The 72,089-nt window shown below is 46.2% G+C and overlaps 1 protein-coding gene across 3 annotated transcripts; it reads right to left on the reverse strand.

Annotated features, from left to right (window-relative positions):
• Positions 1-3,960: 3,960 nt before the first annotated feature.
• On the reverse strand, positions 3,961-58,260 carry GALNT8 (polypeptide N-acetylgalactosaminyltransferase 8). Of its 3 annotated transcripts, none has more exons than XM_059726699.1 (11): positions 57,758-58,260; positions 34,624-34,897; positions 32,825-32,991; positions 30,550-30,733; positions 28,819-29,016; positions 24,489-24,603; positions 19,993-20,178; positions 16,441-16,578; positions 11,478-11,573; positions 9,729-9,896; positions 3,961-6,108 (listed from the first exon to the last, which is right to left on the reverse strand). In XM_059726699.1, exons 2-11 carry the CDS (start codon positions 34,887-34,889, stop codon positions 5,950-5,952), a joined length of 1,677 nt encoding a protein of 558 aa, XP_059582682.1. In that variant the 5' UTR covers positions 34,890-34,897; positions 57,758-58,260; the 3' UTR covers positions 3,961-5,949. The 3 variants fall into 3 exon arrangements, with proteins under 3 accessions (XP_059582682.1, XP_006273617.1, XP_019337740.1); XM_006273555.4 differs by lacking the exon at positions 57,758-58,260 and adding an exon at positions 48,819-49,251; XM_019482195.2 differs by lacking the exons at positions 30,550-30,733; positions 57,758-58,260 and adding an exon at positions 48,819-49,251 and having other exon boundaries at positions 28,819-28,903.
• Positions 58,261-72,089: the final 13,829 nt, after the last annotated feature.

Below are 72,089 nucleotides of genomic sequence, written 5' to 3' on the forward strand. Positions count from 1 at the left end.
TGTACAACAGAAGGTTGGCAGTAAAATTATATGCTCAGTCTTTACAGCAAGGATAAGGCCTCAAATTATTTAAAAAACAAAGTATATCTAATTGAGGCCCAGCTATGCCCCCTCCTCCTGCATGGCTAGATTGGGGCCAGGCCACAAGCCCTCCCTTCACAAGGCTGGATGTGGCAGGAATGCCCCCTTGCTCCCTTTCACATGGCAAATTTGGGCCCTGCCTCACCCACCCCTCATGCTGGATTGGGCACACCCATGGCATCTGGCTAGCAGATGAACTGGGCACTTCCTATCTAATCAATGGGACAATAAGGTAGAGTACCATGTCCTATGTGCTAAGCAAACATGAATCATGATACCACAATATTTTCAAACTGTAGAAGAGATTAGAAAAAATAACACGTGTAAAATTATATCCAATGCCATATGTAAATATACTTGGGTAAATACAGTGACACAAATGCACAAAGCTTTTATGGTTAAGAAGCTTAATCAGTATTGTATTACTTTCAGAGTTTGGCACTGGTTGAGAGGAGAGCAAAGGTTCCCTGCATATTTCTTCAACGTTTGATTTTACAAGCAACCGAACACATGAGCATATGAATAGCCATTTTCCAAGCATCATGTGTGTGAAATTAATTGCAAATATCTCTATTGAAATAAACCCATAAATAACTATTTTTGCATCAATATTGAGGTAGAACCATGAATCAGGTCATTCCTGCAGTACAGATATGCTGAAATCACATTTGCTCTAAAAATGTGTGATAAATTTTGAAGCATAGTTATCTACAAAATAGTAGCAAGCAGGTAAACCCATAAACAAGCTTTCTGTAGAGTCCTGGACCCATGTTTTCAAAAAGTGGACAAAGCTTTATTTACACAAAAGATTTCTGGAGGTCATCTGCTCCACCAAATCTGCAAAACATTGACCTACTCTGCCATTCACATGCGTGTGATTCTATCATTGAGCTTCTTCTAAAACAAATGCATCTGCCATTTTCTAACTGTAGTGTTCATGGAAAGGCATGCACGAGAGGATTCAGAAAACCTGTAGTTAATCAATAAGTATCATAGTATCATAGTACTTAGGGTCAGAGGGGACCTAAACAGTCATCACGTCCAACCCCTGAAGTGTATCTGAAAACGATAGCTAATTTTCTAACTCAAACTATATTGCATGCAACAAGAGCAGAGGCATAGCATGGAAAAAATGCATCCAAGCCAGCCATCTCTCCCCCTTCCCCTGTCCCTTCTCTCCCCCTTCTTGATTCCAGGTGCAGGAACAGCAGTAAGCAGAGAGCCAGGCAGTGGAGTGCAAGCATTCTGGGAACGATGGTTCTCTAGACTGGCAGTGGAGTTTGCTGCGGCCAGGGGAGAAACTTTCATCCTATTTTTTTGCCTCCAAAGCTTGTGTTCACAAGGCAAGAAAAAAAGTGCTGAATTTGGTGGCAAAAAATGAGGGTCAATTCTCCCCACAGCAGCAGCACCCTCCACTGCTACTCTACAAAACTGCAATTGCCAGAACACAATAAGCTCTGTGACACACACTCCCTGTGCCAGCAATGTGTGCCATAGGGCCCCTCTACATATGCATATAAGGGCACAATGGGATCTAATGCACAGTCCACACAATTGCACCTCTTGCCGTGCCACACACAGATGGTAAGAGGCATGATTGTGGGATTGTGCATTAGAGCCCATTGAGCGTTAATCGCCAGTGCAGGGGAGCCTGGGATCACAATCCCAGGCTGCAAACCCCCAGCTGATGGGGCTCACAGCAGGAACAGCATTCCCTGCACTGCCTCCACTGTGAGCCCCCAGCCAATGTATGCTGCAGCAGGGGCAGCACTGGGAATGCTGCCTCCACTGTGAGCATTTTCAGCTTTGGGGATCTCAGTGGGGCTCACAATGGGGAGAATGCTGCCCCCACTATGAGCCTCGGGAGGTGCTGGGCTTGCAGCAATGGCAGCATTCCCTGTGCTGTCCTTGCTGCGAGGCCCACAGCCCACATCACTGTGGGGCTCACAGCAGGGACAACAGGGAGAATGCTGCCCCTGTTATGAGTCCTGTGAGGTGTGGGGTTTCATAGTGGCAGTGGTGGGGAGAATGCTGCTGCCACTGGGAGCCCTGTACGCTCACAGTGGGGCAGCATCCTTCCCGCTGTACCCCACTGCAAGCCCCAAAGCTGAAGATGCTGTCCCTGCTGCAAGCCCCACAGCCAAGGAGGTTGGCAGGGGGCAGTGTTCTCCCTGATGCAAACCCTGCAGTTGACAATGCGGCTTCAGCGTGAACTAAGAGATTCGTGTTCACGGAGAGGGTGGTTCAGGTGATCAGTCTGGACCCGGGCTATACTTGCAATTTTTCCTTCGTTGTTCTACAAGTATAGTTACCTCCAAATTGGGACAGTAAGTTACAGTTTTTATTGAACGAGCTGCCGTCAGTGGGCGCCTCCTACTCAATATGTCACTGCTCCCAAATTTGGGCTCGGATCTTACTCAACAGATTCTTTTACCTTTGTTGAGCATTTTAAATTACCTTTGGGAAACTTCCATATCACTGCAAATGCCCTTTTCTTACCAACCTGGTTAAAAGGCCCCAGGGTTTGATCTCTTGGAATTCAGGATATTTGCTCTCTTTGTAAAAGATTTCTAAAAGATGAAATTTAAATTAAGACTTTAAGCAAAGTCAGGACCTTTTGCACGTAGTCCCCAAAATAATGAACTAGATAAGGAGATAAATCTTATATTCTTCCTGAAACTGGCTAATGGGCAACCTTTACAAACATTCAAACTATTTCATTCAATATAACAACATAGTAGCATGGAAGTTTCCCATTACAAAAATTATCAGGATACAAAAATCAATAAATCACATGAAATGTGGTGAGAATTAATGAACTGATAGGTACCAGAGTTGTTGACAATGGAGAATCAGCATCTGATAGATCATTATAACACATTCTGCAGTGATCAATCCCAGGTCTCACACTCTTCAACATTTTAGCAGTGTTCTGAAACTGCATGTGAAATCACCCCTCATATAATTTGCAAATCATATGAAGATTGGCAGACTGGTAAATAAAGGGAACATGATGGCAGAATGCCACCTTGTAAACCTCCACGAAATGCTTTGGGCACCCGAAGTATGTAAACACCTAAAGCTCCATTTCTACATATGCCACAAACTACCTCCATCTTGGCAGGTGTGGGCTCTAAGCCTCTCTCAGCTGGAGGGATTTTAAACCCATATCTCTTATTTCCTAGGAGAGTACATTGTCACCAGGCTACAAAATAACTGGGATAAATCATCCTCTCTCCCCTCCTTTGACACAGTGCCATTTTTGCATGAAATATAAGCTTCACTGAGTCAGAGAGTACAAGAAGTATGACTTCCTAGTCCAGTGATTCAGCACTTACCTGTGCAACTAATTCCTGAGGCAGAACACTTTGTGCCAGAAAGCTTGTCTAATCTCTTCTCAGCCATACAATTGGTCCAAGAAAAGATATCACCAAAAAAATGTTTGCTCCCGTCCCATGTCATGAGTCATGAGACCCGAGCAATATTATTAGCTCTGTCTGCTTTGAAAAGCACCCAGTGCCGTGATACATACAGCTGTAAAAGCAGCAAAATGAGCATCAGTGCTGACAAATTGATGGCAGCGTGCTTTTGAACTAAGACACATTGGAGGTGCTTTAGCTCAAAAGCATACCACCACCATTTTCTGTCGTGGGACAGAAAAGTACGTGTATAAATGCCCAAACTCTGCTGCTGGCCCCTCCTCTGGCAAAGATCCATTGATCTATGGGCACTAGGGACCTCATGTTTTAAGTGAAGCATTAGAAAAATGTTTGCCTTCTGAGTTCTACTGTTAATCTAGTCTTCCTGCCCATTATCACGAGACAGAAAACTAATTTTTCATCCCCTGAAAAAAATTGCATGCCAAAGTGGGCCCAAACCCAAAGTTTGCCATTTTTTTAATATAATTTTTTTAATTCATTTTAATACATTAGAAACATTTCATTTCAGTTTTTACCATTGGCACTTTTTATATTAAGTAAACTTTGAAACAAAGCTGTTTTAAAATGGAAAATTAAAACTTTAAAATCATTTTTTATCCTGTTAATACATCTTCCATTCTTCTTCCAAACCAAAATTGATACCATCTTATGAACCGTTTTGGTTCTGTCAAAAATGACAATTTATGATAGAAAGCTGCTTCAATGAAAATGTTCTTCTCAACTGAAGTCACCAGTAAAGAAGATTCTGCAGGCCAAATTAGGTTCCTTGTGATGCAATATCATAGTCCTCTACAGGTTGGCAGCAAAAAGTAAGTCTTTGGACTTCAGTAAACAATTATTTTGACAGAAAAGAATAATGAGAAAGCAGCTGCCCTTTTCTGTGCTGCCTTAGCTTCTGGCTGACCAAGAACAGTAAACATTTTTTGTCATTAAAATCAGTGGATTTGACCTTCTGTCTGCGTTCAAATGTACTATTTTAAAAACTTCTTTCCAGAGAAGAACACAGTGGGTCAGATCTTCCTGTGTTGAATCTGGTACCTGAAAAGTAGACTCTTCCATTTCTGCTCCTGAATATTCAGACAGAGCCAAATTGTTCACACAAAGTTTCCCTAAGATATTTGGAGGCACAAAGACACAACCCCACTTGTGCATAAATGTAGATTAGGTTCAAGTCAAAGCTGACTAAGAATGCATTTCATATTAAATAAAAAACAAGCATGTTACATTGTACTGACCATGGAACGACATCAAATTGACAGTCTCTACATTGTGATTCTATAGGTGTTTAGACTGACAAAAAAATTACAGGCAATAAAAGTGATTAGTGTAAGAGACAAGTGATTAAAGAGAATAAAAGTGATTAGTGTAAGAGCTCTAGTGTAAGAGCTAGAGTCAATCCACTTAACCCAAAGCTGAAAATGAAACCTTAGAAGCAGTGCACTCCCCAAAACTATCAATTTGTCTTGAGGCCACTCTACCTGACAAATTCACCTTGCCCAGCACCAGTATCCTCAGACATATCATGCTGCTCTGCGGAGGCTTCCTTCTAAACTGAAAGGAGTGCAGTTGCTTCCTGTGTGGTGTGGCAAGTGGACTAGTCAGCAGATCTGTGTGACAATGCCTGCCTGCTCCTATGCTAACTAACTTGCCTGCAGTGCTGCACAGACCCAGTTTTAGTTGTCCCCAGGTCAGAAGGCATCCCCTCATCTTAGACAATGGGGATAATAAAACTGTCAAGTAGATGGGGTCAGACGTAAGCCCTGTTGTACTAGAAGTGAAGGAGTGTGGATATTTTTTATTTGAACAAAACATTTTCTCATCACCATAACCAGGAGAGGTAGGAAACAACACACAGCAAATCGATCTCTGGAGTCAAGTGCCTCACATTAAGGCTATGTCTCTAGTAGTGTCTCTTTGCCAAGAATGGGACCACTGCTGAGAAACAAGTCCAACCCACTCTATCCTGCTCCACACCACCCCAAACTCAGAAGTAGGGCAGTACTGAAGGCTTAAAGCAGTCCGGAGCACATGTCCCTATATCTCAACTTCTCACCATCATGGGAGAGGGTATGTGCTCAGCCCTCCTCTAAGCTGCCTAAACTGGCTAACTGTTGGGTGAAGGCATTGTTAAAATTCTTCTGATATATTTACTGTATGCAGTGAGTGGTGGGTGGGACTAGTTTCTTGGTGGCAGCTCCAGGCTTCCAGAAAGGCACAAGAGAGGCATGGACAGAGGATAAGATAATACCTGACCTGTGGCTTTATGGTTAAAGTGTGATGGTCAGAGGATGCACTAAGAATGCCCACATGAGGACCTAGTGTGGCAATAGTGAGTGCACTATGACTCCACAGCCTACCTGCCTGCATGTTAGCTTCCTCCTGTAGACACACTGTCAAGTCCATACTTTGCATTCTGACTTTTTTGTGGCTATCTGAGAGCATCTTTCCTGCCCCAGTCCTTAACTGTGTGTTGAATGGTCCACTTTTGTCCAGTACAAGCCTTCATCACAAGTGTGTAATATGATGCTGTTTCATCCCTTAAAATTTCAAGGCATCTTTTAGTTTTCCTGTTGATGATGGATGATCCCTGCAAAAGTTAAGAAAATGTAAGGAAAGCTGAAGTCTGCATCTCAGATAGAAAACAATTGACTTGGTTTCTGAACAGTTCTCTTGGCACTGTAAACTCTCATGCACAGAGAACATAAGTAGGGTACATTTTGGTACTCTAGCCAGTCAGAGGTGTGAAAGAAAGCCACTTAGTGTGTCTACACAAGAGACTTTACTGAACAGTAGACTAATCTACTGTGCAGTAAAGCATCACCGTCTAAATGCATGCATATTTACTGCACAGTAAATTAGTCTACTGTGCAGTTAGTTACTACCTGTAAATGCAGGTAGTAAACTAACTGCACATTAAATACTGTGCAGTAGAGCATGTGCAGATGCTGACCAAGAGCAAATTCATTCCTGGTCAGCCCCAGCACTAGGGGGCAACAGGGGATGGGGAACTCCCCCAGTCCTGGTGCTACTCAGCTCCCAGCTCTCTTCAGGACCTGGGAGCTGAGCAGCGCCAGGATAGGGTAGCTCTCTACCCCCTCACTGTCCCAGCACTGTTCAGTTCCCAGTTCACCATATGAGTTGGGAGCCAAGCAGTATCAGGACTCGGGAGCTCCTTACTTCCCTGCACAACCCAGGGCTGACCAGGAATGGTCTCACTTCTGGGGTAGGTCCCAGCCAGCTCCTGCCTGTGCAAGGATTTCCCCAAGCAGCCCAAGGCTGTCCTGGAACTGTCCCTTCTAGGGCAGGTGCCAGCCAGCTCTGCGCTGTGAGAGGATTTCCCTAAGCAGCCTGAGACTGGCCGGGAACTGTCCCTTCTGGGGCAGGTCCCACCCAGCTCCAGGCTGTACAAGGATTTCCCTGCCCAGCCTGGAGGTGGTCAGGAACTGTCCTGTTTCTGGGGCAGCTCCCAGCCAGCCCAAGGCTGCTCAAGGAAATCCTCATGCAGCCTGGAGCTGGCTGGGAGCTGCCCGAGAAATGGGATAGCTCTGGGCCAGTCCCTGGTTGCATGGGGAAGCCCTGTTGGGGACAGGGCTTGTCCCAAGGCCATGGGCCAGGAAAGCTCTACAGCTTTCAGCTCTCTCCCAGCTCCCTGTACATGAGCAGCAGACAGAGATCTCCTGGCCCCAGGTGCATGGGGACCAGCCCTCTGGCTAGCACCCAGGGGTGCCTGGAGCTCCCCCTGGCTGCTTCAGAGGGCCAAAGCAGAGTTGGAGCACCCCTGTACCAAGCTGCTCCCATTGGGAGTAGATTTTCTCCCAACAGTGAGCCTATGTTTACGTGCTCCGAGAGAAGGCTTACTGCACAATATTTTGCTGCACAGTAAGCCTTTATAGCATTAATTGCACGTGTAGACACACCCAGTCTGACTAAACCAACATATCTGTGCAGCTCTATGAGATGAAAAGCTACTATTCTGAAGTAAAAATAGGCACTGGGTTAACTGTAGAAAGAAGTCAGCAAAAAGGAGCCCAGTGAGACACACTGTTCAGGTATGTACAGACTAGAATATATTTGCAGAAATGAGTGTGAAATCTGATTACCTGAGACAAAACAAGCCCTTTTCCATCTGAAAACAGAGTATCACTATAGCTCTATATGTTGCTCCCCAAAGGAATTCCTGTATAAGTACTACCCTAACAAAAGACTAGGAAGGGGACTTTCCCAACGTCACACACATAGTAACAAAGATACCTCTCTTTATATTTATCCCAAAAATTTCCAGCAATTTGGTTAAGGAAGGTTAACCTAAGCAAACAGCTGCAATACAGCAATATGTAAATGACATGAGGTTGCATGATTCACTAACTATCATCAATATAATTGAGGTTTCATCACACAGGCATAAGTACTATATGTTACTTGGGCTGTCTGCTCATAGTCTATTAATAATTAATCCTTAGGCTAAGGTCTTCTAGCAAGCTGGTTCTTATTATGATTGTCTTCCTTAATGTAAATGGCAGCATTTATTATTTGCTCACCCATCATATTATTTAGTTTAAACCTTCTGTTAAAATATTATCTGGGGTTTATAGGGGCCCCAGGGTGGTTTCAGTTCTATTGTTTGGCCACATTCCTGCAGGCTCACCTAGGCCATAAAAAATGCCAAGCTTGGCTATAGTTGCAATGGTCTAAAAACCCTCCTTGCCATTCAGGATGAACTACTTCAAGAGTCACCCAGTCCCTTTGTCTACTGCATTTCAGTTCTTACCTTGCTCCATCACAGTGGTAGCCAAGTGCCTCTGTACCAGGGAACCCTAACCCTGTCACCAGAAAGCAGGTCTGCCCCTTTAAGACCAGAACTTTCCTGGCATGGAGTGCTGGTAAGGAAAGGGTTAAATGCTGAACCTGGCCAGCTAGTCAGCTGACCAGAAGGGGCAGGACTATAAAAACCCTGGGCAGAGCAGCCCTAAGGGGGACAGCTGTCAAAGGGAAGGAGTGCTCCAAGAGCTCCACAGAGAAGCTGGGTGAGTGGTCCAAAGGCGGGAACTATGAAGCGGTGGAGAGATGGCAGCCGCACCACAGCAAGGAGTGTAGCCGACACTCGGGAGCTGAAGCATGAAGCCTGCGAATGTAAACTGACCTGCCGCTTTGCTTGATCATAGTGACAGTTATTATTTTTCCTTTTTGATTATTAACTAACACTGGTGGCTTGGGTGAGGCTATTAGGGGATGGAGGAGGCTCATAGGGGACCCCTGACAGCGTGGGGACTCCGGCGCCAGAGAGGGCGCAGTATTTTGGGGTGCACCGACCCCAGTGCCAGAGGGGGTGCAGCATTTTGGGGTGCACCGACCCTGGCGCCAGAGGAGGCGCAGAGTAAGACAGGACTGCGGAGAGCCCAAGCACCAGAAAGGGCACAGTGCAAGACGGCTGCGGAGAGCCTGAGGACCAGGGGGTCAAATTGTAACAAGGCCTGACACCAGAAAAGGCTAGAGCCTCGGAGTCAAACACTGCTTGGTAGGTTTTGGACGGGGAGGCCTAGCTAGAGAAATACAGGGGTCAGGCCCGTGTAGGCGAAAGACCCCAACATACAAAATACAATAGGCAGTCTCCCGCTCGCAAGAACATCAACAATAATTTCCATCAAGACATGGCAGACGAGTAGAGGGTGGGACATAAGAGCTCCAAAGCAGACTCCAAGGGCGCCCCACATAAGGCGCAGATTAACAGGGAAGATGGTGCTGGGGAGGGCGACCTGTTATAGCCTCTGACCATATGACAAAGAAACAGGAGAAGGCTCTGAATCCAGAGTGGGCATATTACTGTGGTAAATACTATCACTGTGGTCTATAAGCATTGCTACTGTGGATGTCCTCTGGATGTCCTGTTCCCATTGAATTATAATCAGAGCTTAGGTTATAGGCTCTGTCAGGGTTTATCCTGCGGCATTTGCCCTGAGGAGCATAAGTACCTCATGGGGATAATAGCAAAGAAAGCAGAGTCTGAGGTAGCCTGGTTCTGACCCATGAAAGGCCTGATTTTCTTTGAGATTCTGAGCACTGGAAGATCCCACTAACTTCACCATGGCTCCCTGGACTACATGTATAAATCCTGTACCTGAGGTTCCCACATATGCAAATTTGCCCTCATGTACAAAATATTTTAGGATCTTTTAGGATGAATTTGAAGGGACATGACAATGTACTTACCTGCTCAAAATCCCAGTACATATTCAATCCTTTATTAATCGCTTCGTCACATTGATCTAAAAATGGCAAGTCGCCTGTGCCAGGGTCAGATAGGCATCGATCAACTGCATTGCGTCGTGCTTTTAAGCCCCCTACATATATTTCTCCTGTGCTGTGATAAAACACATGCTGAAAGGGAATATTAGATTGCATTAGGTGAATTTAGACAAATATGAAGCCTCATCAAAGGAGGATGGGTAGATATTTGTAAAACCAACTTGGGTTTGATACATGAAGCCAAACTCAGTGGTATTGCTGAAGTTAAATCAGGATGAATTTGATCCAGAGGGTGTATTAACATGGCAGCAGTAGGATGCCCACAACCAGGACATTCCCAAGCAAGGGAACACCTGCTCTTCCAGGCATGCCTCAAATCGAGAAACACATGCTCAAGGTGCTATGGGTCATCTCTCTTTCATCACTCTCAAGACCTTGGTCTTCAACATGCCTGAGGGAATAATTTAGGATGATCCTGGAACAGTTCCACTGTTACGTTTCTAGGTATAGTTTGTTTAAGTGGGAGCGGGTAGAAGAAGCATGCTCTGTGGGAGCCTTGGATGGGATACGCTGCTGCCACAGTATAAACATACCAAGTCCCTGAAATATTGTTCTTCTCCTCTGTCCATGAGAAACTGGTAAATACTAACAACTGAACTGTAATAATCTATTTCAGACCTACAGGGAGGAAAGGAAAAGGAGCAAAAGGGTGTTCTGTTTGCAGCCCATCCAGCCCCTGGCCTCTCTTCCAAGATTGCCAACAAAACCAAGCATTCTCAACCTGACATTCATTTTTGGGAAGCAGGTTCACTTCCTCATCCCTTGGTCTGAACCAAGAACCCAGACTTAATGTACTTAGACCTCTTGGAACCCATCAGTTCTGAGGCAGGAATTTTAGTATTTTATTAAGCCATGTGTAGATGAAACAAGAGGCGTGTGTACATGACACCTTAAAGCGGGCTAAATGCTTTTGCACCACTTTAATGATGTCAGTGTTTGACCAGCTCAGCAGCTTATTGTGCATTAATTCCAGCAGCTTGAGGAAATTCAGCAGTGTAATGTGACTTAAATGACTTGGGGCGCAGCAAACTAAAACTCCTTTGAGGAATTTTATCTTGCTGCCCCTACAGCTACAGAGCGAAGCACTGGGCTCCATGCAGCTCCAAGGCTCTGCAGGAAGCCCTACAGGCAGTCTGACACCAGCCCAGGAAAGCTGCTCTGTCCAGGAAAAGTGGCAAGCCTGATATTCCCCCCCCCCCCCCCCAATCCCCCGGGGCCTCCCTGAGCTGTGTGGGGGCCCGGTGCTTCCCTCTGCAGCTGCAGAGCCCCCAGGACCCGCTTGACCTGGGTGCCTGTGGGCAGGTGCTGCCGGGGTGGGGGAAGGGGGGAGGCCACCACTGCCATGGAGGGAAGCACCAGCTCCCCCCCACAGCCCAGGGACCACTCTGCCGGCCAGCAGCAAACCTTCCCTCCCCACTGGAGAGGCAGTTAAGTCAGCAGGGTGTGTGCATGACATGGGAGTTTTTTAAAACCCACCGCTTCAATTTAGGGCTCCCGTTTTGTCTACACACGCCCCTACTTGATTCCCTCATGAAAAAATGTTTTAACTTCCCTGTTTGACAGCATGAAGAGAACAATTTTCAGGAGTCTATTTCACTGCCTAAGGAAAGGGTGGATGTTTCATCTAGACATTCAGTAGGTTATTTCCAGTACCTGTGGTGAGTATCCATGGCATCCATACATTATTGGAGTATTTCCAGGGACAGGGCCTTGATCTATACAAATGTCCTCCTTCAGAGTATTTTTGATCTACAGGGATACAATGAAAATGTTCATGAGAGGAATAATGACTGTATTTCCATCTACCCACCACTAGATTTGTAAACTCTATTGAGAGCTAAGCTACATCAAGGTTGATGAGGGAAGGTTAGCCCACTGGCTAGGGCCATGGGGCCTGGTTGGTTGCTGGGATGCCAGGTTGCAGTTCAGGAACAGGAAACAGGATACCTGGCACTTATCAGGATTTAGGAAGTCAACAACTAGGGACATTAATTTGAATGCCAGAAGCAAAAAGAAGACCCAAGATACCAGGATGAAGTTAGGTGTCAGAAGTCAATAATTGAGATGTCAAACAAGGGTTAAGGCCCAGAGATGGAAGCCCAGGGTTGAGAGTCAGAGCAGGGCAGGGAGTAGGACCCAAGATGAGGAAATACAAAGAAGCCAGGAGCTGCCTATAGACAGGAAGCGCCCAGTGCAGTCCCTTAAGAGCCAGAACCAATCAGGGAGAGTGACTGAATTAGCAGGGGCCGTCTCAAATGCAGCTAGACCAACTGGCTCATCAAGATGTGATGCAAGGATTTAATCACTAATGGGATGGTTTACAGGTTGCTTTAGAGCTCTTTAATTAAAGTGGGGAATGATGGTGAATTTAGAAAAAGAAACCTCAAGATATTTTTTCAGCGCTCACTCCATCCCATAAAATATAAAAAGTAAATCTAAGAGTTTTTCTAGTGTCTACACTTCAAGAAAGCAACCAAATGTTATAACTTAGTTGCTCACTGCCACATATTAAATATAGTGCTATTGCATTTAGAACTATGAGGCTGAACCAAGTGTCAGTCAATGAATAGAAGCGACTACAATTTTTCTAGTGAAACACTGTTTTTCAAGTTACAGTCAGAAACCTATTTCTTTTTCAGGCCCAGGGTAATATTTTAGCAACATAACTACCACTTCTGTCACTTAGACACAGGTTGTGATCCTGCTCCCTGTAGAAGTACCATGGAGGCAGATAAATCTACCCAGCTGCAGAGCATGCACAGTCCTCTGTGCTCTGGCTGAGCAGATAAGCAGCTCTCTGCACATGCATGTCAGGACAAGCTCTGATATTCTGGTAGGGGAGGAGGGCCTTCCCAATTGTTACCCCAAGTAGCTGAGAAATTAGGGCACTTTCCCAGTAAACAGGAGACCCTGGATCTAGGCCCCCTTCATCCAAAGTGGGCCAGAACCTGTACCTCATGTTTCCCTAAACAACACTGTAACCATAGCTGAAAAGCTGCCACGTGGTTGTATAAAGTAAAATAGCATTCTGTATGTGTTCAGTTTGTGATGGGGGTTGGGGGCAGGGTATGCACATTCATTTTCCTTCTTCCACAGGATAAAGGTAAAAAAACACAGTACTTCTATGTGCATCTGCATAACTCCTAGTTTGCACTCATGTATTCACCTTTGCACTGGCTCAGTTTGGCTCTGCCCAATTCAGCAGGTAGTCCTTTGAAAATATAGCCCACTATTAGGCCTGTGCAAAGCTTTGGGAGCTGATTCGCTTCAGAAGAGATTTGGCCCAATTCAGTGGCTTAATCTCCAAATCTGAATCAAATAAGGGGACCAAAAGGTCCAAATCGATTTGAAGCTCTCTGAATCAATTTTAGGAAGGCTTTCGACACTGTCTCTCACCCCATTCTCATTAAAAAACTAGGGGACTGTGGCGTCGACACCTACACAGTCAAATGGGTCACTAGTTGGCTGGCGGGCCGCACCCAGAGAGTGGTGGTAGATGGGTCATTTTTGACCTGGAGGGATGTGGGTCCCCCAGGGCTTGGTCCTTGGGCCTGCGCTGTTCAACATCTTCATCAGCGACTTGGATGAAGGTGTAAAAAGTACCCTGTTCAAATTCGCAGATGACACTAAGATGCGGGGAGAAGTGGGCACGCCACAAGGGAGGAATAGGCTGCAATCAGACCTATACAGGTTACAGGGGTGGGTGGATGAGAACAGGATGGGTTTCAACACTGACAAGCGCAAGGTACTGCACCTAGGGAGGAAGAACCAGCAGCATACCTACAGGCTGGGGAACTCCCTTCTTGTCAGTGCAGAGGCAGAGAAGGATCTTGGAGTCATTATTGATGCCAAAATGAACATGGGCCGACAGTGTGGGGACGTGGTCAGGAAGGCCAACTGCATCTTGTCATGCATCCACAGATGCATCTCAAACAGATCCAAGGAGGTGATTCTCCCCCTCTGCGGCACTGGTCAGGCCGCAGTTGGAGTACTGTGTCCAATTCTGGGCGCTGCACTTCAGGAGGGATGTGGACAACATGGAGAGGGTCCAAAGGAGAGCCACCCGCATGATCCGGGGGCAGCAGGGCAGGCCGTACGAGGAGAGGTTAAGGGACCTGAACCTGTTCAGCCTCTACAAGAGAAGGCTGAAGGGGGATCTAGTGGCCTGTTACAAACTAGTCAGAGGAGACCAGAAGGCATTGGGGGAGTGCCTGTTCCCCCCAGCATTACCAGGAGTGACTAGAAATAACAGTCACAAGCTGGCAGAGGGTAGATTTAGGCTAGATATCAGGAGGCGCTACTTCACTGTCAGGGTGGCTAAGATCTGGAGCCAACTTCCAAGAGAAGTGGTGCTGGCTCCTACCCTGGGGGTCTTTAAGAGGAGGCTGGATGAACACCTTGCCAGGGTCGTTTGGCCCCAGTACTGTTTCCTGCCATGGCAGTGGGTCAGACTTGATGATCTGCTCAGGTCCCTTCCGACCCTACCAACTATGAAACTATGAAACTATGATTTGGAAAACATCCAGAGAGCTTAGGCGATTTGGGCAGTCCCCACCTGCTGCAGCAGGGAGCTGGACCTGGACTATGAGGTGATAAGTAGGGGGCGGGGGAAGGGGGGCTGGGGGAGGGGCAAGGGACCGTGGGGGGACCCCTGCCAGGCCCCATTCCCTGCCTGCTCCCCCAGTCCTCCTGACCACCACCTTCTCCCCAAGGCTCCCCCTGCCACAGCTGCCCCACCCGCCACAGCTCCCGGTGCTTAAAAAAAAAGCCCCTACTCATTGGGTGCTGCCCAGCAGGGGGGGCAATCCCTGCTGCCCCCCATCGCCCCATGCTGTGTGGGGGGCTCTACCATGAGCCCCCCAATCCCTGCCCACTTTCCCAGCCCTCCCATAGATGCCCCACCTACTCCAGTTCTAGCCCTTTAAGAAAAAAAATGAACCCCCCCAACTCACCAGGTCCTGCAGTGGCCTCAGGGCTTCAGGGGGCTCATGGAGCCCTGCATTGGGCATGGGGTAGTAAGGGGCAGCAGGAATCACCCCCTGCTGGGCAGAAACTGGAGAGTCTGGGGTTTGGGGGGGTTCTTAAAGGGCCAGAGCTGGGGTGGGCAGGGCAGCCATGGGGACGGCTGGGGGGTCAGGGGGCTCATGCAGAGCCCCCCGTGCAGCATGGGGCAGTGGGGGGTAGTGGGGACTGCTCCCCCCCCCCCCCCAGCTGGCAGCACCAAGTGAGTTGGGGCTTCTTTTTTTTTCAAAGCGCCAGGAGCTGGGGCGGGCAGGGCAGCCATTGCCGGGGCCGGGAGAGCGGGCATGGGATGAGCCTGTGTGATTCGGAGATACAGTTGAATAGGCAGCAGCCAAATAACCGAATCAGATTCAGCAGAATTGATTCGGGACAGTGATTAGAATCATCTAATCGAATCACTGTTCCCCAAATCAGCCGAATTCAAATCCAAAGTGAATACTAGCTGCTTTGCACAGGCCTACCCACTATTTATAAGTTGACCAGTATCCGTATAGCATATTGTCTAGTTTACTCTTTCTGCAATATATTTCCCTACTAGCATGATGCTCCTTATTACTGTTTCAGTTCAAATTCAGCAAACCTGCTTAATGACTTTGAGATGAGTGACTAGACACAGTCCTATCTTAATTTATACTCGTTCAACTTGAATGATTTGGCTGACCTTTTAATTTTTGCCAAGTATCATGTACTCCATTGAAAACTGCAGAAAAGATATAAGGATTCATCTGACTCTTTTTGGGGGGGCAGGGGAGGGGGTCTGAATACTCTTATACTGTACACCCTTTTAAATACTTTCTCTTGCTATGCTGAAACATATATGTGGTACATACAAAATGGGCAGTGTTTGGGAATTTTACACATGTAACAGACAAAGAAAAGCAGCTATTCTTAAGCACAACAAAGTCTTTACATCTGTCTCTCAGTTGTAGTAAAACAAACCTGACTGTGACAGATTTAAAAAAGCAACTTGTACTAGATGGATCAAGAACATATGGAAAGTAGGACTGTGTGAAACTTCGGTCCCTGATTCGATTTGGCAGAGACTCAGCCCGATTCGGTGGCCAAATCTTCAAATCTGAATCAAATCAGAGGACCCTTTAATCTCTCCAAATCAAATCGGAACCCTCCAAATCGATTTGGACAGATTTGGAAAGATTTGGCAATTCAGGCACATACACAACTTTAAATGTTTTTTCTACGTAGTACGTCCGGTACTTCCGGTCCACTTCCAGGTTTGCCACTAAGCACATGGAGGGCCCCCATGCACTCCTGTGGGACGCTCTATCCACCCCACCATTGCAGTGTTCACAAGCCACTCTCGTACCTCAAGGTATGTAGAAAAAACTTTCAAAGCTCTGCCTGTGTCCAAATCACTGATTCTTCAAATCAGCATCGCATCTTCAGATCCGGATTCAGCTGAATCGAATCAGGGACAGTGAATTGAATCACTGCCCCCGATTCAGGACAAATCTGAATCTGAATCAAATAGGGCTCACTTTGCATACCCCTGTAATGGGAAGATGCCTTCAGTAAACTTCATTGTATCCAAGATAGGTTATTGTTGCATAGATTAAGTAGACATGCTTAGACTTACTGTTCCGTAGCCAACAATGGTGTTCATAGGTACTAAATTGGGATAAACATTTTTTATGTACCAATCAAAGCTTTTACAGTTCAGCTTTTTTCTTAGCTCCTTTCTGGAAGTAACATCTCCATAGTCTATTCCATGATTCTGAAAGAATACCACATTGAATGTTAGGCATTTTCTTTAAAAAGCCTGTAAAAAAGGAAAAGAAAACAGACCTATGCTTTTTCTTTATATTTCATTACATATAAACAACACCTAAAAATTACTTTAAAAATCCCTTCTTTTCCTTTAAAAATCTAGATCATATCTTGTCTGGAAAGCCCTGCGGATGACTGGAGGAAGCATGTTTTATGACATTCCAAAAATGCAGCTCAGTGGGAACAAGTTTTTCCTGGACACATTACAATGAAATCTAGACCTTTTGGAGTAAAAAAAGAGTCTCTTACAAACTTTGGTATATTTAAAGGGATCACTGATTATGGCACTCAGGATATGAGATGCCAGGATTCCAATCCATGATGAAAAGAATTACTTTTTTTTAACAAACAAGTCCAACAGAACTGACTGAACAAAGCCATGACAGAATAACCAATAGCTATTGGCCAGACAAGGTCCTGGCCTGAAACAGTGAGAAAGTGCATCCCAGGTGAATTCTAGGTCTGTGCAAAGCTTCGGATCACAATTCAGATTTGGAGATGATTTGGAGGCTGAATCTATGAATCCAAATTGAATCTCTAGAAGTTTTAGGCTTTCCGAATCGATTCAGAGCTTCTGAATCGATTTGGAAAAGATTCAGCAATTCGGAGATTCAACCATAGGGTATAATGGGGAATCAAAGAAATATCTATAACTTTGTTGTTTTTCAGATGATTTGGATGAAACTTGCAAGGGTGGTAGCCTCTGCTGAGGGTATGAAGCCTGCCAAGTGTCAAGGTGGTAGATGCACAGGTTTCTGGGAAACTGCACCTCAAAGGCCTGATGGCAAAACTGGCCTTTGAGAGTGAAAACTGCAGGCCTGCTAGGCCCTGCTGTGGCCACGAAGCCTGCCAGCTGTCAAGGAGAGAGGTGCAGGGGGAGTCTGGCTTCTGGGGCCCTGCATCTCTGGCTGCAGGCAGGCAAAACTCGTGACATGGGTGCTTGTGGGACTGTGTGTGTGTTCAGGTGCACCCTTCCTGGTGCTGTGGCCTCTGCACAACATGGCAGTGCACCCCTGTGAGGGGGTGAGGGACAGGCTGGGGTGGGGTGAGGGGGATGTAGCAGCACAGATAAAAGTGCAGAGGTACCTGGGGAGTCAGAGGTCCAGCAGGTCTCAGTGTGTCAGAACTCCACTGTCTATATTGAGTCCATGAGTTTCTGTACCTATTACATAGGAGGCTGATGAAGTGCAGTTCATAGACCCATCTCTGAAAAGTGGTTTGTACATTCAAACAAACACCTAACCTCATCTCCAGAACTGAAGCCATCTTCCTACAGCTCAAAACACAAAACCTGCCAACTACCTTCAGTACCCCCACAAACTGCACACCAGAATCTATCAAAGACAACAGTACCCAACTACCTGTGGGGGTACATTCCTCCCCCAAAAAACCCACGCTGCCTCCAGTCTCTCAGACCTGATCCTGAGAGGGAACAAATTACAAACCACTTTTCACAGCTGGGCCTATGAACTTCTCTTCACCCTTGTAGGGTCTGGAAGGTGGACCCCAAAGACAGCATGATGTCATAGGCTCAAGAACCTGTCTGAACATCCCCTGACTGGTCAATGCTGGGGCCAGGACTGGAGGGGTCGAAGGGCCAGGGGCCCACCGCAAGGAACGCCCAAGAGCTGAGGGCCTGGGGTTCCGACTGGCCTGGAGGTAGGCTAGGGCTAGTAGCCAAAGATCCCAGGGGGACCACACCCGTAAGGGGGAGCAGCTCAGGGAGCTATGCAGCTGCAAATGAAGGCAGAATAGGCTGCCTGAATGGAGGGATCTAAGTGGCATTCATCTAGTAGGATTCTGGGGCCCAGTGCAGGGCCGGTGATATGGATAACATCTGGATGCCATCTATGAGGCTTGGGCTGTGGTGTAGGGGAGGAACGGAGTCACAGATAGTGCCCCCTGGCATCGGGGCAAGAAATGGGCAGCCTCCCACTTTATTAACATCAATTAAATAATTAACAACAAGGCGTGGCGGGTGAGAAGGCAGGCAGTTAGCCCAGAAACCGGTGGGCGGGCCACTGGGAAATCAGCCCAGAGAAGGCCCCCCTGTTACAGTGTTGTTGTTTTTTACAACTATATTTATTTAATTAAACTACCGAGGGGAGAAAATAAAACTTCCTCTCTTGAAGATTCAAAATCTCACTTAAATGAAAGGCTGAGAAAATTCCCAATGCACTGTTGATCAATGAAGTCTTCCACCAAAGAAAGCTGGGGGTGAAGGTAGGAAAGAGAAATTTGACACCTCTGAAATTATTTAAAGAGAGAAAAAAAAATGCAACAAACTAGGTTCCTTGCATAAAAAGGAGAAAAGTATAAGTGCATAAATCCATTCTCCTCTCTTTAAAGTAGACCTAATTGGAAAGAGCAGTATTTCCTTAAATGTTTGAAGAGAACTAAGGATTTCTAATGAAGAATGGCATTTAACAGCATCTGGAATGGCATTTAATGTAAGCAAAATGTATTTTTTAAAAATCCATTCACATTAGTCGTAGCATTAATTGATATAAGGAACAATATGTAAAGAGACTTTGGGCATTTATACACATGCTCTGAGAGTTGGGGGTGGAGAGGGTGCTTTAATTAAGTGGCTCCAAGAGCTGCTCTAATTAAAGCACCCAAAGTGTCTCATGTATCAGCACCCCACACTTTAAAATGGCAGCAGGGTCACTTTAGTCAAAATTTGTTCAAGGACCTTTAGTTAAAGCACCCTGCTGCAATTTTTAAACATGGGGACACAAAACACTGGAATCTGCTGAAGTGCAGTAATTACCATGCTCCAGCAGACTCAATTAATTAATTAATTGAGTGTGCTCCAACACACTGCAAATACAGCATGTTGAAGCATCCTCTTTGCTCACGTATAGGTGGCCTTTATTTCTGGGCATGAAAACAATATGAAAAAGCTGCAGTTGAGGCAGCTTTTCTCTGAGCTTCTTGAATGCTGAGTTCCTGATTTCCCATTAATCCATTTCTCAAGTGTTAGAGCATGGTGTAAAACTCTACTTTTCTCTCTGGGCCTGGTGAAAATAGGGATTGGATAACAAGGCTGCAAAATGCTGCAAAATAGTGTGTAGAGGTCAATGACTTGCCAATTTGTACATTTATTTCTTAGTACATATTTAAAAAGCATTCCAGGATGTTCAGATCATAGGAGAGGTGCTCTGTTGTCACAGCTTGTAAGAAAATCCAACTGATCAAATATTTCCCAGTACAGAAATAATAAATCGCTAGGTTGTAAACTCTTTGGGGTAGTGACAAGATTTTTGTGTTTATTCTGCATCTGATATAAGAGGTTTCTGGTCTAGGGCTGGGGCTCCTAGTCAGTATACATTATGCAAACCTAAAGAAGTGTAAGAACCTCGATAGGAAGGTTCCATGCAAAGTAGACCATGTTCTTATAGTCGTCCATCCAGACTTCTGCCACTCTCAGTGCATTACGTCTCATGGCAATACTCAGGTCCAGCAAGTAGGGTTTGTGAGCCCTTTCCAAGTGAGCAATTCTTGAACAGGGCAAGACTTCAACCTTCCCCCCACACTGCCAAGCCTGCATGGATGAAAGAAGTTCACAACAGTTGGTAATGGGGTTAAGTTTTTTAAAAAATTCAAATCCTTTTATTCTGAAAAATGACTAAAAATCACACACACCCATGCTTTTCTAGGTGAACTGGCCCATCATTATTATTATTCAAAGTCATGTTGCCTGATTCATGGTGAAGGGAAGTTGTCAGTACTGTGCTTTTCACATTTCTTATACTCTATAGGGCCAGCATGGGTACAGAAGAATAAGGGGTAGAATTCTTTTCTTGCACCATTCATGGAACAGCTTACTCACATTCAGCTGATGTGCCAGGCAGGCATATATTGTATATATCCTCTGGAAGCAATGAGATGAAACAAGTGTCCCTGAGAACCCTGGCCCTACAGAATTTAAATGACTAGTGATGACAGAAGAGAAGGCAACTCAGCTGGGTTCCATATCCATAGCACAAGTTTATAAGGCTGTCAGCTAACCCAAAAAAAGAAAGTTAATTTGTAGCAATTTGAGATAGTTATTATAGAGTATAAATGATGAATAACAATTGCTTTGTAAGACTATAGTTTGCATGTATAGATGAATGAGTGTGAAGTGAATGGAAAAATATTAAAAGAATGACGTGCAGGCAAACAGGTTACCAAAAGGTGGAAGAATTCCAAGGAGAAGCTGAAGACACAGCAAGGAGATAAGAGATATGCCAGATGCTCTGACCGACAACATTCAGAATGCTGCTGAGTAAACTCATCTCTTTGCCAAAGTGGAAAATGACTGGGGTTCAAACAAAGAAGGCACAAAGTAAAGAAGGGCGGAACTCAACACCAATTTGATTCCATCTATAAAGGGGAGAGACTTAACAGCAAGAGGTTGGGTAACACTCTGCATACTTCACTGGAATACAGACAAGCATCTGTATGAGGTCCCACTCCTCATCTCGTACTTCTAGGCTGGCCACCTAGTGTAGTACTGATCAATAGACTTTGGTAACTATAACATCTGCAGAGTAATTTGGAGTGAGTGTGTGTGAGTGTGAATGTTTCAGTGCTCTTTTGAATATTCTAATCAATAAATGCAGCATCCTGCCTTGTTTGTTTGTCAAGAGCATTTTTGGCACAAGAAAGCATTAAGAGGCAATAAATAAGGAACTTATGATGTCAGGGGTTGTGACCATATTTTTACATAGCAGGGTATTTTAATGGGCCTGATATTCCATTGCCTGGCAGACTGAGTAGGCATTTGTACAAAAGCAGAATGGAAGTACAATTTTATACCTATTTTGTCATGGAATAAATGACTAGACATGATGCAGACAACAGAGACTTAGGCTTTAACACAGTTTAATGTAATAAAGCTGGAAGAGATTATAGTCTTGGAAATCCTGCCTTTTCCCTGGGTGGATGCTATGCATCACTGCAGCACAGTCAGTGTGGAGCTCCCGGGGGAAGGGCAGCAGGGTGGGGAGCCCCAAGTATGCAGAGGGAAGCCCACATCTGGCCTCCCATAGGATCCTGTCAGCTCTGCCCCTGCCATGCTGTGGGGGTGGGGCATCATTTTAGACCATGCCCTAGCAAAAATAAAATTTGGCGTCTATGATTCTGAAACTAATTGCTTGAGCAAGGTATAGCCTTCAACTCTAAATTGAGAAACAGTCAAGTTTTCCCTCTGTAGATAGGAATGGTTGCAGTGACTCATCCTGTAATTAGTATATCAAAATTGGAAAATACAGTGTATATCAAAATGTACACTATATATAGTTATATAGTGAACATATCAACACTGATGGTGAGAAAAGGATCAGTTTTCTTTGGAAACCAGTGGCTAAAAATTGCTTTCAACTCTTATTAGTAGAAAACCCAGGTTCTGCAACAAGTAATGTAAGAAATAAATCCAACACTTCCCTCTGAATCAATACTGAGCCAACACTGCAGTGGAGCAGTTCACTGCTGTAAGTGCAGGATTTAGAGCCTGTACGAACTTTGATCTGAGGAGTTACCCCTGGAGTCCAAGCTAAATTCCTATCCAAGTAATATGAGAAGTAATGTCTGTTTAGAAATATCTTTTATTGGACCAATTATAGAGCTAGGGTTTTCTTCAAGTCTGGGGAAGTCTTTGAGAAAGCAGATAGACTGGGGGGGGGGGGGCAGGCAAAATACACCCCACAGGCCAAATAAGGCCCACCAGGTCATTCTATCCAGCCCATGGGTCCCCCCAAAATTTTGGAAAATAATTTTTTATCTGCCCCTGGCTGTCTGTCAAAGATGACAGGCAGCCAGCAACAGCCAGACACAGGGGGAGCCAGTGGCAGGATCCAGCGGCTGAGCAAAAAGGCCCACCTGGCTCCACCCCACCCTCAGCCCCTCACAGCCCCCCTCCCATCCCAGCCCCCAAATGGAAGCTTCTGCAGCTTCTGGCCTTGCAACCCTGGAGCTGTTCCATGCCTCCCTCCATAAATGTGGAAAGTAAGATAAGGTAAGATTGGGGCGGGGGGTGGGGGGAGGAAACTGCCATGATCAGTCCAGCAGCTGCATGGTGCTGGCCAGGGCAGGCTGGAGCCAGAGCGGGAAGCAGCGGGTGAGGGATAGCAGGGGGCTGTGGGAAGCAGCAGGAAGGGAGACAGGGAAGCAGGGGTGGTGACGGGGTGCAGGAAGTGGCAGAACAGTGGGAGAAACAGGGGGAGCAGCAGTGAGGCTGCAGGAAGCGGCAGTAGTGTGGGGAGAAGCAGGGGCAGCAGCCAGAGGGCTGTGGTTAGCGGTGGCAGCACAGGGAGTGATGGGGAGAGCAGTGGAGGCTGTAGAAAGTGGCAGCAGTAGGGAGAGTGGTGGCGGTGGCAGCTGAGGAGCAACAGCAGCAGTGGTGGGCAGGCATGGGGGAGGGAAAGTAGGGAAATGGCAGGGGAGTGGTGGTGGTTGGCGGAAGCATGGAGCCCATGCTGGTGCCCTGGGGGCATCCGGGACCTAAGGTGGGGCAGCAGAAGGATAGAACCTGGGCCCGGGGTCTGCATTGCGTGAGGCTCACATGCAGTCCACATCTCTCTCTTTCTCTCCCACCCCACCCACCATAAAAGCCCCCACCCCAACCACATTCCCCACACCCACCCACCATACCCACACCCCACCACACACACACACACACAAACCACACCTCTGCACAAAGACACCCTTACCATGCACACACAATATACAATAGGACTGTATTTTGAGCTATTATGCAGTCACCTCTAGATACACTTTGCAAACACATAAAATTAGTACAAAAAATATTTTAAAATAAAATTAAAATAAGTTATAATAGATTTTTTTTTTTTTGCATATTACTTCAGGTTTTTTCTGGTTTCAAGATTGCAGCACCCTCTGGGTAAACTCTATGTAAAATTATTTCCCCCCTTTTTCTGGTTTTTACATCAACTTCCTTTCTTTTCTTTTTTTCTTCCCCTTATAGTCATTGCTTTTAACTACTTAACTGAAATCCTATTGATGGACAAGTTTGTCTCCAAACTTCTTACCAAACTTGTGCGCCATCTTTTCTCCATCTTTCTCTTGCCTCTATCAGTTTCAATTGTATTTTCCGTTGTGGCCATTAAACCCATATGGCTGTGATGGCTCAGGTAAGCTGTGGCACTATTTAGGAATCAATGAAACTCAAACCTAATCTGTGGGTTCTGAACAGAGGGAGAGTAGACTTGTCTGTGAAGTTATGGAAAACACATTTAAGACTGAAACCTGGAAGATTCATAGACTTTAGATCCAGAAGGGAGTGTTACCTTTTCTAGTCTGGCTTCTTGATTATCACAGGAATTCAGTTATCACTGTTCTGAGCCCTCAAACTTGTGTGTATCTAAAACATGTCTCCCAGAAAAGCAACAAGTCATTCCCCTCAGACATCAAGACATGGAGAATATACAACTTTCCTTAGTTTACAACACCATCACTAATAGAAAAAATATGCACCTTATTTCCCATTTGAATGTGCCTGGCTTCCCCAACCTCTTCTGCTAGGATAGCAGACTTTCCACCTCCCAGCAAGCAACTTACTGAGGAAAAACTACCCATACCACAGGTTTAATCAAAGGGCCAGATTTTTCAAGTCATCTCAAACATCAATCAGGTACTGGACTCTACAAAGTCTGGCCAGGTGCATCATTACAATGAGAACTTTTGAAAATATACCTAATTTGTAACCCAAATGTAACTTGAACGATGTTAGGGTTGGGGTTTGGGTTAGGGGGGAATATAGTTCCAAATGCTGCATGCTGAGCTACTTTGAAAATCACATGCCACATTTATATAGCTGGTTTTATAAGCAGAAAAGTAAATTAAACTTACCCGTAAGCCCAGTTCTACATTCTCTCCTCCATATATATGCATTCCACCATCCAGTACCCCAATCTCACCCAGAAATTCTCTATGCGCAGCAAGTATGCCCATGATAGAAGGACTTCTACAAAAGAAAATGAGTACAATTGGAGAGAAGCTAAAATGACAAAATAAGCAGGAAGCAAAGGGCCCTGAAAAATCATTTAGGAATTAACCATGCTTTTCTGAATTCCCAAAACGTTCCAGTAGGAGACTGAATGATGGTTCATTAAAAGAGTCTTCATTTAGTTTGCACTAGTATATCAAAATCAACAGTCAATTGCTTTTTTTAGATAGATTTGGTTCTCTTTCACTTTCCCATTTCCACCCCCTTTTAATTTATATTAAAAAGTCCTTAATGCACAGAGGGTCAAATTTGGCCTTTAGCTGTGTACTTACATGACCCTGACCACCATGGTAGGGTGAGATGGGTTAAGATAACAGCATACATATAAATCCTTCCTCCTTCCTCCTAAGCATGGAAGGTAAAATGACTTTATACTAGAGGTGCACCAATACATCAGTCCCATATCGGATCAACACCAATATAAAGAAAATTGACTATATTGGCAATCAGCTTTTTTTGGCTGATAATGTGGTCGATAAATGCCCCATGCATGCGCAGCCACAGCACAGCACACAGGCAGCCAGGAGCACAGCCCAGCAGCGTGGAGAGCAGCTGGGTCTGGCTAATAAGTCTGTTATGAGGGAAGGGGTGTGGGGGGGTGCAGATTCAGGCCCCCATGGTGAGGGAGGGAGTGAGGCAGGGGCAAGAGCAGGTGCTGCACAGCTGGGGCAAAGTGCGGGACAGGGCTACGAGTGGCTCATGGGGGGGGGTCTCTGCCACTGTACACACCCCAGGAGGGCATGGCGGGCAGGTGCCCCCAGATTAGCATGCAGGGTGAGGGTGGGCTGCTGCTGTGAGCTGGGGCTGGGGTGGTGCTGAGCTCTTCCCAGCAGGGGGCTGGGTTGTGCTCAGGATGGGTGGTGGCAGCACTGGGAGGGGAGTTATGCGGGGTGGGGCTGCAGCCACCGCAAAATTTGCCTTAACCCTCCTCCCAAAACCACTGCTGCCCACCCCAAGTGTAACCCCAGCCCAGCCCCTGCCAGGAAGAGCTTGGCACCTTCCTGGCCTCAGCCCTCAGCAGCAGCCTGCCCTTACCCTGCACACAGATTCGGGGCCATGTGCCCCACATGCCCTCCCAGGGTGCATCAAGTGGCGGAAATTGCCACCCGGATAAGCCACTCACAGCTTCATCCTCCACTCCACCATAGCTGTGCAGCACCTGCCCTGCCCCAGCCCAAGCCCCACTCCCTCCCCCACCACAGGGGCTTCAATCTTTTCCCCCCACATATCGCTTCCCTCCCCCCTTGGCCCTTCTCCCACAACAGACTTACCAGCCGGACACTGCTCTCCATGCTGCCTGGCTGTGGAATCAAATCAGCATCAGCCTATATGGCTCATTAAAAATCAGTCATCAGTACTGGCCCCAAAATTCTGTATCGGTGCACTCCGACTTTATGCTATGTACAAAAGGCTTCTTATTTTCAAAATACATAGCTCTCCCTAAGGGATTTGTACAGCCTAATGTGCAAAGTACTTTGGAGAAAATACCTGTAACTTTTTATGAATATGGCATGTTCTTTTAATTGCTGCATGGTGCTAAAACGTTAAGTTCCAGAAATAACCTGCAAAACAGTTATGCATAATATTTTTTCTATAATCAGCTAGGTAGAATGCTTAAACTGGTTTGACTAGATTTAAGAGAGACATAGCAACTGAGAGAAACTAGCATAAAGCCCAGGTCCAAAGGTTGGGGAATCTGAATAAGCAAGGCTAACCAAGTTTTATATAAAACAGTTAAATATATAAACTGTTAAGACACTTTTTTCTTATACTGTGTTCCTACCACTAATATAAAAAAAGCCTGTTTTACACCATTGTATTGATCAGGTCAGAGGTCCTGAAAGAAAGCATGATAGGTCTTGAATGCAGTTAGGCCTAAAGAATCACCACAGTGGGTACCCATGGTAGCCACATGACTCAATCTGTATGTGGAGAGTGATGAGATTTCACTACAAGGAGGTGAAATCACACCTGGAGTGGTTTCTCTTAGAGATGGCTCAAAGATGCAGCTAACCCTGAATTGTGACCGGGATAAATGTGGGGGATGCAGACAAAGAAATTAAGTGACCTGCTGAAGTCTGCCAAGAGAGAAAAGTTTAGAACAGGATTAAAATATGGAACACCCTGTTTCTCATTGTTTTACCCAGAATGTGGATCATAGATCTCCAGTGTTGCCAAGGGACCCTCAGATCCAAACCTAGAGTTTCAGTACCTCAGCCTTGCAGAGGTATTTTACCCACACACCTGTAAAACCCCTTTCCTTTCTAGTTTTAATTGAGACTAATGTAGCAAAACCCTGTTTTTCTTTTTTTTCCCTTTAAAATGCATTCCCTCCCCTTCCCCAACCATTTCTGACTTTTTCTCTCCCTCTCTATTCCCTATAGATAAGTATAAGTGATCTAAGACATAGGATAAGCTTCAGCATTTTATTTTGGTAGCAAGTTGCAGTTGTTTTGTTTTTTCTCCTTCTTTAAATTGTATAATTATTATGTTTATATGGATTTTTATTGTTCTGTATTACTGTTTTACTAGTACTATATGATTTAGGCCTACATATGTAAGTTAGCGTAAGTTATGTCAAGTTTCCATTTTGTTTGTCAAGTCTCTATCCTGTTCCCAGGCCCGGTTGTGTAACCCATGACTCACACCTACCCCTCCTATGTAACTTGGTTCCTGAATGAATGGGGATGAATGAGGGTGCTTGAGAGACAGTGGCAGTAGGTCTAAAAATAATTCCCTCTGAATGACCAAACTATCAACACCAATACCTGGACCAATGACCCAGCCCTTGGAACCACCTTCAGCATTCAAGAAACTAAAGATGAGGCAACCCACCATTGTGCCAAGGCTGCACATGCTCAGTAAGAACACCTGGAGCCCTCTGGAACAGGACTAACATTGCCTGGACAGGTCCTCCCCATAGGAGATCATAGGTAGTCTGCCCCATAAAAAGGGGTAGTGAAGACTGACTCCTTGGGACACCCTCTTCATCTGGACCAACACCATGCTACACCACCTATCCACCCAGAGGCCCTGCCAGCAACCCCCCTCTGGACAACACCTGCTGGACAAGGACCCCTTTCCAGCCTGGATAGGTAGCTATCACCCTCCACCCCCTCTTCAACCAAGGACTTGTACGATGCTTCTCTTCCCTACCTGGACTCCAATCCTTCCACTGAGTCTCTTTCTCCTGCTGCCATTGTGTGTGTGTGTGTGTGTGTGTGTGTGTGTGTGTGTGTGTGTGTGTGTGAGTGAGTGAGAGAGAGAGAGAAAGAGAGAGAGAGAACCAGTAACTTCATGCAGTTGTGTAGTGTGTTGTCTGTTTAATAAACTTGTTATTTTGAAACCCCGAGTTGGGTTTTTGTCTGTTTCCTGACTGCTTCCTCCTTGCCACCACTTATCTGCCCCCCTTATCTCTAAGCTGTCAGTCTGTTTCCAGCCCCAAACTCCCAGGTTTCTGCCTCTCTCTCTCTTTCCTGGCTGTCTCCTCCTTGCCACCACTTTTCTGCCCTCCCCCCACCCCAATAGCTCAGCTGTCCGCCTCAGTTTCCAGCCCCAATCTACCTTAAGTAACCCCAAGCCTCAGTTCCTCAGCCAGCTTCTCTCTAGTCCACTGGTTCTAATTCCAGTTCTGGCAACTTTCACTCCCTACACTTTAACACTCTCTTTCTCTCTCACCTAAACCTTCCCCCAAGTATCCCAGGTACCCCAAGCACACACATACATACTGTACCATCCAAGTTATGAGCTTACCTTGGTGTAGGTGGGTTGTATGTGTATGAACTGATGTGTGTGTGTGTGTGTGTGTGTGTGTGTGTGTGTGTGTATTTATCATGCACACAATGACATACGAATTAGTGATCTGTGTATGTGTACTGAGTGTACGGGTATGGACAATTGATTTTTGTCTAACGTTTGGGGTGTATAGTGTATGTGCTTGAATTGGTGATAGGTATGCATGTGCCTAGGTTAGTTTGGATGTGTATGTGCCTGAGTTGGTAGTGTGTGTGTGTATGCACCTAATTGATTTGTGTGTTGGTATATGTACAATTGTGTCACACCCTCCTGTCTAACAGTGCAATACTGAGATCCTGAGAGATGGCCTGACCCCACAATGCAACACTGAAGATACCTGAGCTCTCTGTGCTCCCTTTGAATGCTGCTCAGACTTACCGAACTGGAGCTGTATCATCTTTGAGCTTATACCATTCTTCTGGTAATGCCTCATAGAGGCACCACATGGCCCAGTCAAATCCATCTGCAGCCACAGAATATTCAAAAATGTCAAAATCATCAAAGCGGATATTGTCAAACACCGGGGATATTATAACAGTACGGTCTTCCTTTATTCGAGACAGAATAGGTTCAGCCCTAGGATAATAACCATATAAATTAGAATTGACTTGCATCAAGAATAAATTAAAGTGCAGAGCACCATGATGCTGAAATTCACAGCCTATCTCCAGAAGTGGGACCAAGCAGGTTACGTGGTATGGTTCTATCAGTTCCTACCTATGCTCAGTTAGCAACATCAGTCTTCAGTCAAGGCATCTTACACGACTCACACACCAATACCTCTGCTAATTATAAAAAGCACAGACCCCTTTACTCATGCCTTGCCTATCTACTATATCAATGTTTTGCCTCCTGCAATGGATTTAGATTGGAAACTATTTGGGACAGAAGACAGCTTTTCCTTATAGGTGTGTAGAGGTCCTGATCCATGTCCTTGTGGACTTACATCTTAAAAACAAATAGGAAGAGTTGCTAGGTGATCTATGAGAGGTCAGGACTGTATAGAACCATCCTTGGGGTACAGCATTGGCTCAGTAATGAAACACAGTAAGTGAGGCAAAGTGAAGAATGGTCAGCTTGAGGTGGGGAGGGGGAGAATATAGAGAGATGTCACACACACACAGAGGGTAAAATTCCGTATCTAATGTACACTGTAAATATCTGAGGGCAAGAACCTCATCTTGGCTGTCTTTGTAAAGAACCTTATGTAAACTATGCTACTATACAATCATTAATTGGCAATAATAATTAGCAGTTACTCTACAAATTCATCAGGCACCTGTTAGGTGAATTAAAATCCTACGTAAAACTCCATTGGCTATCATGATTATTTTCAAGGACCTAAAAAGAGTGGAACAAGGTTGTGGCATCCACAGAAAATAATCTGCATAGGTTCATAAAATCACAGAAATTAAGGGCTGGAAGGGACCTAGAAAGATCGAGTCCAACCCCTTTTCTCTGGGCAGGAATACTGCTGAAATCAAATGATCCCAGCAAGGTGTCTGTCCAGTCTCCTCTTGAAGATTTCCAAGGTTGGGGACTGCACCACCTCCTTGGGAAGTCTAGTCCAGATTCTGTTCACCCTTACTGTAAAGAAGTTCTTCCTTATATCCAACCTGAAACAACCCTCTAACAGTTTATGGCCATTGCTCCTTGTCCTCCCCTGGGGTGCCCTAGTGAACAATTTTTCTCCCAGCTCCCGATATTCATCCCTTACATACTTATAGACGGTCACCAATTCCCCCTCAGTCTTCTCTTCCCCGGGCTGAACAGTTCCAGATCCCTTAGTCTTTCCTCATAGTTCTTACAGAGCATCTTCTCATGTGTGTACGGACTAAAGAGAAGTCTTCACCCATACAGACACATATATACAAAGAAGCTGAGAATCACTAACTTGCTCTTTTCTAAACAACCCCACTAGTTATCTGGCTGCTTCCCCACTTTTCTTTTTTAATCAGTGTGTCCCTTCCACAGTCTCAGGGTTTGCCATTAGTCAGCACAGGAAATTCCACTGTATGGTGAAACTAAAGAAAAGCCATGCTCAGATGACTCCCTCAGCTCCGCAGCAAAATAATTCACTCCTGGAAAAGAAATCCCTCTGAATCTTACCATGCAACATTTACTTCAATATGGGCATCCAGGATGGCAACAACATCTGCGCTGGATGCTTTCCAGCCAGAAATCCGGGCTTGTGTGAGGCCTTCTCTTTTCTGATGCCTCACAATTTTCAACAGCCCGGGATATTTTGCATTGTAATTTCTTATCTTTTCATCCAAGAGTCCTAGTAAGTCCTCTAAAAAAAGGGGGCACATTTTAGTTTCTTTGAAAATTAATGGAGGTTATTTTTATCTGGGAATAGAAAAAAAACTACATATCTTTCCAACTCCTCCCAGCCTTGAGTTTAATGGAGATTTCTTCCTTACAATGTGGCTAGAATTATTTAACTACCCAAAAGAACTCCTGTGCAGAAAGCCTTCACCTACATTAACACCCTATCCTGGACTTCAAGCACTTGGTTTTTAAACTCAGGGGCAAAACTGTATGCTCTAGTTTAACTGTGCACATATCAGCAAATAGTCATCTACCTTCATAGATGTATCACCCGATGGATGAGAAATTAGATGGCTAACTGCTGTTATTTGTGCCCATAATTCAGTGAACCTGTAAAGACAGAGGCTGAGACAGAAAAATAAGCCTGCAACAAGGTCCAGGCCCTTAGGGCAACTCTGGTGCCACGTAATGGCCTCACTGATCTGGACTCCCACTCTAGTATCTCAGGGTACCATCCTGCTACTTTGCTTTTCCTGTCTTTGATGTAATGGATGTTTGGGAGGTGACCTTTAATTCACCAGAGTGGCTTCCTCAAATGCAGTTGGCTAGGCTTGCTTGCCCCTTGCTCACAGTCCTCAGGCTCTCAGGCCCTTCCCCACACATGGTTCGCAGTCCTTAGCTGGCTGGTAGACAAATCTACAGTACCTTTCCCAAGTTCCCTCAGTGGCCTCCTTCTACCCCTTCAGTCACTCCCATGCCTCACAGCCTTAAAACTAACACAAACTAACTAACAGCAAAACCCTAGCTCCACATGGGACTTTCTACAAAGATCCTTCCTCTCCAGGGATCAGGGCCTGAGTTGCTCTGAAGCCCTGGAGCTCTGTGGATATACTCAGCCTGATCCCACCCTTGGGTCAGCAAGGATGACCTTAATTGGGTGCAGGGATTGCTAATTACCTCATCAGCCCTCTAACATTTTGCCATCTCAGTCCTAAAATATAGTCCTTTAACTCTGTTGTAATAGGGGCTGGGGACTCTGTTACAAGGCCCTCAAATATGTACCTGTGTATATTAGGCATGGGTTCCCTTTGCACATGGTACAACTTTTTTTCTTTTCCAGAGGCAGACACTAGAACGAGTCGGCCAGAAAATTACAGAAACGAGGGATAAAAATTCCTTGTGACAGCGTGTACCAAAGGGGCCTTCTCAAAACCCAGTAGGAGGTGTTAAATCTCTCACACTCCAACCAAATTTGAAAATGGAGTCAGTGAAAGAGGCTGGACCTCTGAGCATTGCCCAAAGAAGCCATTCAGATACAAATACTGCTAAAATCTACCCATTTTGGTCCACCAGCAGCTAGAATCAACTGGGAGTCTGATACCAATCAAGGCCTGCCAGACAAAATAAAAAGTTTTGCCTGTTGCTTCTCAGGGAGTAGGGCTGAGTAAAGTTAGATAGCTGAGGAGCTCCTGAGTCCTAAAACAAAGGTCTCCAGACTGGGGGAGGCCTAACAATCTAAGTATTGCATCAGTTCAAGCCCATGACCAACTGTTTAGTTTGTTGTGCAGTTAATAAAAACTCAAGCAGCCAATTCCAAGTTGGATTTCCATGAACAGTCACAAAGGTAGCCAAGGAAGCTTTGCATGAAAGACGTCACTGCTGGTGAACTTTGACAGACCAATAAATCACCTGGAAGCCAGACCTGTTCCCCAGAGTAGATTTTGCAGTCCTTTGTTCAGTTCATTTTTAAGAGCAATGAGGTTTCCGTTACTATCTTTGGAAGCATATTTCATGGACTCAGACATATCTGTCAGGGAGCTATTCTTGACAGGCAGCTTACATTTTTCCTTTATTAGTTTAATCTCATCTCCTCACAGCTCCGTACAGCCACATCCCACTAAATAACTAAGCTTCTTCAGGCCTTAAACCCTTCAGATACTTGCATCATGTTCCCCTTTTACCAGGCTCTTCAGGGTTTTTTTCCTTCAATCCCTCCAAACTAATTCTTCATTTTCATTGCTCTTCACCAAGCACCCTCTGGGGTCCTAGTATCTTGGATAATTTGATAGTGGCCCCCAGAAATTAATGCATATGTTTTTTCTGACTCGCTTACCATTTGAGCTATGATCATCTACCAGTATAATTTCTTTCAGCAAGTGAGAAGGTGTTCGGTTAATTATACTGGTGATAGCGCGCAAGATGATTGACACTGCTTCGTTCATAAATATCAGGATGACACTAAGCGTTGGGAGGTCTTTGGGGTAGGATTTTTTTTTACAGCTATAAGAGAGGAAGAAAAATATTAGCAGGTTTTCCATGAGATACAATAACTGAGCATCTACATCAAGGCAGAATCCCTCACCAGCACCTCCACCCACAGAAGCAGCATTTTCCCATTCCCTGCCCCAGTCTGAGTACTGTCAACTGCCAGTAGCTTTAGCAGGACAGTGGGGTGGCACAGACACATTGTGTTGGTGCCCTTTAAATCAGTGCCTGGAGAGCATGCCCTACTTGGCCATCACAGTTGCACTGCCCCTATCTATTTGGATATGAATACTATGGTCCTTAGGGGCTGGCATTTCCAGTATATCTGACTTCTATAATCCAACCCAGCAGACTATCCTTTCCATCATAAAAAAGAGAGAGCATTGTCTGATCCTAGAAAGCAATATTTCCTTGCAGCTGGCATACCTTAGAAAAGTAACAGAATGCCTCTCTCTTTCCCATGTGTTTACACATGCTTTGTTCCATTACTTCTCAGAAGGCAAGAATTTCACTTGTTTGTTTTACTCACTAAAACAACGAGTTTGGCTCCATCTCTTCTTCAGAAGGCAAATCTATGTAAGCTGGCTCTGGTAGTAAAATAACTATTATATGGCCTGAAAAGGGTTGGGCAGGTAGACTGGAGGATTTCTTAACCAGATAAGTATGACATTATCTTTTATTCTTAGGTTGACATGACCAGTTGGCAGAGAGATAAATAGCTTTTTTTTCTTTTTCCTTTTTTTAAAGCTGCTTGGTATTGTTTTGGTCCTGATTAAGCTAAGGATTGAGTCAACATTTGATTAGATCAAAGTGCTTCTGAAAGTTCAGGAGTGTTGGCTTACAGTAATCTCTAAATCTGTCTTTTTTTTTTTTTAGGGAACCCTGGGGAGAAGCTCAGCAAGGAGTAAGAAATGCTTTGATGCTATGGTGCTTGATAGATAGAAAAATCTGATTTCTCTCTCTTGCGCACTCCTGCAAATCAGGAGTAACTTGGTTGAAGTCAATGGACATAAAACTTCAAGCCAGCGAAGAGAAACATTACAAAAAAAAAAACCCCCCTGTAAAAAATGTTACTTCAGTTTTCATCAACATTTCTCAAAATGAAATATTTTTGACTGGTATAAAAGATGTAGACATGGGTAGAGTAATAAGTGTAAAGCCTCAACGGCCCACTAGAAAAAGGGAGAACTATTGTACAAGAATATTGTAAGAAATTGTCAGTAAACAACAAAAGAACATGAATGAAAGAACAATCACAATCAATCCAGCACTAATCCTCATCTGCTCAAGGATCCTTTGTATACAATCCCCTGTTCCAAGTAACGCCAGTTAGTTGTCCAGATTTAAAGAGAAGCAACATCTCTGTATGTAATTATATGCATATATATTTTGCACACAAAGTTGTTCCAAAAATTGCAACAGCAATTTCAAGTGAAACCAGTTTGTGTGCAATAATCATTTACTGGACTGCATCACTTCTTTATACAGTCATAAACAGTGGGTACGTTCAACAATGCCACTGTTGGCCTTCCCTGCTGCTGTGTAGTTTTCCACTCATTGCAGACAAAATGGACTTCTTTCAAAATGGCTGTTACTCGTTAAATTATGCATATACATATACACATATACGTAGGGTTTATACTGCACCTGGCATATCTGGTGTCTCGAATTGGTCGATCTAGGGGAAGTTGGTCACTGAGATACACATTATACCCGTATTTAGTAAATAACTCCTGGGCTTTGGTCTGTTGGTCTTCTGTTAGATCTGTGCCCCAGCGCTTAAAGAGGTATGAATCTGGAAATAGTATCCGAGGTACAGCTTTCTTTTCCGTTTCTAGCTTGTTTTCTTTCTGGTGCATTTCCTTCTTTGACATTTGTAGCAACTTTTTATCCTCATTAGAGGGCTTGTTCATTGAAATTGCTGCTTAAAAAAAGAAAATTATGTGCATAGTATAATGGAAAGAAAGGATAATATTTGTAATAAATGCCATAGACAAGTTTCTCCTCACAGGGAGGAAGCAAATATTCCAATGAAATCAGTGGAGCTACTCCTACCATGAAACTGGCATTAGGTGAAATCAGGGTTTATCTTCCTCGCAGAAAGAATTAAAAAAAAACATGATTCCAAAAAGTCATTTCTAATAGCTTAAATATTCCAGGTCAAATTCTGCTTTCAGTTACTCTAATGTAAATTCAGAGGAAAAAAAAAAGTGAATAAATGCAGGAGTAAAACCATTGTGAAAATAAGGTTTAGAATCAGGTCCTATAGACTCCAAAAGAGCTGGTTTACACTGAAGTGAGTAAGATCAAAATATGTCCCCATCTGAACCATGTTGCTTATGCCTTATGAACCACAAAGGTAATTCTGAGCAAATGGACCAACAGTCATAGAATCGTAGAAGTAGGGTCAGAAGGGACCTTGCAGATCTTCAGGTCCAACCCCCTGCCTGAGCAGGAAGAAAACTAGAGTCAAATGACCTCAGCCAGGTAAGCATCAAGCCGCTTCTTAAAGACCCCCAGGGTAGGAGCCAGCACCACCTCCCTTGGAAGTTGGTTCCAGATCCTAGCCACCCTAACTGTGAAGCAGTTCTTATGGATATCTAATCTAAACCTACTCTCCAACAACTTGTGGCCGTTATTCCTTGTTATCCCGGGGGGCGCTAGGGGAAACAAGGTCTCCCCCAAACCCTTCTGGTCCCACCTAGTGAGTTTATAGATGGTCACCACGTCCCCCCTTAGCCTTCTCTTGTGAAGGCTGAACAGGTTCAGGTCCCATAACCTCTTGTTGTAGGGTCTGCCTTGCAGTCCCCGGATCATGCTGGTGGCCCTCCTCTGGACCCTCTCAATGTTGTCCACATCCCTCTTGAAGTGGGGTGCCCAGAACTGGACACAGTACTCCAGCTGCGGCCTGACCAGTGTCGCATGGAGGGGGGGGATCACCTCCTTGGACCTACTTGAGATGCACCTGTGGATGCACGATAAGGTCCGGTTAGCCCTGCCGACCGTGACCTCGCATTGTCGGCCCATGTTCATCTTGGAGTCAATAATGACTCCAAGATCCCTTTTTGCCTCTGTGCTCTCAAGAAGGAAGTTTCCCATCCTATAAGTGTGCTGCTGGTTACTACTGCCCAAGTGCAGCACCCTGCACTTGTCAGTATTGAAACACATCCTGTTTTTGTTAGCCCACCTCTGCAACCTATCCAGGTCTCTCTGCAGTCTCTCCCACCCTGCTAATGTGCCCACCTATCCCCATATTTTGGTATCATCAGCAAATTTGAACAGGTTGCTTTTCACCCCAGCGTCCAAATCGCTGATAAAGAAATTGAACAGCAAGGGCCCAAAGACCGAGCCCTGGGGGACTCCGCTGCCCACTTCCCCACAGGTCGAATATGACCCATTCACCACCACCCTCTGAGTATGACCCTTCAGCCAATTTGCAATCCATCTGACCATGTAGGCATCAATGCCACAGTCGCCTAGTTTTTTAATGAGGATGGGGTGGTCAACAGTGTCAAAGGTCTTGCTGAAGTCCAGAAAGACTATATCCATGGCAACACCTGCATCCAATGCTTTTGTGACCTGATTTTAAAAGGCAATCAGGTTAGTCTGACATGACCTGCCCCTAATGAAACCATGCTGGTTGCCCTTGAGCATCATCCCCGATGCTGGCCCATCACAGATGTACTCCTTGATGATCTTCTCAAAAAGTTTCCCCGGGATTGAGGTAAGACTGACAGGCCTATAGTTGCCTGGGTCCTGCCTCCTCCCTTTTTTAAAGATGGGGACCACATTGGCTATCTTCCAATCATCTGGCACCTGGCCCGAGCACCATGAGCGCTCGTAAAGCCGTGCCAAGGGCCCTGCAATAACCACTGCTAGCTCCCTCAACACCCTGGGGTGGAGAGGATCTGGACCTGCTGATTTGAACACGTCCAGCCCCTCCAGTAGCACTCTAACCCGGTCCTCCTCAACCTTAGGTCTTGAGGCATTCCTCTCGAGTCCATCTTGAATCACGGTGGGGGAGTCCCTGTCCCTGCACAAGAAAACGGAGGTGAAGAATTTGTTAAAGATGTCTGCCTTCTCCTCTGGCACAACCACCAGATTCATAGATTCATAGATGTTAGGGTCAGAAGGAACTTCAATAGATCATTGAGTCCGACCCCCTGCATAGGCAGGAAAGTGTGCTGGGTCTAGATGACCCCAGATAGATGCATATCCAACCTCCTCTTGAAGACCCCCAGGGTAGGGGAGAGCACCACCTCCCTTGGGAGCCCGTTCCAGACCTTGGCCACTCTAACTGTGAAGAAGTTCTTCCTAATGTCCAGTCTAAATCTGCTCTCTACTAGCTTGTGGCCATTATTTCTTGTAACCCCCAGGGGCGCCTTGGTGAATAAAACCTCACCAATTCCCTTCTGTGCCCCCGTGATGAACTTATAGGCAGCCACAAGGTCGCCTCTCAACCTTCTCAGGAGGAGGCTGAAAAGGTCCAGGTTCTCTAGTCTCTCCTTGTAGGGCTTGGTCTGCAAGCCCTTAACCATACGAGTGGCCCTTCTCTGGACCCTCTCCAGGTTATCCGCATCCCTCTTGAAGTGCGGTGCCCAGAATTGCATGCAGTACTCCAACTGCGGTCTGACCAGTGCCCGATAGAGGGGAAGTATCACCTCTCTGGATCTATTCGTCATGCATCTGCTGATGCACGATAAAGTGCCATTAGCTTTTCTGATGACTTCATCACACTGCCGACTCATGTTCATCTTGGAGTCCACTAGGACTCCAAGATCCCTTTCCACTTCTGTGCCACCCAGCAGGTCATTTCCTAGGCTGTAGGTGTGCTGGACATTTTTTCTCCCTAGGTGCAGCACTTTGCATTTCTCCTTGTTGAATTGCATTCTGTTGTTTTCTGCCCACTTGTCCAACCTGCCCAGGTCTTCTTGTAGCTGCTCCCTGCCCTCCAGCGTGTCCACTTCTCCCCATAGCTTTGTGTCATCCGCAAACTTGGACAGAGTACATTTCACTCCCTTGTCCAAGTCGCTGATGAAGACATTAAAGAGTATCGGTCCAAGGACGGAGCCCTGCGGGACCCCACTGCCCACACCCTTCCAGGTCAAAGCCGACCCATCTATCATGACTCTCTGGGTGCGACCCTCCAGCCAATTTGCCACCCACCAGACTGTGTAGTCATCCAAGTCACAGCCTCTTAACTTGTTCACCAGTATGGGGTGGGATATCGTATCAAAGGCCTTCCTGAAGTCTAAGTATACGACATCCACCCCTCCTCCTGTGTCCAGGCGTTTTGTAACGTGGTCATAAAAAGAGATTAGATTAGTCAGGCACGATCTGCCTGCTACAAACCTGTGCTGGTTTCCCCTCAGCATAATTTGTCCTGCCGGGCTCTCGCAAATGTGAGCCTTGATAATTTTTTCAAAGACTTTGCCAAGGATGGAGGTGAGACTGACTGGCCTATAGTTGCCCGGGTCCTCCTTCCTCCCCTTCTTGAAAATGGGGACCACATTGGCCCTTTTCCAGTCCTCCAGGACTTGGCCCATGCGCCACAAGCGTTCAAATATTCCTGCCAGTGGCTGTGCAATGATGTTGGCCGGTGCCTTCAGTACCCTCAAATGGAGCTCATCTGGTCCTGCCGACTTAAAGGCATCCAGTTCTTGCAAGTGACTCTGCACCATCTCAGGGTCTACGCATGGTAGTCTGGTGCCTTGCTACTGCCTCTGTACAACCCCAGTGAGAGACTTGTCATGCCCCTCTCTTAGGAACACTGAGGCAAAGAACTCATTGAGGAGTTCAGCCTTGTCCCCCCTGTCCGTCACCAATTGCTTCTGCCCATTTAGTAGGGGTCCTATTCCTCCCTGGGCCTTCCTTTTACTCCCGATATATCTAAAAAACAATTTCTTGTTGTCCTTTACTTGGGATGCCCAGCTCCATGCTAGCTTTGGCCCATCTAACTGCCTCCCTACAAGCGCGAGCAGAGGAGGTTTACTCGTCTTTGGTGATCTCTCCCTGTTTCCACTTTTTATGTGCTCCCCTTTTGTCCCTTAGGCTGCCCTGGATTTCTCTGGTCAGCCAAGGAAGCCTCCTGGCCCCTTTCCCTCTTTTTCCTCGCATCGGGATCGTCTCCCTTTGTGCCCGAAGGATCATTTCCTCAAGGCACAGCCACCCTTCTTGGGCTCCCATCACTTCAAAACTCCTACTCTGCAGTGTGTCCTTGATTAATCACCTGAGTTCATTGAAATCAGCTTTCCTAAAGTCTAGCATTTTCACCCTACTAGTTACCTTACCCACTCGACGTCTTATGAAGAATTCTATTATTAGGTGATCACTGTCCCCCAGTTGGCTACCGATCCGTAGGTCCCCTACCATGTCATCCCCCATTGCCAATACCAGATCCAGTAAGGCATTCCCCCTAGTGGCCAGCACATTCCCCCTAGTGGCCATTCCCCCTAGATTGCCCAGCACATCTTGCAGGGGCCCCACATTTCCTGGCGCCTTCTTCATCCTCCCTATATATTTGAAAAAGGACTTTTTATTATCTTTGATCTTGGACGCTAATCCTAGCTCTGTGTCTGCCTTAGCTTTCCTAACAGCCCCCCTACAGGCCCGAGCAGTGGAGGTATACTCCTCTTTGGAAATCGCCCCCCCTTTCCACCAGGTGTATGCCACCTTTTTGGCAACCAGGCATTCCCGGATGTCCTTGGTGAGCCAGGGGGGCTTTTGGGCACTCTTGCCCCCCTTGCTTCTGGTTGGGATCATCACCTCTTGGGCCCTGAGTATCGTCTCCTTAAGGAACGACCATTCATCTTGGGCACTGAGTTCCCCTGCCCCCGAGAACTCCAGCGCCTCTCCCACCAATCTCCTCAACTTGTTGAAGTTGACCCTCTTGAAGTCTAGGGCTACCGCTTTACTGCAGGCACTTGTCACCCTGCGCTGGATGATGAATTCCAGCAAGTGATGATCGCTATCACAGTCAATGCAGCCTATGCCAATTACCCATCTGCCTAATACTCCCTTCTCTAGACAAGTATCTTATAGACCTGAGAGTGCCCCAGACAGACATGGGATTTATAAGCATTGCCTTAATTTGGAGAGTTTCTCCTTCCTCAATTGTTGCTGTCCATCTTTCTTGTGATTGCCAGTAATCAGAACACATGGGCTGACTGACCTGTTAGGCATCAGAGATAAAACTAGTTATTGTGTGACATAATCAATTGGTAAAATGCATTTTGTTTGCTTTCTTCACAAAGAACAGCCAGAAAAATTATATATGTATAAGAAAGACAGAAAGAGTTTTTGACTTTTTATAAATGTTTATTAGCGGGGGAAATGGGTGACAAGACAAGACAAAAAAAAAGACAGCCTACACAGGACCCCAGGTGCAGAAGACAGAGCCTGGAGCTCTAACCCTCAAGGTCTGCCCTCACAATCAAAAACAAAAACACCCAGTGCCACAGCAATCCTCTAGAGCCCTTGCTGGTACCCCACAAGGAGTGTGAGAGGGGCATGGTCCCAGCATGAGGACCAAACAGCCACCCTCAATGCCACAGAGCAACTCTGAAATGGCACAATGCACCTGGGAGGTGGGTATTGTTCACTGGAGAACCACAAGTTTGAATCAGTGACAGGTATGCCTGGACCAAACACTGGAACAGTCACAGGGCAGCATCAGAACCAGCCCCAGTGAGCTGACTCCTACAGCTTTGGTAGGTAGCCATCTTTGCAGATGACACCCCTTTTAGATTCCCGGCCTGGAAAAGAAACCAAATAGGCAATGTCTGAGACATCCAAGTCTAGTGCCGCAAACAAGGCGCCGAGGGGTCAGTGCCACTAGGTGCCACTGCCACATCATCCAGGATGAGTAGCAAGGATGAGGGTGCAGTGGACATGAACTGCCCATGTCTACAAGGCCCCCTAGAAAAGCGCATCAAGGCAAACCCTGATATCACTGGCAGGAGGCATGGGAAGAGTCAAGGAAGTACTGGGCCCACCACCCAGGTCGCTATCCACGGACTGTCCCCCAAGCATCTAGATGGAATAAATGCAGCCACCCTGCAGAGTGGGCAGGCAATGCACAAACGGCTATAGTGTGCCATGGTAATCCCACCAATGGTCACCAGCAGCCAGGTGTACTGCCTCACATCAGCATGAAAATGGCACCAGGCAGCAACAAAGTCCACTGCCTCCAAAGCAGTCCACAGTTGCTGGGCTGAGGATGGGTGGGGTTCTGGCCTATTTCGGTCAAACTGCTCGTCGATTGTGTGAATTAAATTCCCCGCCCAGAAGGAGAAGGTTGTCGCCACCAGATGCACTCTGTAAAAAAACAGTCAGGGTCTCAAAGGGGCCCAACAGTGGGAGCATAGATGGTAATGAGGAGGCAGCAATGTACTGTGAACAAAATACAAACAGTCAGCAGGTGGTCAGGGATGACCTCTTAGGCAACTGCTGAGTCAGGTGTCAGCTGCGGCGATAAGAGGATTGCGACCCCTGTGCTGAGTGAGGTGCCATGACCCAGGAACATACGGTCCAACCAGACAACATGCCAGTTGGCTTGATTAGCTGCATCAGTGCATGTGTTATTCAGAAAAGTGACATCTATCTGGCTCTGGTGCAAGAAATTGAAGAAAACCTTCTACAGCACAGGAGTTCAGCAGCCATTGGCATTGAGAGAGCCAAAGGCCATGTCAGGCATGCGTGAGGTGTGTAGAAAAGGGGACAGGCAAGCCAAAACAAACAGATAGGAACACTAGGAAGGAGTAAGCATGCCGGACAGGAGAAAAAAATGGGCCTACAGCCTGCCAGCCTGTGCATCATGCAGCAATCGCCCAACATCACTTGCAAGCTTGCTCAGGCAGAAACTATAACGCTGCATCTCCAGAGTGGAGTGTAGCACCGTTCCTGCAGCCTTGGCAAAAAGCACGAATGTCTCAGGTTCTGGGAACCATTTACAAATGCTCTGTGCAACCTTCTGGTGGTGCTTGGTCTGATCAAGAAACTCAGTAAGGCATTCAACAGAGTACCCAGAACAGGGAGGTTCGGCAGAAGTAGGAACAGGTTCCACCTCTGGTGTAGGAACCTTCCCCATGGAAGTGGGACTGGAGCTGAATCAGGGGATGCTACCTCATGAGGCAGGACTTCCATCAACTCATCCTCAGAGGCAGAATCAAAATCTGACAATGAGGAGGAGGAACTGTACATGTCCTGCACTGAGAGCTGCCAAGACCTGGGGGTAGTTTTTGCCCCCTCACCAAGAATCTCAGCATCAGGCCCTGAGGGAGCAGTTCCCTCTGAAGGACCTTGGAGGGGGTCATGACTCCCTGATTTCTTGGGAGGGATGCTTTCCTGGGCCAGGCAGTCTTGCTCCCAGAAGGCCCAACCTCCATGTCAACCTCATCAGGCTCAGGGGGCTGAGACATTGGGGCAGGGCCAGCAGACTTCTTCACCACCTCCTCTGTCCCCAGCTCACCTCTGGGCCTGGGGGAACTGCCAAGGAAGCAGGCAAGTGTTGGGGGTTCCTGCTCACTAGCCTCAGCTCCCCCTGAAGTAATGGAGAGTTCTTGAGGGGATGATGAGGCCTTTTTAGAAGACCCTTTCTGTTTCTGGGACTTTCTCTTCCCAGCAGGAGGAGCCAAAACTTCCCCTGTAGGAGGAGGAATGAGGGGTGGCCAGGTCCACCGCTACAGAGCTAGCTGATTCCAGTGAACCAGGGAGTGGCTGGATAGAAGGCCCATCCCCACCACCTGACGGGGATGCCGCACCAGAGGCAGACAAGCCATCATTGGGCACAGCCACAGGCAGCTCCGCTGCAGCCGACTTCTTGCTCAGGCAGTGGGTAGCCAGATGGGACCTGCTACCACAGCAAAAGCATGAGGTGTCCCCAGTGGTGAGGTACACCTCATTCCACTGCCCATCAATCAGGAAAGACATGGGGTGGGGTAAACCCCTACCCTCCCTGTCAAGAAACATGAACATCTGCCATTTCAAGGATAGGACATGCTCAGGGATCTTGTTGCCAAGCAGCAGTCTATGGACGAGGCCCATCATCATGCCATAAGGGCTCAGGCAGTTGGTGAGCTCATTGTCCAAGAGAAATGGGGGCACATTGGAGGCTACCACCTGAATGGCTGGTGTGTCCACGGGTGTCGCAAGGCAAAAAACACCTCTGACAGACACATCTGCTACCATGACCTCAAGCACCAAAGCAGGGGAGCTGAGGAAAATTATAGGGACTGAACTCACCCAGGCAGCATAAAGGACATTTTTCAGCCCACCAGTGCCCCCACAGCAGTAACACTCTCCTCCACTACAATGGAGGGAGGGGCATGAAGCCAGAGACCAAAACTCCGGTCCAGAGGGGCAGAAGCCCCAGCAGTGGGCCACTGGGAGCTATCTTCAGCCATTCTAGCCAAAAAAATGGTTAACTCTGCAAGGAACCAGAGGGGTGGGGGATGGGCAGCCCTTTGCTGTCAGGGAACAAAGAAGCTGGAAAACAAACAAACAAACAAACATCAGAGGAGAGGAGAAAGGTGAACAATATGCCTGGGAGGAGAAGGGAAAACAATAAGCAGCAAAGCAGCTGCAGTAAGAGGAGAGAAAAACAAAATAAACCCAGAGGAAGGGTGGGAGGGGGGAGTGGGTTACTGCAGGAGAAAGGGCTTTATAAAGGTGAATAAAGGCAGGAAAACGTAATGAAAAGGGGTGGGGGTGGATGCAGGGAGCAAGGGGTCCAACTTTTTGGGGAGGGAAAACAAAGCAAGAGAAGGAGAAAGGCTTACTGAACAGGGAGAAGCCCTCAGAGCTCTGAGCAAACACACCTATTGCCAGCCATTTTGAAAGAAAGACAGACAGACAGACAGACTTTTTATAAAAGTTTATTAAGGGAAAAAGGGGGTAACAATCCAACAAGGAAAAACAAAATACAGCCCAAGTAGGGGCCCTGATACAACAGACAGAGCCTGGGCCTTTGGCATGCAAGGCCTGCCCTCACAGTCTAAAACCAAAAATATCCAGTACAACATCAGCCTACTGAGACCCCTGCTGGTACCCTGGGAAGGGGCTAGCAGTATCATTGTGCAAGGACTAAAAAGCCACCCTCAACACTGCAGAGCACCCCCTGAATGGCCCAACATGCCTGGATGGCAGGAACCATCCACTGGAGGACCACATGCTCAAACTCCAATGACAGGCGTGCCCGTACCAAAAAACTGGAAGAGCTGCAGGATGTCATCTGAGCCGGCTCCAGCAAGCCAGTTCCTGCAGCTCTTGAGTTTAGCCTGGCCAAGTAAGAAGTTGGCACTCACATGAGAACCGTTCCTGGTAGAAGGTGATGGCATGGCATCGGATCTCAACAGGATTTGTGAGTGTTTGGCCATCTGGAGTCTTAAAATGATCAATGACCTTCTTCATGGGTCATCATTTCTCAAGGCTGAAGAAGAAGTGAGTTGGGCATCAGTCTCTGCCAGTTCTTGACAGTGGGTGCAGACCCTCGTACCCCAGGCTGCACTCTGCCAGCTCCCACAGATGTTGCTTGCAGAGTTTAAGACTCTCAAGCAGCCCTGCATCACTGTCAGCATCATGCAGGGCCACCTCAAGTTGCATCACATCCTTCTTCCAACTTCCGAACATAGTGGAAGAGCTCGCTTGTTGACAACTGCATGTACTGCTGACAGAAAACTCTAATCTGCACCCTTCCTACATCTCACCATTGCTTCTAGGAGGGAAAGGTGACTCTTGTGGCCTCCCATGTCTGCCAGAAGTAAGCAATGCAGTCACAGAAGTGAGCATCCTGCAACAAACTAGTGTTGAGGCACCAGTAGGGTGAGCGGGAATTCAGCCTGCCAGGAAGGCTCAGTGCACAAGAAACCAGGCTGTAATCTGATAGTCCTGCCAGGGTAATACAGCTGCTGTGCAGAAGCGATAGGTGGTGCCTGGTGACATACAGGCAGTAAAGGCCTGCCATAGAGAGTCCACTGGCAGTCGCCTTCAGGCAGGTATACTGCCTCACATTGGCATGGAGATAGTGCCAGACATCAAGGTCCACTGTCTCCAAAGCGGTCCACACCTTCAGGGCAGAGGATGGATGGGGCTCTGGCCCATTCTAGTCAAGCTGTGCATTGACTGTGCAATTAAAGTCCCTGCCTAGGAAGAGAAGCTCATCACTATCAGCTGTGCTCTGCAAAAATATAGCTGGAGTCTCAAAGAAGACAGTGCATTCTCATCCAGCAGTGGGCGCATAGATGTTAATAAGGAGGAGGTGATGTTGCTTATGCAAAATCTATAATGCTGCATCCCTGGACTGGAGTGCAGCACCACTGCTGCAGCCTTAGTGAACAGCACAAACATCTTGGGCTCCGGAAACCATTCTAGACTTGGTCTGGTCTAGAAACTCAATAAAGCATTCAACAGAGTAATCAGCTGAGGGAGGTTCCTCAGAAGCAGGAATAGTTCCACTTCCCCTATTGAGAGGGGCACCTTAGCTGAATCAGGGGACACCACCTCCAAAGGCAGGACTTCTGTCAACTCATCTGCAGAGGCAGAATCAAAATCAGGCACCAGGAGCCACTGAGCCCCAAGGGAATCACTTGCACTCCCACCAGGACTCTCAGCATCAGGCCCTGTAGGAGCAGCATTCTCCAAAGGGGCCTGGAGTGGGGCAGGCATCAGTCCCTGATCTCTTGGGTAGGGTGCTCTTGTGGGCTGGGCACTCTTGCTCCCATTTGCAGCTCCCAAAGGGTCCTAACTCTGTATCAACCTTGTCAGGCTCAAGAAGCTGAGATTTTGGGGGGGGAGGGCGGGGCTGTCAGACTCCCCCACCACCTCCCCTACCTCCAAGTCACCCCCAAGTACTACAGGGTCGGGGGGGGATACCGAGAAGGCAGGAAGAGAGGGAGGGCCCTGCTCACTAAACTCAGCTCCCCTCGAAGTGGTGGGGAGGTCTTGAGGGGATACCAAGGCCTTTTTAGAAGATCCTTTTTTTCTGGGACTTGCCCTTCACAGCAGGAAGGGCCAAATCCTCCCCTGAGGGGGGAGAAAGTGGGGGAGGGGAGCACCACCACAGAGCTAGCAGACTCTGATGAAACGGGGAGTGACTGGGAGGAAGGCCCTTCCCCACCACCTGATGGAGCTGCCGCACCAGATGTGGATGAGCCACCACTGGGCACAGCTGCAGGAGACTGGCGCAGCTGGCTTCTTCCTCAGGCACTGGGTAGCAAGAGGAGGAGAGAAAGGTGGCCAAAGTAGCAGGGAAGGGAAGAAAAAACAATAAGTAGCAGAGCAGCTGCTGTGAGGGAGGGAAAACAAAATACAATCTGAGGGAGGGGGAGGGAAGTGCAGGGGGAGACAAGTACTGCAGGAGAAAGGTCTGAGAAAAGCAGCGGGGGGAAGGCAGGAAAAAGTAATAAAAAGTAGGGGACTACAGTGAGAAAGGGGTCAGATTGTCTGGGGGAGAGAAAACAAAGCAAGAAAAGGAGAAAGTCTCACAAAACAGAGAGAAGCGCTCAGAGCTCTGACCAAATATACCTGTTGGTGGCCATAAAAGCAGACAGACAGACAGACAGACAGAAGTTTTGTGCATGTCTTATTTAAGTTTTTATCTGAACAAAACAGCACACCAGGGAGAATTCTTTGCTCAAGTGCAGCACACAGAAACAAAAGTCAGTCCTAAATACACATTGCATATACCCTAGTTTGAATGTTGAATGCTACATGATTTCTACCCAGGACCTGTCATTTTTCTAGCACAGGGGCAAATGGTAGCGATCACTAGCTGCATGGTTGGGATAGATTTAGACAAGAAAAAGCTATTCCATACTATTCTGTCCTTATTTGGATGTTCTTATTCCATGCTATGGTCAGCTTACTCCATTTGACTTAACCTACACAAAGTTCACATGAAATACGCATGAAATAAGAGTGCCCACATGGGGAACTACTGCACAAGACCTATTCCAGGAAGACCTCTCTGTACAAATAAATAAGCCCACCGTCCAGAGGCCTCTCCTGATAGCAAATACCTACATGTTCTTTTTCATAGGGCTAATCATGTGCTGCTGCCATTACTTCTGGACCCCCTTGCTATATAATAGCTAGCAGTTAGAGCACTTGCTCAAGAAATGAGAGGCTCACATTCAGTTCCACCCCCTCAGCTTACAGGGGTTCAAATCCACATCTCCCAACTGTTTCATAGCTACTCGTGCTCAGTTCAGTATCTGAAAGAGCCATTCCTTTAATTGATTTTTAATTCTGGTGTTTATCTGAAGAAGGAGAAGGCCTCTAACAATGAGTAGGGAATGCAGCCCCTGTGCTTTCTTCCATTTGAAGAGAGAATAAATAAAATAAACAGCTTTTTTAAGATGCTGAGACAAACACATCTGTCATTGTTCATTACTCTTTAGATCGGGGTCCAGAGATGGGAAAAACAACAGGTGGCCATGTAAAGAAGGATGACATGTAGACTCAATCCAGTTGGTAATAGCAACGAGGGCATTGGACTGTTGTTGTAATCACTGGGTCTTTGGAATCGTGGGTGGAGAACACCTGCTGATCCACTTCAGCTCTTCCAAAGAGACAAGTGAACCGGCTGCTGTCAGCTCTGGATGACAGCATCATACCTAGATACCTGGTGGCTCTAGGTGAACTTTTAGTATTGGGCCCCCCTTCACCAGAGATAATGATAATAATAATTTAAAAGTTACTATTTTTAGGCCCCCTTTTTGTCTTGGCCCTAGGCGGCTGTCCAGTTTGCTCATGCCTGTGTCTGGCCCTGCTAGATGATAAATACATTGTCTACTTCCCCCTTTCCAATATGTACCCATTAGGCTCTCAATCGCAGAACGAGCAACATGGTGATGAATGTAATGAGAGCCCGCACTGCCTTTGCTGCATCGGCTCCCTCGCCACAGATGCCCCTTCCGTGGAGCTGAACGAGTCTAGCAAAAATAAGGCCCAAAAACCTGACCCTGTAGCCCTTATTTAAGTGACTTCATTGGGACAGCTGGCCATGCTCATTCTAGAATAAATGAATGAATTCCTAAAGCAGGTGATATTCTGTATCCCAAATCCTCCTGACTCTAGGGTGGCTAGCCCTTCAAAGTCCTGGTTTCTTCCCACATGACTGTTCTCATTTACAGGCTTCTTGCCTCCCTTTATACTTTCGGAGATGAAAAGTGGGCTTTCATTCAGACCTCAGTTCATTCTGCCTGTTAGCAGATGTGAAAAGGTAAGCCACCCACCTGGCCAGTAGTACTGCCACGGTCTACTAGTACTGGATACGATAAGGACAAAGACGGACTGATCACAGTCTTCTATATACAAGTTGTTTGTGTACCATGGCACAAAAAACTGGGGAACCAAGTTTCCCAAAGAATCCTTCCATTCCAAACAGGTACGTTTTGCAAGATTCATTTTTAGAACAATAGTTTTCATGTGAAATTGACCTGCCAGCTTGACCAACTCTTCCAGATGTTTATCATTTGATCTTAAACTCTCCGCTCTAAAGCTTCAGATCTTAACTTGCTTCCAGTATTTATAGATATAAACCTCAAATGATTTAACCCAATCAACACTAGGAGGTTTCAGGAAAACATCCAAAAAGCAAAAGTAGGTAAAGATAGGCATGCTTAGGAGACTGTCTCATAGATATGACAAAGAACTCATCACATCCTTTCCAATGCTGAAGAAAAAATAAATAAAAGTGCCCAGACAAGTCCCAAGAAACAAAACAAAGCAAAGAAGCCCCAAACCATGAATCAATTTTAAAAAGCTAGAAAGTTCCGACAAAGCAGAATAACTTAGAGATGCGTTTCTAGCAAAGATAAATGTTTTGAATATACTTTACTTACAGATGTTGCGAATATATGTCTCCAAATGGTCCAGTCTCTCAATTACTGCATTTTCTTGGTTAAACGATCGAGAATGAACCTCTAAGTATCCCTGTCTCTCCTTTCTCAGCTCTTGTATTACGTTCTTCACATAAGTCACAAGAAAGACATTCACAAAGGAGACCAGAAGCAGTGCAATTGGTGTGAGTCCTGGAAACCTTCTGCGTGACACCATCGTATCTTGCTATATAAAAAAAAATATCCCTGGCCTGGGTTGTAATTATGGTTCCAGATGTGTGCAAGTCACTGATTCCCCATGCAAGAGTCTCAAGCAAGCCTCTTTAAAGCACATACAGAAATCATTCATGCAGAATAACTTCTCTGAACTTGAATGAGTCAAGGAGCAAGCAGGCAGTGACAACACTTATTACCTCAAAGGAATGGGCGTGTTCAGCTTTTTCCCTCAACAGTATATGAGCTACCCATTAGTGGGAAAGTATGCAGCTGGAACAAACTTCCCTTTTAACCTAAAGGGTTTGATTGTTCTCCTGTGGTGCCTGCAGCAGAACATGTTTGTAAGAATTTCTAATGTAGCACATGCTCAAGCACACAAGCACGCACACGAAAAATACCTGTAAGGAAATCCTTCACTGCCAGACTGTCTGTCAGTGAAGGATTTGCTTACAGTTTTTTTTTCTGTGTGTGTGTCTGTGTGCTTGTGTATGAGTTGCCTAATGAAATTTGTCTGGCTATGCACATGAAACAGTAGAATCATAGTTATTGTGTTCCTGGTTAGAGCCATCTCTATAAAACTGCAGAAAAGCAAATGGTTTGAGAAAGTTTAGCATTTTAGGGAGCTTAACAAAAGGAAGCATCCACTCAAGATTATCAGCTTGAGGAGATGCAGGGGCCATGTCTACACAAAACACTGAACACACAGTTGTTAGACACATTACTATGCAGCGGCATATGGCTTTTTTGTGACACTGACTGCACCCAAGACTCCTGCACATTAGCGTTGCTTCACAGTTTCTGCCACACAACACTACTGCGCAGTATTCTTGGGCTACTGTGCAGTCAGCATCTTGTGTAAACATGGCTTGGTTCTACTGTAAGGTTCTTATTGGAGCTCAGAGGCATAACAGATTCTTAGGGAGCAAACACAAACAAGAGAGACTCTTCTATCTGTGCTAGGAAAGGCAACTGTAGCCACTTTTGTTTTCCTTTGTCAAGATGTAGAGGTTGTTACTATGATGTTTTGCTTTTGGATTAGACTAATGTACTGAATGCTACAAGGAGCCACATCTTGAGAACTTCCAGCAGCTGGGCTTACAGTGCAAGGAAGCTGCTGGCCCATTAAGCCCAGCTTTACACACAGTACATGTTACACTGAGAAGAAAGGTATATGAGTCCAGACAGAGTCTGCCTTACATTAATGTGACTATGCAGCTCCCATTGGCTGAATGAGCATCAGAATTAGTTAGCTTGGTCATCTGTAATAGGATGACCTCTATGTACTAGAACCTGTAAAGGAAGAGGTACAAGGGACAGATCAGTCTATACAAACCCTATATATATACTCTACCCCTTAGCATTTACACTGCCACTGAGATGAAAGATACTGGATTAGATGGATCTCTGGCATGGCACCTCTTATAGTTTCATAGTAGGTAGGGTCAGAAGGGACCTAAGCAGATCATCTAGTCCGACCCCCTGCCATGGGCAGGAAAGGATGCTGGGGTCAAATGACCCCAGCTAGGTGTCTATCTAGCCTCCTTCTGAAGACCCCCAGGGTAGGAGTGAGCACCACTTCCCTTGGAAGTTGGTTCCAGCTCCTAGCCACCCTGACAGTGAAGTAGTGCCCCCTCATATCTAGCCTGAATCTACTCTCAGTCAACTTACAGCCGTTGTTCCTTGTTATCCCCGGTAGTGCTTGGGGGAACAGGGACTCTCCCATGGCCTGCTGGTCCCCCTTGGCAAGTTTATAGGCGGCCACCAGATCCCCTCTCAGCCTTCTTTTGTGGAGACTGACCAGGTTCAGGTCCCGTAGCCTCTCCTCGTAGGGCCTGCCCTGCTGCCCCCAATCATGTGAGTGGCCCTTCTCTGGACCCTCTCAATGCTGGCCAGTTCCCTACGCACTCTGGGGTGGAGATCATCAGGACCTGCTGATTTGAACACATCTAGTCCCTCCAGAACTTCCCTGACCAGGTCCTCACTGACTCTGGGCCTGGCTGTGCCTCCCCTGGGTCCATCCGGTATCCCAGTGGGGCAGATCTCCCTGTCCCTGCTCAGAAAAATGGAAGCAAAGAATCTGTTAAAGAGATTAGCATTGTTGCCTGGTGCTACCACCAGATTACCAAGCATGTCCTGCAGAGGCCCCACATTATTTGGTACCTTCTTTTTACCCCCCATGTATTTATGTTAAGATATTTATATGCTTCTGTAGTACTTTTGAGGGCACTGAAGGAGAGACATGTCCTACTCAAGCCCCTCCCCAACTCTCACTCCATATATACCAAACTCAGAAATTACCTATGAAGGTAATCTCCTCTCACAACCTTTCTGTAACACCCTGGAGGGACATAGCTTGAGGGTGGCAACAGGGAACACACTTAGTGTGACTCCATCACTGCATCCCCTCCAGCTTGACACAGATGAGCAATGGGTGGGTAGGGCTGTGAACCTCAGGAGTACCATCAGGAGCACTGCCAAAGCTTAACAGACATACCCTCAGTGACACTGCATTGATTTATTAGATAATGATTACCATAATGGAACAAATATTTACAGCAGCATATAAAATTAAATGGAAAGGCAACTGACATAGCAATGCTGTGCTGATCTTGCACAGCTCTTAGAATGCTGTGATATAGTTACTACTTTTAATGCCTACAATTTATCAGGGCCAATATCTACCATCCTAATTACATATATTGTCAGCCTGTGTACTAGATCACTAGGGCTAGGTACAGCCAGTCAAAAAGCCTAAGGCTGAATTGATTCAGTCTTTGCAGGTTAGTCCAAGCTGCACAGATTAAATTGACACAGAAGTGAACAGACATCTACCTTTGATACAGGAAATGTAACCACATGCCTGCAGTGGCTCAGGCCAGAAGCCCGGGAGTACTAAAGCACAGCTCTCTTCCTGTGTTTATTTCCTCTTCCTGCTGCCCCAAGGTCTCTAAGATTTGCAGACCAGAATTACAGTACCATGACTCTGCAGGGCTGCTCACCATTTCCTCTTTCTGCTTCCAGGTACATCTAGGACTTGTAGTCCACAGTTGCAGCCAGCAGTAAGTTTGAGTGAGGGAAGCAGTGTTTAACACCCCTCCTTGGCCTCTGGCCCCAGGCCACAGCTAGGGTTTGCCTGGGGGGTGCAATCCCCCTCTCCCTTACAGACTGGGCTACATCCCCAGCCAGGTTTGCTCCCCCCACTCTCCTCTTGTCAAACAGCCCTCACTGCTCCAGTTAATGAACAGAGGAGTGGGGCCAGCCCTGCTCCCTGAAGCAGACAGTATAGCCCAGTGCTGCAAAGTATGCTGGGATGCTGAGGGACTCTGATTTAACTTGAACTGGGAAGGGGTCTGGGACAGAAGTTTCATAAATTGGTTTGATCCAAATCAGTTAAGTCTGGTAGTACATTCAAGCAGGTTTATCTTTAACCAGTTTCAGCCATTTTGAAACTGGTTTATCTGCACTGAGCTTCTGTTCATAGATTCATAGATTCATAGATGTTAGGGTCGGAAGGGACCTCAATAGATCATCGAGTCCGACCCCCTGCATAGGCAGGAAAGCGTGCTGGGTTTAGATGACCCCAGCTAGATGCCTATCTAACCTCCTCTTGAAGACCCCCAGGGTAGGGGAGAGCACCACCTCCCTTGGGAGCCCATTCCAGACCTTGGCCACTCTAACTGTGAAGAAGTTCTTCCTAATGTCCAGTCTAAATCTGCTCTCTGCTAGCTTGTGGCCATTGTTTCTTGTAACCCCCAGGAGCGCCTTGGTGACTAAAGCCTCACCAATTCCCTTCTACGCCCCCGTGATGAACTTATAGGCAGCCACAAGGTCGCCTCTCAACCTTCTCTTGAGGAGGCTGAAGAGGTCCAGGTGCCCCAGTCTCTCCTCATAGGGCTTGGCCTGCAAGCCCTTAACCATACATGTGGTCCTTCTCTGGACCCTCTCCAGGTTATCCACATCCCTCTTGAAGTGCGGCGCCCAAAATTGCACGCAGTACTCCAACTGCGGTCTGACCAGTGCCCGATAGAGGGGAAATATCACCTCCTTGGATCTGTTCGTCATGCATCTGCTGATGCACGATAAAGTGGCATTAACTTTTCTGATGACTTCGTCACACTGAAGACTCATGTTCATCTTGGAGTCCACTAGGACTCCAAGATCCCTTTCCGCTTCTGTGCCACCCAGCAGGTCATTTCCTAGGCTGTAGGTGTGCTGGACATTTTTCCTCCCTAGGTGCAGCACTTTGCATTTCTCCTTGTTGAATTGCATTCTGTTGTTTTCTGCCCATATGTCCAACCTGTCCAGGTCTGCTTGTAGTTGTTCCCTGCTCTCCGGTGTGTCCACTTCTCCCCACAGTTTTGTGTCATCCGCAAACTTGGACAGAGTACACTTCACTCCCACGTCCAAGTCGCTGATGAAGACATTGAAGAGTATCGGTCCAAGGACCGAGCCCTGCGGGACCCCGCTGCCCACAACCTTCCAGGTCGATACCGACCCATCCACTATGACTCTCTGGGTACAACCCTCTCGCTAATTCGCCACCCACCGGACCGTGCAGTCATCCAAGTCACAGCCTCTTAACTTGTTCACCGGTATGGTGTGGGATACCATCGAAGGCCTTCCTGAAGTCTAAGTAAATTATGTCAACCCCTACACCTGCATCCAGGTGTTTTGTAACCTGGTCATAAAAAGAGACTAGATTAGTCAGGCATGATCTACCTGCTACGAACCCGTGCTGGTTTCCCCTCAGCATAATTTTTCCTGCTGGGCTCTCGCAATTGTGTTCTGTTACAGGTTTAAATCAGTTTCTGATCATTTAAACTAGTTTATGTGTAAATTCTGTCCCTAGTCAAGGTGTAGTATCAGCTGAGATCAGATGCACAAGCAAGCTGAGAGCACAGATAGTTGTGAGAAAAATTGCAAAGCAATTCAAGCACCTGCATTTCACTGAGATTCACTGGGGCTTTGCCTTGTTCACTAAGAGGCTTCTGAAAATTTGCACTGTGCTAGAAAATTGCTTGAATTAATTTTCTTATTAAAAGCTTCAAGTTCAAACATTATGATGGAACATGCAGCCTGGAGAAGGAAGTCAGGGCTCTTCTAATAAATCCCTAGGATGAAGTGCCATCCTTTTAAGCTGTAGATCAGTGGCCATCAACCATAGATCATCAGTGGTAGATCTCAGAGCCTCTTGAAGTCAATCCAAGGCTGGGGTGAGGGGCTGGGTGCACATGCAGGCACTTGTACACCCCAGCCCCAGCCCAGCAGGTCAGTCCATGGGAGAGAGAAGGGGCAGGGGACAGATCAAAGCCCTCATGATCAGGGACACTGCTGCAGAGGCAGGAGCAGGGGTAAGTTGAGTGGGGCCCTGGCCGGCTGGGCAGGTAGTGGGAGGATCAAGTCCAGGTGGCTTGTTCAAGGGCTCAGGGGGGATCCCAACACTGTGTGCACCTGGCAGAGGCCCTGGGGGGCACATGCCCCGCCCCATCTGTGCATGGAGGAGGCAGCTGCCATTGCGAGCTGGGCTTTGCACCCAAAGCCCAGCCCCAGCCAACCCCTCCCCCCCCTGCAGGTTCCAGGGTGCAGCGGGGAAAGGGGAAGGCAGTGCCACACTCTTCACAGTGACAGTCTGCTTTGTGGTGCACTGCACTCAGGCCAGGTGGCAACACTGGGAGCAGGGGCTATGGTGAATTTTTGGGAGCCTGCAGGCCCCCATGTAGCCCCGCTCCCAGTGCCGCCAATCGCAGTCCCGGCCTCAGTTGGCAGCCAGCCCAGCCAGCATCCAGATTCAGGGGCACACACCCCCCATGCCCTCTTGGGCTGTGTGCCCCCCTCCCCCATGGCCCCTGGACAAGCCACTTGTGGCTCCATCCCACACCTTGTCTATGCAGGGCCTGCCCCAGCTCCAGCCTCCCTCCCTCTCACACCACTACTGCAGCCACTCACAATGCCAGGTATTTGGAGAGGGCATGTGCCCCCCGGAGCCTCCACTAGGTCTATACAGTGGTGGGAGTACCTCCATACCCCTGGACAAACCACCCAGGCTCAATCCTCCCACCACTCGCCCAGCCGACCGCGGTCCCACTCAACTTACCCCTGCTCCTGCCTCTGTGGCGCTGTCCCTGATTGCAGGGGCCTCAATCTGCTCCCCACCCCTTACCCCCATCATGGAATGACCTGCTGGGCTGGGGGTGGGGTGCTCAAGTGCACCCATGCATGCTCACCCCCCCACCCCAGCTTTGGATCGACTCGGATCTACCACTGCTCTAAATGAAACAAGGTTATTTGGGGATATCTTTATTGCACCAACTGTATAGTTGGGAGACATGTTAGACAAGTTTTCAAGCACAAAGTGCCCTTCCTCAGGTCTAGACAAATGTTTAAGACTTCATTGACCAATAAATTCAGTTTTTCCCTACTACCATATGGCCTCACTTGCAATAAACAAAGGTAACTGAGGTGGAGATTTCCTCCTAAAATACCTATCTTGGTGTATAGGACCCAGATGCCTTTGACTTCTAAGACTTTTTGGAAAGCCACAGGAGAGGAGTAAGTAGAGAAAAACAAAGGAAACTGTGATTCATCTTTGTGACTTTTGATAGTTGTTCAGGATTGGTGGGTAGGCTTTGCTTGTAATCACTGGATGTATCTACATGTGGTTTTACATGCACCTAAACTTAATTCACTTTTATTTAAAGCTCATTAAGGTGATTTATGAGCTCTTTAAGGCTCATTAAGTCAATTCAAAGATAACAAGAAGTCCTTTTTTAGATACATAGGGAGTAAAAAGAAAACACCGGGTAATGTGGGGCCCCTGCAGGACACACTTGGCAATCTGGTGGTTGCACTAGATGATAAAGCTGACCTCTTTAACAAATTCTTTGCCTTCATTTTTCTGAGTAGGGACCGGGACATCCCCCCCCCCCCCCCCCCCCTCCAGATTCTGGATGGACTCAGGAGAGCCACAGCCAGGCCTAGGGCCAGAGAGGACCTAGCTAGGGAACTTCTGGTGGGGCTGGATGTGCTCAAATCAGCAGGTCCAGATGATCTCCACCCCAGGGTGCTGAGGGAATTGGCAGAGGTCATTGCGGGACCCCTGGCATGGCTTTACAAGAACTCATGGTGCTCTGGCCAGGTGCCAGAGGACTGGAAAAAGGCCAATGTGGTCTCCATTTTCAAAAAGGGGAGGAAGGAGGACCCAGGAAACTATAGGCCCATTAGTCTTACCTCGGTCCTGGGGAAGCTTTTTGAGAAAATTATCCAGGAGCACATCTGCGAGGGACCAGCAGGGGAGATTATGCTTAGGGGCAACCAACATGGGTTCATTAGGGGCACGTCCTGTCAGACCAACCTGGTGGCCTTCTACGACCAGGTCACAAAATCCTTAGATGCAGGTGTCGTGGTGGACATAGTCTTCCTGGACTTCAGGAAGGCCTTCGACACTACCTCTCACCCCATCCTCATTAAAAAATTAAGTATCTGTGGTGTTGGCACCTACACAGTCAGATGGGTCACAAATTGGCTGAGGGGCTGCACCCAGAGAGTGGTGGTGGATGGGTCATTTTGACCTGGAGAGATGTGGGCAGTGGGGTCCCCCAGATCTCGGTCCTTGGGCCCGCACTATTTAATATCTTCATCGGCGATTTGGATGAGGGGGTGAAAAGCACCTTGTTCAAGCTCACAGATGACACTAAGATGTGGAGAGAAATGAGCATGCTAGAAGAGAGGGACAGGTTACAACTAGATCTCAACAGGTTACAGAGGTGAGCGGATGAGAATAGGATGGGTTTCAATATGGACAAGTGCAAGGTGCTGCACCTAGGGAGAAAGAACCAGCAGCATACCTATAGGCTGGGGAACTCCCTTCTCATCAGCACAGAGGCAGAAAAGGATCTTGGAGTCATTATTGATCCCAAAATGAACATGGGCCAACAGTGTGGGGACGTGGTCAGGAAGGCCAACCACACCTTGTCATGCATCCACAGATGCATCACAAGCAGGTCCAAGGGGGTGATCCTCCCCCTCTATGCGACATTGGTCAGGCTGCAGTTGGAGTACTATGTCCAGTTCTGGGTGCCGCACTTCAGGAGGGATGTGGACAGCATTGAGAGGGTCCAGAGGAGGGCCACTCGCATGATTGGGGGCAGCAGGGCAGGCCCTATGAGGAGAGGCTACAGGACCTGAACCTGTTCAGCCTCCACAAGAGAAGAGTGAGAGGGGATCTGGTGGCCATCTATAAACTTACAAGGGGGGACCAGCGAGGAATAGGAGAGTCCCTTTTCCCCGAGCACTACCAGGAGTAGCTAGGAATAATGGCCACAAGTTGACTGACAGTAGGTTCAGGCTAGACATCAGGAAGCACTACTTCACAGTCAGGGCAGCTAGGATCTGGAACCCACTTCCAAGGGAAGTGGTGCTCGCTCCTACAATGGGGGTTTTCAAAAGGAGGCTAGACAATCACCTAGTTGGAGTCATTTGACCCCAGCATTCTTTCCTGCCCATGGCAGGGGGTCGGACTTGATGACCTGCTCAGGTCCCTTCCGACCCTACTAGCTATGAATCTATGACACTATATTTAGGCATGCATCCACACGCAGAGCCACTAATGTGTATTGAGGCACATTCAATTTAGGCTTGCATAACTAAGTCGTGTTTGGACACACAGATCAAATGGGGAAAAGAAATGCTCTATCTAAAATCATTTATACTCACACACACATACATACCGGCCAATCCACTGGCGCTCAGGGTCAGTCACAATGGCTAGACATAGTGCCTCTGGACACAATCTTATGAGAGGAATGCCGGCAGTTTTCTCCCGGTAGGATGTGGATGGCATACAGCGTCGTCAGGGCCCAGTCTTCACTGTCTTTTTATATACTTAGTTTAGGCAGACTGCTGTGGTACCCCCTTTCAACCCACTCAGCCAATCACTTTGTTGTCATTGAGCTGATTCTAGTCACATATCTCATGGCTTAGGTATGCAGATGGATGGATGGGTAGTTAGGAGTTACTTTAATTTGAAACATCCTGAGACAGGGAGACAAGGTGTCTGTTCTGCTTGTCGATGGTTTGTTTGTTCTTCTTATCTTCCTGCTCTCAAGGCTGCTTTCTCAGCTTGAAAAACACATTCACTCTTTCACTCATGCACAATTAATTTTTAATGCTTAACATTCTCCTCCTTGACACCCTATAATTTAGGGTATCACATATTTAGCTTGCAATGCCACACTTTAGTTATTGTAATTTTTACCTGCAATATAAAATAATAAATAATAAGGTTAATAAAATAAACACAACACGCAAAACTACTATTGGATATAACATTAAATGGAATATCCCATTGGCTGACAGTGATTAGCTGAACAGAGTTTCCCACTAACTGTGATATGTTATTTCCTTTGCTTTGGTGAAAACCTTAGTGATGTGTTTGGAGCTGGCTTACACTGTGATACAGGTTTTATACTTTTTCCCTGAATGACATTTACAGCATGTACTAATTTTGTGTGTTGTGTCATGTGTCATGCGGCAGAGAATCTCTGCTGAGATTTCTAAGTTTATTGGGTGTAAATCTATTTTTTTCAAATAGTTCATAATTGATAGTAAAGCTCTGGTTTACTATCCCTTTTTTATATACTCATTGTCGTATCCTATTATTGACAAAACATTACACAAATAAACATTAATAGCTAAATCAGTTACACTAAAATAATATTATCAGTTCATATATAACTGTTATATTCTCAAACAAACACATCTATATCCTACACATCTACTATTAGTGACTTATTATAAAGCTCATTATACAACAGGTAGTTAAGTATTATAAAATCAGGGTCAAAACAAAATTTATTTGGTTGTAACATATTCTTTATATATCTGACCCATTACTCTTGTTTCCTAGGTTATAAATTGGAAATACCTTTTGTTTAAGTGTGTTTTGGCACTTTCACCTTAAATTGCAGTGTAGTTAGATTCAATACAAAGTTTAGAAGTTGATTATAAGGGTGAAGCCATTCTTCTTTCTTGCTTAGTTTGACTATAAAGCTGTTTTTGTAATTCAATTGGAACTTGCCCATTTGCATCCTGTTTACATCCTGCATTACAATCCCCTTACTTACATCTAAATACCACATTTGACCATAAATACACAAGGACTGTGAACGCATTGCCCTGCACAATTAGAAGAACCTTAGGCAAATCAGTCTCAGTTTCCTTTGGCAGGCTGATCTAACTCCCTTATCAGTTTGGATGACAACAGGGCTAATTTTTTGTCGATACTATGATATGGTCCTGCCCATTTACATTCCAGGGCATGTGCTTTTGGAGTCTGTTTTAGGTACATAACCTGTTGCTCAATGTCTCATAGGTGAGATTCTTGTGATTGGTATTGATCCATTTCCTTTTGAGTTTTGTGTATAGCATTGGTTACTTGTTGTTTGTATTGCTTGAGCTGTTCTGGCAGCTCCTGTACCCATTTTATTACCTCAGGAGAACTAGTTTCTGGTGCCTCTGAAATCATGCCAAGTGGTAGCAGAGATATTAGTTTTCCAAACAGAATTTGATATGGCTGCAGCCCTGTACTGTTACTAGATTTGCCCATTACTTTGGGGTGTGCTCATTTATTAGGGATAGTTTCTAGGGTCTTGGTAATTCTGTCAATGTGCTGCTTGTGTTACTATACAGAGCTGTATCTCTCCCTTCTGCAAGCCCTCACCCCCAGTGGCGCTATCTTGCAGGACTCAGTTGTAATGGGACTGGGTTCCTCCAGTCACCAAATCAGTCATACACACAAACACACACAAATTAACGTGACACACCTGACCTGGCCTGGCTGATTAGCATGGACAGGCTGACACCCTCATATGCCAAGAATCAGTTCACACAGGTGAACACAATCCCTCTGAATCCGGCTGGGTGTCCAGCTGACACCCTCATGGGCCAGCATTCAGTTCATAAGGACATGTCTGAGCTAAACTGGGTCAATCAGCCTGTACAAGCTGATCCTTATGTGTTTCAAACTCAGCACATCCCAATCTTTGGCCTCTTGATGAGCAGACCCCACAGTATTTTTGGGCTTCACAGAGATCTTTAGCTTAGGTAAAAGAAGCGTTGCTGCAGAGCACAGAAGGAAAGAGAAGCAGAGAAGGAAAAATATACCCAGTTACTACCAGCTTGACTATAAAAGTTATTTTTTGCTAAGCATATGAAATATATAATGGTACTAGTAGTAATAGACATGCAAAAGAAAAACAAACACAAACAATTACAGTACTACCCTGGTTTCACTAAGTATTTGGGGAAACTTAGCTCAAGCTTAACTAATACAGTTCAGGTTCAGAAATTTATGCCTAGAGAGAAAAGAGAGAGAGAGAGCGCTGGGATCTCATCAGTCCAAGGTACTCGGGCTGCAAAGCTGACAGGCACAGTCCTTGAAGGGAGATGATCTGTTCTTCCAGCGTCCCAAGAACAACAGGGGATGGTGTCAGCACAAGAGTTTTCTTCTTTTCTTTCTTTCTTTCTGAAGCACCCGCACTTTTACAGATTTTTATACCCTCAGTTCAGCTGCTTCGAAGCATCCTCAATTGTGTAAATCATTGTCTTTTCTATTGACAAGGGGTTATCTGGTTTGGAACATCTCAAGAAACTGCTTGATAATCAGGAAACACATAAGATTAGGGAGTAACCAAATACTTGGGAGCCAGCTTGAAATTCCTATGGATATCAGATATACTGATGGGATATCTCATGGTTTCTTCAGAAACAATAGATAGCTTGCAGCATCAGGATTTTGGATTTTTACTTGTTGTGCACAAGTCTCAGCTTAGCATGACTTTTCCAGATCTTACTATAGTCTTTTAACAGACTTAAGATAATTATTGGGGTGCTCATAACCTTTTGTGGAGAGGACTCCCACCAGTCGTCTCGGGAAAAGTATGACAACACCTGTGATTAGGGCTCCAACGGGCTGGACGCTGTGATGAACCCTTAACCATTGTTCAAATGTTGCCCATACCCCCTCTGACTCAGTCTTTTGCCTCAGCATTCCCTAACCCGGCAACTGAGTTTTAGTCAATCAAGTTTAAATAGGCCTCCCATAGTGGGACCGGGGAATGTACGGCCCGAGATGCCTATTAAACTTAGAGCTGTGTGTGTGTGTCTGGGTGGGGGGGAAAGTCCTTAGTAAATCCAGATTAGAACTGGTCTGATAAATGCTGAGCTGGGTGTGTGTGAACATGGGTTGATTAACATTTGGAGCACAGACTCCCCTCATGGAGTGCTCCCCTGCTTCTCTGATCCCAGAATTCACTGCAGTCTCTGCTTCAGGCTTTCTGTTCTCCATCTCTCATGTAAATGAATGGTCATCAGGTTCCATCTCGGATGCAAATGAGACCTAGGGCAGTTGTTTCACTCTTGTCACCCTTATCTGGAGGGTCTTAGGTGTGTCTCTCACTGCATCTTAATCAGTTTCATTTATGTAGAGAAGGGGAGGGTGGGGGGTGAGTCAGACAGACTGCACCCTGTGCCAGGGTTCCCAAGAACACACAGCTGAGACGTAACAGTACCTAACCTGTTTGCACTTCAGAGTGCTGCCAAAATTAGGAGCAGCTTTTCATCCCAATTGGTTCCTGACCTGTTCACCACCTTTTAGAGTCACTTCTTAATAGTACGATTCATTCACTTTACTTGCCCTGATGCCTGTGGGTGGTAAGGTATGTATAACTGTTGCTTTATCCCTAGGGCTTGTAGAAATTATTTAAACACTAATCCTGTGAAGTGGGGATCTGAAGTGGTCTGAATCAATTATCCCTGGGTTCCAAACCTGTAAATAACTTCCATCCATAATTTTTGGCAGTAACCTCAGCAGTGTGGGTTTCATTGGAAAAGCTTCCACTCATCCACTGAAGAAGTCAACAATCATTAATAAATATTGATTTCCTCTAGCTGTCCATGGTAATTTGTTAATATAATCCATTTGAATTCTTTGCTGTGGCCCCACTATCCTCTGGAGCATAAGGGATACTTTACTCTCAGATCTTGCCCCCTCCGCAGCACACCGCAAGCAATTACGGACTCATTTTCCCATGTCCTGATGCATTTCAGCCAGTATGCTAATTCTTGAATCCTTGCAATAGTGCCTTCTATGGCTTCATGCCACAAACCGTGACAAACATTTATGATTTCTTTCCTGCATTCTGCTAGTGGATACCTTCTGACTTCCCCAGAAGCCTGATGGACTGCATATTTTCCTTGTATTTCCCATTTCAACTTAGTTTGACTGTGTTTTTGGACTACAGCTACCCGTCTTTGTGCCACCCGTCTTGAACTTTAGCAATTGCATCTGCCAACTCATTCATGTGGGCTTCTAAGGATAGAGTATGCTGGTGTGCCTTCACATGTTTAATCTTTAATGGCCCAGGATGTTTCTGTATCAATGCCCAAATGGCCTGCCAATCTTCCATTTGAGCAATCTTTTTTTCCCTCTACAGTGTGCCATACTGCTTTACTCCAATTTTTAATCCAATATATCAGTGCCTCAACACAAAAATCAGAGTCTAGATGCACCCAAATGTTGTTAGGCCATTAGGATATCTTTGAGTTAACAGCTCTTTTACTGCTCTGACCTCTGCTGCTTGTGCTGAATACTCCGGAGGCAATGCCCCCCAATTTTTTCACCTGATAAGCTTATAGCTCCATACCCAGGATATCTTTTGTCTTTCTCATAGCTAGAGCACCCATCAGTAAACCAGACATGCTGAGGAGTGTCATGCATTGCTGAATTTTCTTCCAGTGGTGGAGCTTCTCCTACTCCTGTTTGCTCTAGTTAGGAATTTATATTTGGGCACTCATGGGTGCGTCCCTCAATTAACAGTGCATACGGGAGCATGCCTACCTTTGATTTAGTTTCATGCTGGACCCCTTGTCCTGTTAGAAACAAACCCCTTTGAGCTATTCAGATGTTGGAGACCTTTGAGCCTGCTAATCTCCCTGACAGTATGTATTTAAGAGGGGAGTGGTGTGTTTCTTTAATGACTGGTGCCAGCTTGGTTAAGCTTTTAAACTCCCCATACAACAGCTAAACATTCTCTCACACTGATTTAAATTTGTTTCTGGACCCACTAACATGCAGGATTCATAGACCACAGGCACAAGTTTGCCTCCTGAATCTTTCTGCATCGATACTGCTGAAATTGCATTTTCTGTAGCCGCCATGGGTGACTGGTGCCTCTGGAGTCCGGGGGAACACCCACAGAAGCCAGCAGCAGGAACAGAGCTGGCAAGCACCTGTAGACACCAGCAGCAGGGATAGGCACCTGCAGTCACCACCAGTGGCAGCGGGGACGGGCCTGTGAGGGGGGACACATGACCCCCTGTGCCTCCCCCTACCAGTCGCCTATGGTAGCTGCTAACTTTATTTAAAACGGCTTCTCTGGATCTGGATATTTTAAAGCAGGAGTCATCACTAAAGCTATCTTTAACTTGTTTAAAGCTTGCTGCTCAGTCGGCCCCCATTCCCATTGAACTTTTTTTTTTAAGAGTCTCCACAAAGTCTGAGTAATTTCAGCAAACGGAAATATTTGTGATCTTAAAAATTCAAATCCTCCCAACAGCATTCTTAATGAGTGGGGGTCCTTTAGGGTAGGTAATTTTAACAATAACTTTTTCTTTTGTAGATCTACTTTTTTCCTCTCTGTGACCAATCTTACTCTTAAATAAGTTACCTCTTGGGTTACCAGTTGTGCCTTGTCTCTACTAACCTTGAAACCTGTTTCTTGTATCAAGGCTAGTACTCTTTCAGTCTGAGCCTCTACTTCAGACTGTTCTGTTCCCTATATTAATATGTAATCTACATATGAAATCACCTTTTCCTGGTCCTCTTTGCTCAGCTTTTGTAGCATATTCATAACATGATTGTTGGCAATGGCTGGGGCAATATGAAATCCCTGTTGCACCCTAGTGAATGTATACTGACTGCCTTTAAAAGTAAAGGCAAATCTATTCCAGGACTCTGGATGCAAAGGTATTGAAAAGAAACAATTAGCTAGATTGATTACTGAAAACCACTGAGGCCCCTCCTGTACCCTACTTAACATAGGTGGCATATCTGCAACAATAGGGGCCATGGGTCAGGTGTCTTAATTGATAGCTTGATAATCTATCATCAACATCCATGACTTCTTATCTGCTTTTAACACTGACCAAATGGGTGTATTAAACTCTGAATTGGTTTCAATCACAACATCCTGCTTTCACAATTCTTCACTGGTTTGCTGAATAGCCTCTTCAGCTTGCTTTGGAAATTTATACTGCTTTTGTGGTTGCACCAAATCTCCTATTATCTTAACACAGGCTTCTATCTTCCTACAATCACTTTTATTTTTAGCCTAGCCATCTGGGAATTGATATACCCATTTGTCTTCAGTGTCCAAATTTATGACCTCTATTCCTGTACACCACTCTAGTTTCCACTAAGGATTTGTTTCCCTAATTTCTCCATTTATCCCTGTGACCTTCCAAATTACTTCATTGGCAAAAACTAGGATCCATCCCTCCACTGCTAGAAAGGGGGATCCCAATATAAGATCCTCTGCAGATTCAGAATGCTGAACTCCCTTTAAGGTGGTCTGATATTCCCCTTTTGACAAGTTAATATTTGCTGGGACTCCTGTACACACTACCCCTTCTATTTCTTGGCCAGGAAAAGACTGTAGGACCATCTTTCCTACTTTATAAGCTTCTAACTAATTCAATAAAGATCAATGTAAGGTACTCCACCTAGAAAGAAGGAATCCCCAGCACACCTACAGGTTGGGGGATGTCCTCCTCAGCAGCTCGGAGGCTGAGAGAGATCTTGGAGTCATAGTTGACTCCAAGATGAACATGAGCCGGCAGTGTAATGAGGCCATTAACAAAGCCAATTGCACCTTGTCATGTATTAGCAGGTGCATGACTAACAGATCGAGGGAGGTGATGCTCCCCCTCTATGCGGCATTAGTCAGGCTGCAATTGGAGTACTGTGTCCAGTTTTGAGCGCCGCTCTTCAAGAGGGCCATGGAGAATCTGGAGAGGGTCCAGAGGAGGTCCACTCACATGATTAGCGGTCTCCGTGAAAGACCCTATGAGGAGAGGTTGAGGCATCTGGATCTCTTCAGCCTTTACAAAAGATGGCTGAGGGGTGACCTTGTAACCACCTATAAGTTTGTCAGGGGAGGACAGCAGGGAATTGGGGATGTGCTTTTTACCAGAGCACCCCAGGGAGTAACTAGGAATAATGGGTGCAAACTAGCGGAAAGTAGATTTAGGTTAGACATTAGGAAGACATGTTTTACAGTAAGGGTGGCCAGAGTCTGGAATGGGCTTCCAAGAAAAGTGGTACTATCACCTAACTTGGAGGTCTTCAAGAGGAGGCTTGACAATCACCTGGCTGGGGTCATCTGACCTCGGTCCTCTTTCCTGCCGGGGCAGGGGGTCGGACACGATGATGCATTGGGTCCCTTATGACTCTGTAATCTATGAAACTCCCACCTGCATCCAAAAACACTCACTGCTGCTCCAGTGTTCATTAAAGCTTTTTCTGATCCCTGATTTCCCACCATAACAGGTATGCGGGCTCTAACCCCTGGGTCCCAGTGCAGATCACTTAACTTTTCCTACAGACTGGGATCCTGCCTGGGGCTTCTGTTTTGGGGACCTCCCTACTGAGGCAGGGGGAAGTACTAGCAACTGCTACTGCCCTCTAGGTTGCAGTGCCGGATCCTTTCACTGGTTCTCTGCCTAACTCAATTACATGCTCAATCAGCTCTGACAATGGTCTTTTATCCTACCTTTCCTGAGACTCCCCCTTCTCCATCAAATATTTCCATACTGTTCCTCTGATATTGCTCTCTCCCCCAACTTGCTCATTTTGATTTGCATATTTAAAATCTGGTCTGTAACTTCTACTTCTTCCTCCCCATCACATGATCCCGTGGGTATGCACTTTCATTGGTATAAGTTACTCGGGAGGTTGTTGTAATGGGCTCAATGTATGGGATGCAAGCTGCCAATACTCCACCAGCTGGTTTCCCTACTAACTGATCTGCATCCTGGGCCCTCTGTAGAACTTCTCCCAGCGTATACCATTCCCCTACTTGTAATGGACCCATCATTCTAATGACCAGTTTGTGCATCCCTTTTTGGACTTCTTTCCAAAATCCTGATGGATATTGGATGTCTGTAAATGCTCTAGCTGGCTGCCCATGTCTAGTGAGTGGGAACTCTTTTCCTGACAATATTCCTAACACCAAACACCTGATCATGTAATCAGTGACAGGTTCCCCAGGATGATGCTCATTAGCTCCATACTGCATTTTAAATATCCTCCTCCCTATCCCTCTTCCTAACTCCTCTATTGCTTAGGGAATTCCTCTATCTTGGGGGTCTCAGTCTAATGCTACTATAACCTTGAGAGAGTCACATGCTCTCAGGAGCCACTGCCATTCCTGTGAGGTTAGATTCTCACTATTAACAATCCCCATTGATTTTTGAAGCCATTGGCTCAAATTCTTAACGTTTTCTGGTCCTACGTTTTTAGCCATGGCAGCCAAATTAGCCCCACTCACCGGCACTATCACTTCTGTGGTGTTTTGTTTGTTCCCATGAGTGTCTCACTTAACTGACACTTGGGTTACTGCATCCATCAGCATTGGGACTTCTTTTTCAATTTCTCTTGGAAGTACTGGATACAGGGATGGACAAGTTGAGGGTCCCAGTGGATCAGAACTGGAATCATTGCCCAAATTTTGCTGTTCCAAATGTCAATGGGATTAAAGGGAGCATCCAGGTCCCTATCCAGATCCCCACAGATGATAGCTGCCACTTGTAAAGTTCATTCTTTCAATTCTTTTTTTAAGTTTACTGATAGTGGCAATGCATCTTTCATGAAAGTTTCTAAACTCCTTACAGGAACTTCACCTATCGCAGGAGGTATGCGTTCCCACTAGGGGAAATGCCTTACTAGACTTGGTACTGGCCACAGGGGCTGACTTGGTGGGGGATCTGCAGGTGCAAGGCAACCTAGGGGATAGTGACCCCCTATTGTTAGGGTTCACTATCTGGAGAAAGGTGGGGAAGGTAACTAGTAGGGCGGAAGTGCTAGACTTCAGGAAGGCCAACTTCAACAAGCTCAGGAGATTAGTTAGGGAGGGACTGACTGGCAAAAGCCTTGGAGAGATGGGAGTCTAGGAAGGGTGGGCATTTCTCAAGGGACTAATCCTGCAGGCACATAAAAGGACCATCTCAATACACATAAAAGGGGGCAAAAAAGCAAAGAAACCCTCTTGTTTGAGCAGGGAAATCCAGAAGAGACTGGAGGGGAAAAAAAGAGGCCTACAGGCTGTGGAAGCAGGGGGCTGCCACCAACGAGGAATATACCCTGGCTCAAGCTTGCAGAGAAACAGTGAGGAGACCCAAAACGGAAATGGAGCTTAGGTTGGCAGCAAAAGTTAAGGATAACAAAAAGTCTTTCTTTAAGTACATAGGAAGCAAAAAGGTGGTGCAGGAGAACTTAGGGCCCCTTCAGGATGAACTAGGGCAACTGGTAACAGATAGGACGGCCAAAGCAGAGCTTCTAAATTATTTGTTTACTTCTGTGATCCTGGACACGAATACAAATATGCATCCCATTGAGACCGTAGGTAAGCCCAGTATAGATACCAACCCACCAACTGTTTGTGCTGACCGAGTAAAGAGACACCTGGAGGGGTTGAATATATTTAAGTCAACAAGCCCTGATGATCTTCATCCTAAAATGCTTAGGGAATTAGCTGGAGTCATAGTGGATCTGCTGGCACAACTGTTTGAGCACTCATGGCGCTCAGGACAAGTCCTGGAGGATTGGAAAAGGGCCAATGTGGTCCCTATTTTCAAGAAGGGGAGGAAAGAGGAACAGGGTAACTATAGGCCAGTTAGTCTCACCTCTATCCTTGGCAAGACATTTGAAAAAATTGTTAAGGATCACATTTGTGGGGGACCAGCAGGTAAAATTATGCTAAGGACCGATCAGCATGGGTTCATAGCAGGAAGATCCTGCCTGACTAACCTGGTTTCATTTTATGACCAGGTCACAAAATGCTTGGATGAAGGAATAGAGGTAAATATAATTTACTTAGATTTTAAAATGCCTTTGATGCAGCATCATACCCAATTCTTATAAATAAACTAAACAGTTGCCATGTAGATTATTACAGTCTGGTGGGTAGAAAATTGACTTATGGGACACACCCAGAGAGTGGTGGTGGAAGGGTTGGTTTCTACCTGGAGAAATGTAGGCAGCAGAGTCCCCCAAGGCTCTGTCCTGGGACCGGTACTATTCAATGTCTTCATTAGTGACTTGGACAAGGGAGTAGAAAGCACCCTGTCCAAGTTTTCTGATGACACAAAACTATGGGGGGCGATACACAAACTAGATGGCAGGGAGCGAATCTAGGCTGATTTGGACAGGCTGGAGAAATGAGTCGAACAGAATAAGGTGCAGTTTAACAAGATAAGTGTTATGTGTTGCACATGGGGACGAAGAATCATCAACACTCCTATAGCATGGGAGGTACCATTCTAAGTAGGACAACTGCGATAAGGGATCTCAGAGTCGGAGTCGACTCCAAAATGAACATGAGTCACCAGTGTGATGAGGTAATAAGTAAAGCTAACCACACTCTTTCTTGCGTAAGTAGGTGCATCACAAACAGGTCTAGGGAGGTGATACTTCCCCTCTATGCGGCATTGGTCAGGCCACTGCATCCAGTTCTGGACACCGCACTTCAGGAGGGATGTGGATGGCCTGGAGAGGGTTCACAGGAGGGCCACTCATCTGGTTAAAGGCCTACAGAAAAAACCCTATACGGACCGATTGGGAGACCTGAACCTCTTCAGACTCTGCAAGAGGAGGCTGAGAGGTGATCTCGTGGCCACTTACAAACTCATCGGGGGCAGCAGCAAGAAATAGGGGATACAATGTTTACCAGGACACCTGTCAAGGTAACTAGAAATAGTGGTCACAAATTGAAAGAGAGCAAATTCAGATTGGACATCAGGAAAAAATTATTTACAGCGAGGGTTGCCAAAATATGGAATAAGCTTCCAAGGGAGGTGGTGCTGTCCCCTTCCTTGGAGGTATTTAAAAGGAGATTGGAAAGACACCTGGCTGGGGTCATCTGACTGCAGGACTCATTCCTGCCCAGGGCACAGTGTCAGGCTCGATGATCTAATAGGTCCCTTCCAACACTAACATCTATGAAACTATGATTGACCTTTACTGCCTTCTCTTTGGTCATGATTTTTCCTAATGGCTGTAAAGTCTCCTTATGTCCTTTATTTTGGCTGAGGAGCTTCATCTCTTCCCTCTATTCTTTTAATTTTTCAAAAAGCTCCTCATTTTCCTTTTCCAAATTTCTAAAGAGGCCCTTAAAGGTCTGATTTGACAATTCCACCTGCTCATATTTTTCCCTTAAATTTCTAATTTGTTCCTCTAACAGTTTGTTTGCAGCTGCTCGATCAGACTTCTCTCCCACTGCCTTTTTAACAGCCTGCCATAAAAGCCACACTGCATCCCTGTGCTGTTTTTGTGCAGATAGGTGACCACACAAACAGTACTTCTCAAACTGGCTGTTAAGATGGGAGAGAGTGAACCCGGCAGGTGGGGTGCAGAGGAGGCACGTATCTTTCATCCAAGGAGATGGTCCTCCCTTTAATACTTCTTTCTCTAAACTTGAGAGTTCCTCCTTAACAGTCCACTCGGACGGTTCCTTCACTTCCTGGTTAGACCCAGACCTTTTCTTAAACATTTTAAAAACAATGGGGAGACTTCTCCCTCTAAACAGGGTTCTCCCCTGTAAGGGAGACTCTTTAAACAATGGTCTCCCCCTCAAGGGAGACTCTCTAAATTTGGTCACGGGGACACCTTCCTCTAGACCTAACAGCTGTCCTCCCTAGGACAGCTCAAATGCCCAACCTTTCCGTTGAAAGGTATCCCTCCCTCACAACCAAGGGGAGGTCCTCCCAGTTTGTACAGTGTCACCCCAAAAGACTAAATGGTGCCTGCATTCTCCACCAGATAATGTTTGACAAAAGACCAACATGCAGGTACAGCAACCAAGGTCTTTACTGAGTGACACACATAGATCAAGTGGGGAAAAGCAATGCTCCATCTAAAATCATTTATACTCACACACACATACACACAGGCCAATCCACTGGTGTTCAGGTTCAGTCACAATGGCTAGCTGCAGTGCCTCTAGAAACGATGATCTTATAGGAGGGACGCCAGTAGTGTTCTCCTGATGGGATGTGGATGGCATACAGCATTGTTGAGGCCTGGTCTTCACTGTCTTTTTATATACTTGGTTTAGGCAAACTGCTGCAGTACCCCTGACAACCCACTCAGCCAATCACTTTGTTGTCATTGAGCTGGCTCTAGTCACATACCTCATGGCTTAGGTAGGCAGATGGATGGATGGGTAGTGAGAAGTTACTTTAATTTGCAACATCCTGAAACAGGGAGACAAGGTTGTCTGCTCTGCTTGTAGATAGTTTGTTTGTTCTTCTGATCTTCCTGTTCTCAAGGCTGCTTTCTCAGCTTGAAAAACACATTCACTCTTTCACTCATGCATTCATATGCAATTACTTTTTAATGCTTAACACATGTGTGGACACACCCTTAATGCACCTTAAAAATGGCAATTTTAGACTAATCCCACTTAAAAGAGCCATGTGCAGACAAGCCCACTGATTTTTGTTCGACATTATTACTTTAACTATCATGTAGTGAAAGTTCAGAGAACTGGCTGAGAGCCTATTGTTGTTAGAAATAAAGTGCTTGCCTGAGTTCATCAGAGCCTTGGGAAGCTGGTGCTTGTATAGGTTACCTTTAAACCATTCAACGTATGTGGAATATTAGGCAATGTTAAACTTAGTACAGTTTCAGAACAGTCACAGATTAAGATTTAATGCCATCTCTGATCTCCACAACTGTGACTTGCCATTAGAGACTCTGGCGAACAGAGGCATAGCCAGGACTCTCTGGGAGCTCAGGGGGATTAAGTGAAGTGAAAGCATGGAGTCTGGGGAAGCATGTCTCCCTGGGTTCTTTGTTCTCGCTGCTTGGTGGCTCCAGTCCCAACATGGAGCCATTGAGGATTAACAGTGCAGCATGGACCCAAGAGAACCATGGCTCTCAGGGTTCCATATGATTGCCAGGCTTGGTGCTAGGCAGCCCTTTCCTCTCTTCCCCCAGGAATGCAAGAGCCTGGGGAGGGAAGCCAGATTCCTCCCTACCCTTCCTCCCCAAAACGTTTCTGCCTAGACAGCTGCATGGATGTGGGGCAAAGGCTTAGCCCTCTGAGGGGAGGGCCATATTCCTGGCCTCCAGCCCAGGGGCCTAGATTGGATCTTCTGGGATCCAAGGAGCTGACAGTGTTGTGTCAGGGTGGGTTGGGGTGTTGGCTTGGAGCTAGGACCACCCCCTGAGCAGTAGAACTTAGGAGGGTGAAAACTTTGTCAGGGATAGAGGAGCTGGGAGCTCTGCATCCTGGGATGCTGGATGACTACAATTTGGTCACTTTATCTCCATGTGGCAGACTAACAATATCCTAGCTCAAGCTATATAAAATGGCTCAGAGATAACACCCACCTGAAGTGGTATAACTTTAAATTATACTGGGTACCTTATAAGCATCTTAGCACACTTCAGTGTGCTCCTATTTTAAGTTACTTTAGACTGATTTAAAGGTAACCTGTAACACATAGTTACACATAATTTAAAAGTGAAACTACAGATTAGTCCAGTTTCATTTGAAAGTAGATCCAGCTTTTTCAAAAGGATTAGAAACCTTGTTACCTGTTAATAATCTAATTTGTTCTGAGTTGGTAATAAAACCTAATAAACATGTTATTTCTTTACATGCCTTGACTGCCTGGACTAGATCACTTGGTGAGCTTTCTCCAGCTCTATTTTCCTATGAATACTGCTGACAGTCCTAATACATTCTGTCTGCCTTCTCAAAATTTTGGAATTTTCAATTT

The sequence above is a fragment of the Alligator mississippiensis genome, chromosome 4 (assembly GCF_030867095.1).
Source record: "Alligator mississippiensis isolate rAllMis1 chromosome 4, rAllMis1, whole genome shotgun sequence".
Lineage (NCBI taxonomy): Eukaryota > Metazoa > Chordata > Crocodylia > Alligatoridae > Alligator > Alligator mississippiensis.

Coding starts and splice junctions, on each gene's coding strand:
- GALNT8 (XM_006273555.4), bottom strand. CDS start 49,032: ATGGTGTCACGCAGAAGGTTTCCAGGACTCACACCAATTGCACTGCTT. Junction 32,992..34,623: donor CGAGACACCAGATATGCCAG/GTGCAGTATAAA, acceptor CCTCTCTTATAG/CTGTAAAAAAAAATCCTACC. Junction 9,897..11,477: donor GCCATGGATACTCACCACAG/GTACTGGAAATA, acceptor ATTCCCTTTCAG/CATGTGTTTTATCACAGCAC.